General features: G+C 40.8%; 1 protein-coding gene across 1 annotated transcript; it reads left to right on the top strand.

Annotated features, from left to right (window-relative positions):
• The first annotated feature begins 11,552 nt into the window (after positions 1–11,552).
• LOC127437848 (39S ribosomal protein L23, mitochondrial-like) lies at positions 11,553–42,875 on the top strand. Its single transcript, XM_051693066.1, has 6 exons — positions 11,553–11,569; positions 15,085–15,207; positions 22,511–22,593; positions 33,945–34,017; positions 36,211–36,223; positions 42,720–42,875. Exons 1-6 carry the CDS (start codon positions 11,553–11,555, stop codon positions 42,873–42,875), a joined length of 465 nt encoding a protein of 154 aa, XP_051549026.1.
• Positions 42,876–72,089: the final 29,214 nt, after the last annotated feature.

Here is a 72,089-nt window from a genome sequence, read left to right on the forward strand (position 1 = left end):
GCTACAAAAAAAAAAAAAAAAAAATCCTTGAAACCTTTTCAACATTAGTGCCCACAGAAAAACTTATACTGTTCTTTGAATGCCAGTAGCCAGGCTTGTTGTCATACTATATGGACTAAGTTGTCATCGTGCAACCAGTGGCTGTTTTTATTTATTTTTAGGAACATATTTACAGTAAAACAATTGGGGCACAAAATTATTCATGAAACAACAAAAATGAAAAGGGTAATGTACAGAAATATCAACATTGTTTTGGCCAACAAATATTGTCATTGATAAATTCTATGTATTTTTGCCTGGTCTGATAAATATGTGGTGACATGCGATATCAAAGTACAGTACCTCTAAGAGCACATTTAAGTCTGCCTGTATAAAATCGTTGACCCTTCAATGTATGCCATTGTGGTTTGAATTTGTTGGCTTGTTTATTTAAGAACTAAAACAAAAATGTGATATACGTTGGTAAAATGACTTAAACTTCAAAAATATTTTAAGATGGGAGTTTTTCAAGCTAGGTGGTTGAAACCAACATTAAAAACATCTGCTGGAGAAAACACATTTGTGGACTTTTGATTCCAAGTCTTATAGTTACTGAAATATACTGTAGCTTTCTCATATTCAACTAGCCTCGGCCTCTCCTATATATCGTTTTCAGTGCACAGATGTTTAGGCAAAGTTGTGAAAAAATACAATGAGTAAGTAAATGTGTTTTCTGTTTCACATAATCAAATATGCTGATGTAGCCTATGACAATCTGAATTCTGCAAATATAAAGAAAATATTAAAAGACCACTTTAGTAACATATTTAATCTCTTTCTCTAGCACTGTGTATGTTGTTAGTAAACTCTGCTTTGGAAGATAACGTGGTAAAACAGCATGTGTAGTCCCAGGCTGAACGTGGTAAGTAGGATTCAAAAACGTGGCTAGGAGATGTGCTGATGTGATAAAAACGTTAAAGTGACGTTTCTGCAACGTAGGGAGAAGAAAAAAAAAGTTTTTACAATGTAGTTTGGGATGATGTTAGTAAACTCTTTGCTTCAGAAGATAAAAGTAGGGGGGATACATCTGGATAACAGCAGCACGTGAAGTCCCCTGTTGGAGGTGGCAAGTGGGCTCCTTAAACGTCACAAGCCGATTTGCGGATGTGATAAAAACGTCATAACCACATTTCTGCAACATTGTAAAAATATGTATTTATAATGTGATGTTTGAATGTCTGATGTCTGATATTCTGATTTATTTATTTATTTTTGATAAAGATAATTTATAATGCAGATAATTTCAATGCATATGGCATCTAGATCATTTGCACTGTATTATCACTGTCTTGGATTTTAAAGAAGGAAATAGCTATATTGTAATAATCATCAATGTATTCAGCAGAGCATGTTTCTTTTTTAATCTATTAAGCCTCTATGCCTGCACAATGAAAAATGAAACAATGCATGAAAAAGATAAATTGTCTTAAGAGGCAAGAAGTATAAAATGTCTGAGAGAAGTAAAATTTTATGCCACAGTCACAATAAGTTGTTTATTTGGAAAAGTTTTGATATTGCCAGGCGCTTATTGGCGCAAGGTTCACAGCAGGGGTGCATGGAGGACATTGAGCACATGAAAATGAACTGATAACACCGCATGCGACTGTGGACATCCAGAGTACTTTACAAGACATGGCTAAATGTTTATTGTGAGTGTTTTTCTAAATGTGCTGACTAATCGAGCAGTGATCTAAAGATGTGAATCATTGCTGTCCTGTGCAAAGCATGTGTGTCTTTAAGCATCTTCCGAAAAATGCGTGGAAACGTTAAAATGACATTCTTACTTGAGATATTCTTAAATTAATATTGTTTTAGTCTTTCTCTAAAATGTCAGCTGACTCCTGATTATCATGCTTTTGGACACGGCTCCATTGTAATTCAATATTTATTTATTTTTTAGGAATGTACAATCATTGTAACTAATACCAAGAATATATGAATTTGTACCATGGTATTCTAGAAGGTAGCTTGGATATGGGGTCAGAATAGTTTCAAATTAACATACAAATGGAAGGAGACTGAGAAATGTAGAGTTGGTTCACAATTAAATAGAATGAGATTTGCAAATGAAAAGAAGATATAAAAGTAGGTTTTTTAACTTACACAGCATTCATTTGTAAATCCCTTTTTTGATTTGTGTATCACAGTACACACTTGTGGATTCTGAGATTTAAAAAAAAAAAATTTTTTATCCCCTATTCTCCCCAATTTGGAACGACCAATTCCCACTACTCAGTAGGTCCTCGTGGTGGTGCGGTTACTCACCTCAATCTGGGTGATGGAGGACAAGTCTCAGTTGCCTCCACTTCTGAGACCGTTAATCCACACATCTTATCACGTGGCTTGTTGTGCATGACACTGCGGAGACTCCCAGCATGTGAAGGCTTATGCTACTCTCCACGATCCACGCACGCACAACTTACCACGTGCCCCACTGAGAGCAAGAACCACTAATCGTGACCATGAGGAGGTTACCCCATGTGACTCTAACCTCCCTAGCAACCGGACCAATTTGTTTGCTTAGGAGACCTGGCTGGAATCACTCAGCACACCCTGGATTTGAACTCGCGACTCTAGGGGTGGTAGTCAGTGTCAATACTCGCTGAGCTACCCAGGCCCCCATTCTGAGACTTTTCTAATTGTATAGCCCATTTCACACAGAGATCCTGGGAGGAATGAACAAAATCTCAAAGTCCCAGAAAAGTTGCTGGAATGATTTTTCTGTGACTTTGAGATTTTGTTAATTCACACTTCCAGAGCTTTCCCATAATCTGTGCTGTCATTAACACACCTCCCGGAAAAAAATCCTGTAAAGACAAAAGTGACATCACAATGTGATGTCTAATGTACAGCGTCTTGTGTTTAATGATCATCTTGTGAACAAATAATTCACTTGCAGCACCACTAAACAGATGGATAATTTAATCGTCTGCGTGGATGCCGAGTAGCTCATTGGTTCCTGGTGCAAATGTAAAGTCCCATTACTTTTACAGATTATAATTTTTTTTCCCCATATTAATCATTTTTGTGTAATTGGCTGTTGTCTACCTACTGAACTACCCCCCAAGAACAAAAAAGATTGAAAGTGATAACCATCCAAAAAAAAAAAAAAAAAAGCCCTGCAACAGTTAAGATGTGCATTCAGTTCAGTAATTGCTTTTGTAATGTAGTTTGATTTTATATATAAATATATATACATATACACACACTCACACAAACAAATAGGGATCCAGACTGCGACTAAAATGGTCGCAAATGCGACCAAAAATAATTGATTGTGACAATAATTTAAAATCTAGTTACCATTGGTGACAGTCGGGTTGTGTGCATTCTTATGCAGTTTTGTCAGATATCATCTTGTGAGTTATTGAATACATCTTTAGAGCGAGCACTGGTGTGTCTCACGCCACTTTTCACCCGTTCTGTTGTGATGACAAGCTCTCTGTGTTTGCACAGCACATAACAACAAACCCAGCGAGAGTGTCGTGAACAAATGACTCTTTTGAACTGGATCTTTTTCATGAATCACCCAAAAAAAAAACTGAGGGTTTGAACTCAGGAGCTCAGGTTAGCGGTTTGAATCAGATTAAATTTCTCAGCGAATAAGCCTTCAGTGAGTTCACAACCGGGAGTGCAGACATTTCAAAATAAGAGTCTCATGTGTATTTTGGGTTTCTTTATAATTAAAAGTCCCATATTGTGTACCACTTTTTTTCTTCTTCTGGTAATTATTAGGGGTTTAAGAAAATATCGATACACATATCGCGATATTATGTTTGGCGATACTGTATAGATTCTCAAAAATGCTGTATCGATATTTATCGATTTTATGTTTTTTTCATACAAGATTCATGGCAGTGGTTTCATTTTGTGTTTATAACCCGACCGCTAGATACTAGCAGTCTTGTTGTCTCTGAACATAAACTGTGACAGGAAGTGGCGTAAGGGCACACCCCTAATGTTAGCGTTAGCAAACATAGTGCAGTAGTAATGGAAGATGAAAGAATTGTTCCAGCTCCCGCCGCGGTGTACAAAGCTGAAGTGTGGAGTCATTTCGGCTTTCATTATAGAGAAGGTACAAAAGAGATTGACAAAAGTCATGTGTTGTGTCAAATGTGCAATGCCAACGTCAAATATTCGGGGAACACAACAAATCTGAGAGTGCACGTAATGAGGCACCATTCTGATGTACATTTAACAGAGCAACAGCAGCAAACAGCTAACGTTAAAAGAGCGGATCCCCTTCAACTCAATCTGGATCAAGTTCACACATCAAAGTTACCACCAACCTCAACGCATGCAACCAAAATAACTCAATCAATACTTTATTTCATTTACAAAGATATGCGCCCTCTCAGTGTTGTAGAGAATGAAGGCTTCCGTAATATGGTGAAAACACTGGAGCCTCGCTACACAATATCATCCGGTCAACACATCACGGACATCGCTGTGCCCAACTTGTACAAGGAGGTAAAAATGAGCATACTGGAATCTCTTAACTCAGCTAAGAGAGTCGCTTTGACTTGTGATGCTTGGACATCACGGGCCACTGAATCGTTCGTAACGATAACAGCACATCACATAACGAATGAGTGGAATCTGGTCTCGTATGTGCTACAGACAAGAGCGATGCATGACAGCCACACAGGGGATAACATTGCAGAATTACTAAAGGAGGCCCTTACTGAATTGGGTCTGGAAGAGAAAGATCCCATGATTGTAACAGACAATGCATCCAATATGAATGTCGCGGCTGGACTTGCAGCCTGACCCACATACGATGTTTTGCACATAGCCTGAATCTCGCCTCACAGAAAGCACTGAAATTGCCAGCAGTGGAGTGACTACTCGCCAGGATCAGACATATTACAAGCTTTTTCAGACGTAGCACCACAGCCAGCCACCAGCTAAAAACACAAACAAGACCTGCTCAAGTTACCAAAACCCAGGTTAATCACAGACGTTGTCACAAGGTGGAATAGCTATTACGACATGATAGAAAGATTTTTAGATCAACATCCAGCCATCTATGCAGCACTCCTTTCAACAGAGGTCAGAAAGAGTGAAAAGGATGTCTTCACACTGAACGAGGCTGACATCACATGTACCGAGGAAATGCTCAAGGCACTGAAGCCGATGAAGGATGCCACATTGGTAATGTCAGTAGAGAGCATGCCCACTCTTTCTGTCATTGCACCACTTTATTCCAAGCTTGTCATGGGCACAGAAGAAAGCCTGGATGATACAAAGACAGTGAAGGACATCAAGGCTGCTATAGCACAAGATCTGGGAAAGTGATATGCCAGTAAGAGGACTGTGCATGGCATCAGCTCTTGATCCTAGGTTTAAGGATCTACCCTTTCTCTCTGAAACGGAGATCAAAGATACCTACTCCAAAATGACTGATGCTGTGGTGGCTGCCATAAAGAAGCAACAGAATGTAAATAAATACATTAATACTGTCCAGTAGAGGAGAATGACCAGTCAAAGGATGTTGATGATCACCTACCTAACTATGAGGATGGCGTGCCTCCACCTCCCTGCTACCCATGAAGAGACCAAGAAGATCATGTGCATTGGATGACTTGCTTGGAATGGTATTTGCCACTTCTAAAGACTACATGTCACCAAAATCTGCACATGATGCTGCTGCAGCTGAGATTAAGATGTTTAGAGAAGAAAAACCTTTGCCACTCCCAGAAAACCCACTCAGTTGGTGGAAAGAACATGAACTTGAGTACCCTGAACTATCCAGACTAGCAAAGCGTTTCCTGTGCATTCCTGGCACAAGCATCTCTGCGGAGAGAGTTTTCTCCACCGCAGGAGACAACGTTACTGCACACAGAAGTGCCCTGAAATCTGAGCATGTTGACCAGCTTATGTTCCTCCAGAAAAACCTTGACATTAAAAAATAAAGACTGACATAAATACAACCAAACTGAAAAACCTGTGAAATCCAAGTTAAAAAGATCTGAGAATGTTCAACATCTGTATTTATTTTATTGTTTACATTTGTTTGTTTTCTTTAGGAATCCTGCAAGCACTTTATTTTTCATTGATATTAGGCAGATGTAATTCTTTTGATCAGATCACAAAAACAGTTATGACGTTGTATGTTACTACTGTAAACTGTTATATTGTGAACCTTTAAAGCAGGATCTCAAAATTTATACAGTCTGTTTATAACTGTTTAAATTGTTTTATATATATTTATTTAATTTAACTAAGGAATCCTGCAAGCACTTTATTTTTTCCCCCTTTACTCAGATTGCACAAAAAGTAGTTACATGATGTTGAATGTTACAAGGACTGATGCAGATCCCACTGTGTTCTGGTTAAATAAAAGAAAAAATGTTTTTTTGCTCAGGTTTGCATATGGTGGTGTGTTCTTTATTACAGCTTTCCTAAAATTAGATCCTATTCCTAAAATAAGAAATATCGCAATATATCGCCTTGCTTACAGTATCGCAATATATCGCAACATATCGTATCGCAACCCCTGTATCACGATACGTATCGCCAGATTCTTGCCGATACACAGCCCTAGTAATTATTGATTAGGATTGGAGTAGCACAATAAACTGCATCTGGGATATAATTCAGTTTGCACTCTTGTAGTCTCTGTGTCTGGGCCATCCAGTAATAGTAAAGAAAGACTAAGGCAATATTTTAAATCTATTTAAATTATATATAAATATATGAGATCCAGCTTTTGACACTTAGAACAACTGAGGGACTTGTACACAACTATTACACAAAGTGCAAACATTAATTGATGCTCTAGAAGGCAACACACTACTATATGCATATATACTTTATGTAAATATCCGTAATGTAGATTCTGAAGAGCAGTACTAAATAAAAAAATATTTTATTTCTTATATTTGTATAATTTATGAAAGGGGTGTGAACATTTATGAGACAAAAGGGGAATGCAAACTTATCTTCTCATCTATATATACTGTATACTATACTGTATATAACCTCGGATTAATGAGCCATCAGCTGTCTTTTCTTCACCTTTCAATCTTGTTTCTGAACAACAATCTAAACTGAGCAATTCTGTGATTTGACAACTAAAAACATCATGGTTACTTTCGTAACCTCCATTCCCTGATGGAGGGAACGAGACATTGTGTCGATGTAGTGACACTAGGGGTCACTCTTGGGAGCCCCAAACACCTCTGCTTTTTTTAAAAAAGGCCAATGAGAATTGGCGAGTTGAATTTGCATGCCACTCCCCCGGACATACGGGTATAAAAGGAGCTGGTATGCAACCACTCATTCAGGTTTTGTGCTGAGGAGCCGAGACCAAGTCCCGGGTAGTTCAGCATTGTGGCAAGAGGGACACAACGTCTCATTCCCTCCATCAGGGAATGGAGGTTACGAAAGTAACCATGACGTTCCCTATCTTGTCTCTCACTCGAAGTTGTGTTGATGTAGTGACACTAGGGGTCCCTATACAAAATGCCACAACTATCTGAACTGTGTTAGGTGAACTGGTGGTGTGTGACGGGCAGACCGCTGTGTGCCTCGTAGCCAGCGCACCAGGCTGTCACGTAACCTCCCCCAACGCTCTTATGAGCGTCGAACGGTCCTACAGGAACAAGTCGACTGCCCAACAATAGGGACAGGCTAGCCCAGCCAAGGCCTCTCTCCCTCTCTGTTCTCCCCAAAAAGAGTGGAAATTTGTTAACTGACTGGGAGCCATAAGTGTCTGCGTCGGGGGGTGTCCCTCCCAAGGGGAAGATGGGGGGGGGGTATTTTGAGTGGAATATGTCACATGGTCTTACCGAGTCTTGTCGGAAGTATGTCATGTGGAGAGGTTCCATTGTAGGTCCTACCCGAGGGGGGAGGAGTTTCTACAGGACATGGCGACCGTGGGCAGAGGGGTCTCTGCCCAAGGAAGATGCAGTTTACCGACAGGGAAACGAATTTGTGGAAGATATCACATAGGGTCGCCTTGGGGGAACCAGCACATGTGGAGCACCTACCTCAGTATAGGGTCTCATTAGTGCATGTACTGGGCCAGCAGCGAGTTTCTCCACAAACTCAACTGCCAGAGGGCTAAGGAGGAAAGTCATCCAGAGATCACAGTCTGTGAACACGACTGGGAGTCAAGAGCGCACGTCTTCACCTCAAGGGAGGGGAAAGGTGCTATGCGCAAGTGGTACACCTGGCCAGCTGTCCCAGAACTTACCTGCTCGTGCCTGCCAATACACAGGATGAGACCGGCTCAACCCGGAGATTGTAGAACCTCGCAAAGGTGTTGGGTGTTGCCCAGCCCGCTGCTCTGCAGATGTCTGCCAAAGAGGCACCACTGGCCAGGGCCCAGGAGGCCGCCACACTCCTGGTAGAGTGGGCTCGTAACCCCGCAGGGGGTGGCACATCCTGAGCCTGATATGCCATTGTGATGGCATCAATGACCCAGTGGGCGATCCTCTGTTTGGAGAGAGCGCTTCCTTTCCGCTGTCCACCAAAGCAGACAAAGTGCTGCTCGGAGCTTCTAAAGCTCTGCATGCGATCCAAATTGATGCGTAAAGCTCGCACCGGACACAGCAACAGCAAGGCTGGGTCTGCCTCCTCCTGGGGCAGCGCTTGCAGGTGCACCACCTGATCCCTAAAAGGGGTCATGGGAACCTTGGGCACATAGCCTGGTCGGGGTCTCAGCATCATGTGAGAGTAACCTGGACTGAACTCCAGGCACAGTTCGCTGACAGAGAACGCCTGCAGGTCCCCTACCCTTTTGATGGAAGTGAGCGCAGTCAGGAGGGCAGTCTTCAAAGAGAGTGCCTTAAGCTCAGCTGACTCCAAGGGCTGAAAGGGAGCTCCCTGTAGCCCCCGAAGGGCTACAGATAGGTCCCACGAGGGGACGAGGCGTGGTCTGGAGGGATTCAACCTCCTAGCACCTCTCAGGACCTGATGATCAAGTCGTGCTTCCCCAAGTACTTACCATCTACTGCATCGTGATGAGCCAAAATAGCGGCTACATACACCTTAAGGGTGGAGGGGGACAGCCGCCCCTCCAGCCTCTCCTGCAGGAAGGAAAGCACCGATCCGACTGCGCATCTCTGGGGGTCTTCGCGTTGGGAAGAACACCACTTAGTGAACAGCTAAGTAGGCCACTTAGGCCTTCTGCCTCCTGTCCAGGGGCCAGACGTGGAGATTCCAGAGGTCTGGTCCTGGGTGCCAGATGGTGCCGCTGGAGCGCCATACCTGCCAAAATGGGATGGTGGTCATGACGACGGCCGTGCGCACCGGACATGTGACCCAGGAGATGAGGAAACCATTCTTTTGTCAGGCTTTTGGGTGTCGCAGCCTCCTGGGCATACGGCAGCAAAAGATTCTCCTCCCGGCCCTCCACCAGGGGATGGAGTGGTCTGTCAACCAGCTCCAGAAAAACGGGTCTCCTCACCCCTGGGTCGCCCGTCTCGGGGGGGCTTCAAAGCCTTCCTCGGGTTCTTAGCGGCTGGCCGCGAGATGGGTGGTGTCTGCTTCCAGCCGTGGCCTGGCTCAATAGTTGTTGCTGCAGGAGGACACACTTGGCGACAAGCAGACAGGGTGCGGAGTCTTAAACCACGCCGGGGCAGGATATGTTGTAAGGCCTCCATCTGCTTCTTCATCGCCGAGAACTGCTGGGCAAAGTCTTCGACGTCATCGCCAAACAGGCCAACCTGGGAAATGGGGGTGTCAAGGAACTGTGCCTTATCCACCTCTCCCATCTCGACCAAACTTCATTTCAGAATAGCATTCTGAGATGCTATTCTTCTCACCACAATTATACAGAGCGGTTATCTGAGTAAACGTAGACTTTGTCAGTTAAAACCAGTCTGGCCATTCTCTGTTGACCTCTCTCATCAACGAGGCATTTCTGTCCACAGAACTGCCTTCTAGATGTTTTTTGTTTTTGGCACCATTCTGAGTAAATTCTAGAGACTGTTGTGCGTGAAAATCCCAGGAGATCAGCAGTTACAGAAATCCTCAAACCAGCCCATCTGGCACAAACAATCATCTATGAGATTATCTAGTCAGCCAATTGTGTAGCAGCAGTGCAGTGCATAAAATCATCAGATACGGGTCAGGAGCTTCAGTTAATGTTCACATCAACCATCAGAATGGGGACAAAATGTGATCTCAGTGATTTGGACCATGGCATGATTGTTGGTGCCAGATGGGCTGGTTTGAGGATTTCTGTAACTGCTGATCTCCTGGGATTTTCACACACAACAGTCTCTAGAATTTACTCCAAAAACATCCAGTGAGCGGCAGTTCTGTGGACGGAAATGCCTTGTTGATGAGAGAGATAACCACTCTGTACAATTGTGGTGAGAAGAATAGCATCTCAGACTGCTATTCTGAGATGCGGATTGGCGCTGTTTTGGAGGCACAAGGGGGATCTACACAATATTAGGCAGGTAGTTTTAATGTTGTGACTGATCGGTGTATATATACACACTACCAGTCAAAACTTTTGAAACATTTGACTGAAATGTTTCTCATGATCTTAAAAATCTTTTGATCTGAAGGCGTATGCTTAAACGTTTGAAATTCTTTTTGTAGACAAAAATATAATGCAATGTGCCACCATATTAATTTATTATAAATAAATGTATTATTATAAAACTAAAATTTGATAAAAAAAAAAAAAAATAAAAAAAAAAAGTTTTTGAAATTAATGACTTGGACCAAATAATAAAGAAAAGCAGCCAATAAGTGCCCAACATAGACGGGAACTCCTTCAATACTGTTTAAAAATCATCCCAGGGTGATACCTCAAGAAGTTGGTTGAGAAATGTGTGTGTGTGTGTGTGTGTGTGTGTGTGTGTGTATACAGTATATGTATATATACTGTATATATACACTGGTGGCCAAAAGTTTAGAATAATGTACAGATTTTGCACTTATGGAAAGAAACTGGTACTTTTATTCACCAAAGTGTCATTTAACTGATCACAATGTATAGTCAGGACATTAATAACGTGAAAAATTACTATTACAATTTGAAAAAAATGTTAAACTACTAAAAAGAGTTCTCATCAAAAAATCCTCCACATGCAGCAATTACAGCTTTGCAGATCCTTGCCATACTAGCTGTCAATTTGACCAGATACCTTTGAGCTTAAGACATACCAGTCTATTGCATACTGTGGCAACTCAAAAATAAAGACAATGTTAAGCTTCATTTAATGAATCAAATAGCTTTCAGCTGTGTTTGATATAATGGCAAGTGATTTTCTAGTACCAGATTAGCAATTTAGCATGATTACTCAAGGGTAAGGTGTTGGAGGGGCCTGGGCAGCCCAGCGAGTATTTACGCTGACTACCACCCCTGGAGTCACGAGTTCGAATCCAGGGCGTGCAGAGTGACTCCAGCCAGGTCTCCTAAGCAACCAAATTGGCCCGGTTGCTAGGGAGGGTAGAGCCACATGGTGTAACCTCCTCGTGGTCGTGATTAGTGGTTCTTGCTCTCAATGGGGCGCGTGGTAAGTTGTGAGTGGATCGGGGAGAGTAGCATGAGCCGCCACATGCTGTGAGTCTCCGCGGTGTCATGCACAGCGAGCCACGTGATAAGATGCATGGATTGACAGTCTCAGAAGTGGAAGCAACTGAGACTTGTCCTAAGCCACCCGGAATGAGTTGAGTAACCGCGCCACCACGAGTACCTACTAAGTAGTGGGAACTGGGCATTCCAAATTAGGTAGAGAAAAAAGGGGGGGATAAAATGAAAAAAAAAAAAGGATAAGGTGTTGGAGTGATGGCTGCTGGAAATGGGGCCTGTCTAGATTTGATCAAAAATGAATTTTTTCAAATAGTGATGGTGCTGTTTTTTACATCAGTATTGTCTTGACTATACTTTGTGATCAGCTGAATGCCACTTTGGTGAATTAAAGTACCAATTTCCATCCGAAACAGCAAAATCTGTACATTATTCCAAACTTTTGGCCGCCAGTGTATATACTGTATATGTAACAAGGTAAGGATGGGAAAGGAGGAGGCAGGAACCGGCTGAACAGTTGAAATAATATTTAATTAAACAAAAAGATACAAAACACAAACACAGACATGGCAGCTGCATGTGTCTCTCTCTCTCTCTCTCTCGCGTCCCGCTGCACTTATCCCTCTCCTCGGACTATTAGCCCAATTGGGGACCAGGCTTGCCCTCCTCCTTGTCACACTATACTGTATATTTACAGCTCTGGAAAAAAAATGATCAGTTTCTCTGGATTTACATTTTTGTTTTATTCTATAACGTACTGACAACATTTCTCCCAAATTCCAAATAGAAATATTGTCATTTAGAGCATTTATTTGCAGACAACTAGTCAAAATAGCAAAAAAGATTTGTTTGATGGCTTGTGGCCATCCATCTTCCTCTTGATCACATACCTGAGGTTCAGGTCTGGAGATTGGGCTGGCCATGACAGGGTCTTGATCTAGTGGTCTTCCATCCACACCTTGATTGACCTTCACATAGACAAATCTGCCTGATTCCGGCCTTGCTTAAGCACCCCTGATCATCACCGATCCTCCACCAAATTTCACAGTGGGTATGAGACACTGTGGTTTAAGGCCTCTCCAGGTCTCCGTATAACCATTAGATGACCAGGTGGAGGATCTGTGATGATCTGGGGGTGCTTCAGCAAGGTTGGAATTGGGCAGATTCGTCTTTGTGAAGGACGCATGAATCAAGCCACGTACAAGATTATCCTGGAAGAAAACTTGCTTTCTTCTGCTCTGACAGTGTTCCCCAACTCTGAGGATTGGTTTTTCCAGCAGGACAATGCTCCATGCCACACTGCCAGGTCAATCAATGTGTGGATGGAGGACCACTGGATCAAGACCCTGTCATGGCCAGCCCAATCTCCAGACCTGAACCTCTGGAATGTGATCAAGAGGAAGATGGATGGCCACAAGCCATCAAACAAAGCCGAGCTGATTTTTGAATTTTTGAGCCAGGAATGGCATAAAGTCACCCAACAGCAATGTGAAAGACTGGTAGAGAGCATGCCAAGAGGCATGAAAGCTGTGATTGAAAATCAGGGTTATTCCACCGAATATTGATTTCTGAACTCTTCCTAAGTTAAAACATTAGTATTGTGTTGTTTAAAAATGAATAGGAACTTGTTTTCTTTGCATTATTCGAGGTCTGAAAACACTGCATCTTTTTTGTTATTTTGACCATTTGTCATTATCTGCAAATAAATGCTCTAAATGACAATATTTTTATTTGGAATTTAGGAGAAATGTTGTCAGTGCTTTATAAAATAATACAAAAATATTAATTTTACTCAAACATATACCCATAAATAGTAAATCCAGAGAAACAGATCATTTTGCAGTGGTCTCTTAATTTTTTTCCAGACACTGATCAGCCACAACATTAAAACCACTGACAGGTGAAGTGAATAACATTGATTATGTCATTACAATGGCAACTGTCATGGGGTGGGATTTATTAGGCAGCAAGTGAACAGACAGTTCTTGAACTTCATGTGTTGGAAGCAGGAAAAATGGGCAAGCATAAGGATCTGAGCAACTTTGACAAGGGACAAATTGTGATGGCTAGACGACTGGGTCAGAGCATCTCCAAAACAGCAGGTCTTGTGTGGTGTTCCTGATATACAGTGGTTAGGTCACTGGGTGGTTACAAGGTCATGGGCGCCCAAGGCTCATTGATGCATATAGGGAGCGAAGGCTAGCCCGTTTGGTCCGATCCCACAGAAGAGCTGCTGTAGCACAGATTGCTGAAAAACGTAATGCTGGCCATGATAGAAAGGTGTCAGAACACACAGTGCATCGCAGCTTGCTGAGTGACCATGCTGACCCCGTGCACCGGAGAAAGCGCCTACAATGGGCACGTGAGCATCAGAACTGGACCATGGAGCAATGGAAGAAGGTGGCCTGGTCTGATGAATCATGTTTTCTTTTAGATCATGTGGACGGCTGGGTGCGTGTGGGTCATTTACCTGGGAAGAGATGGCAGCAGGATGCACTATGGGTAGAAGGCATGCCGGCGGAGGCAGTATGATGATCTGGGCAATGTTCTGCTGGGAAACCTTGGGTTCTGGCATTCACGTGGATGTTACTTGACACGTACCACTTACCTAAAATCTATGGGATGTGCTGGACCAACAAGTCCGATTCATGGAGGGCACACCTCGTAACTTACAGGATTTAAAGGATCTGCTGCTAACGTCTTGGTGCCAGATACCACAGGAAACCTTGTGGAGTCCATGCATCGACGGGTCAGAGATGTTTTGGTGGCACGAGGGGGACCTACACGATATTAGGCGGGTGATATTAAACTACACTGTTTTAATATCGTGGCTGATCGGTGTGTGTGTGTATATATATATATATATATATATATATATATATATATATATATATATATATATATATATATATATATATATATATATATATATATATATATATATATATATATATATATATATATATATATATATATACACACATCGTGCACAGTACATTAGTATGCACAATATGCTTTTTGGTAGTCAATGGCAGGCACATGCACCGACGATTCGCACAGACGAGGATTGTCCACGTGTCGAGACCATGCAATGGGAGCGCAGACCACCTTGGCGGTTGATGTACACTACCGCCGCCATGTTGTCCGTCCGGACCAACACATGCTTGCCCTGGATCAATGGCCGGAGCCTCTACAGGGCGAGCAGTACTGCCAACAACTCGAGGCAGTTGATGTGCCAACGTAGTCACGGGCCAGTCCAAGAGTGGCTGTGTGCCTGTTGCATATATATATATACACACATCGTGCTGTAGTAAAAACACCTCTGGTTAAATCTCTGCTCTCTTAATGGCACCTCCTCTTAAAAGGGCACCTTTACATTTGTGAAGGGCACCTTTAGATTTGTGAACAAAAGGGGCAGGGGCTTGCACACCTGTATCCCCCGTTCTGTGCACGTCAGTGCATCCATCCATCCAAAATTATAGGGTAAGGTAGGTAATTTAATGTTAGTTTATTTCAATTTATGTCATTTGTTCATTTCATTTTCTTAGATATCCCTTATACCAGTTGGATAACCCTCAGCTGAGAATATTTCGCCCCACCTTCAATCTTACCCTGGTCAGACCGGGCAAAGAACAGCCACCTGATACAGTACAGTTTCGCATTCCCTTGGAGTAAGTAATTTTTTGCCAGGTTCCATCAATAAATCTGTTAACAGCCATTACTACTCACTGTAATAATCTTATGTGTAACAAAATTCCAAAGTTTATTATGTTGTAGTTGCATAGTTTTCCACTAGGTGGCAGACAAATCCCACGAATGGGGTTTGTTTTGACTGAGAATTGCATCGAGGGAATAGCATTGTGCACAGTGATTACAAAGAATAAAAGCATTTAAAGTGGAATTTAAAAGCTATAATTGTAGACTGGACTAAATGAGGCACAATTTATCATAACAAAACCCTGTATAACATTGCCGTGCAAGGTTACTTGGTCGACGATTCCCTATTGTTAATCCCTGACTATTTCAAATGTGTTTACAGCTCTTACAACTACTTTAAACTCCAACATCTTGTGCCTGAATTGGTGACGTTTATAAAACGTCACTAAAAATACAGCCGTAATTATTGCATTGCTGCAGTGTAATACGAAACAGGCAGTCAGACTGTTAATAACAGGTCTAATCATAGTCCACACAAGAAAAGACCACAAAGTCTGCTTTGTTTTCTGGAGAACCTCAGGGCGTACATCTAAGGCAGTGACGGTAGAGCCTTGTTCTTAAGTTATTATTCCGCCAGTATGTGTTCCAAACCGCACACATTTGTAATTGGGCTATATGTTATTACTTACGTAAGTGCTCTGGGGAAGTTTTTTTTCTACCTGTGCTTACTCTTTTGTTTTTACAGACTGTTTTGTGATCTTAAGTGTCTTAATCTGTACCAGGCGTACTCATAACCTGAATCTAAATGCTGTGGTGCCGGTCTAATCAGAAGAAGATTTTTTTTTTTTTAAACCATTGCCACCTCAATGGACCTCAAGAACTGTTTTGTCTCTCCGGAGTTACGTTTGACACAGTCCCACCATAAATAGCATGAAAGTAGACAAAGCAATAGAGGTGTCATTAAAACATTAAAGCCCCTCTTCACTTTCTACTCTTCACAAATACCCTCCAACTTGGCAATGAGTTGTTTTGCTTGAAACCAACCTGGTTTGCATAATGTTTATCAGAGCCATTGAATTTCAGAGCACTTGTTTTTGTGAAAGAGGGCCTCTTCACGAAGTATTTGTACTATCATCTGCAGGATTTGTTTAACCTTGTTTATTTGCCACCCTATCTGTACTTTCTCGATTCCCTTGAAATATTCTATCCATTATCAACATCTTTTTATTGACTTATCTTCAAATGATTTCATATTAATGATCTCTCTTTAGTTCATTAAAGCTTGTTGTCTGGTTTATTGCCGCCTTTATAGTCCAAGTGGTGTGAATGTAACCTAGAGGTTACGGGCTAACAAAGAGTCCCCTTTTTTTGGATTTCCTCTAAATTTGGAGTGTTTTGTCCCTCTGAGTCACCTACTTGGAAAGGCTTTGAAACGGGCGGTTTGAGCGAACATGTTTAGGGATGTGTGTGGACTGTTTATGTGTGAAGGGAGGGGTGCAGCTTGTACTCACGGGAGAGAAGATTGAACAACAAGGAGGGCTGTATCTTTTCAAGACGTCAATGCTTAAAAAGATAAGCTGTGCAAGACAGTGTTTACATCTGCTGAAGGTCACGACTGTGTTGCCCGGTGCTTGATTTGATTGATGGAATAGAGCATAATACAAAGTACTAATAAACTGCATCCATGAAGAAATGTGTTGGTATTACTCTTATAATCTTGTTCAGGCATTGCCTTTTAATTTGATCGATGTAGTGCAGAGTGAGGATATGTTTCAGGCCAGACTCAAAACTGAATCACCCGTGTTAAACACCACAGCTCAACACACCACAGTACCAATATGGAGTTCTTTTAAAGGGGTCATGTCATACATTTTAATTGCATTGATTTCAATCTGGTCTAATAGAATCACATTACTATACCTACATTTTTGCAAAAACAATTTGTACGTGGTTTGTTGTTGTACATATCGTAGCAGTTTCCTGGTGAAATAAACAATACAGGCCCTAAAATAACAATGACTTTTAGTCCTTTGTACATAAATCATGAGTAAAACTGCAAATTATCAGGTTATAAATGCTTACTGTTCACCATGTTCCTTACACAATGCTATCTTATGACTTCTAAACACTTTTACTGTAGTGCATGACTTGTAAAGGCCCAGGTATACTTTGCGCCCGGTCGACCATGTTTCCTTTCAAAGTATACTCTTTTTACCGCGAGCGAATATGAATGTGTTCAATGCATGCACAGTACATTAGTATGCACAGTATGCTTTTTGGTAGTCAATGGCAGGCACATGCACCGACGATTCGCACAGACGAGGATTGTCCACGTGTCGAGACCATGCAATGGGAGCGCAGACCACCTTGGCGGTTGATGTACACTACCGCCGCCATGTTGTCCGTCCGGACCAACACATGCTTGCCCTGGATCAATGGCCGGAGCCTCTACAGGGCGAGCAGTACTGCCAACAACTCGAGGCAGTTGATGTGCCAACGTAGTCACGGGCCAGTCCAAGAGTGGCTGTGTGCCTGTTGCATACAGTGCCCCAGCCCGTCTTGGAAGCGTCCGTCATAACCACGACGTGCCTGGAGACCTACTCTAGGGGAACCCCTGCCTGTAGAAATGCTAGGTCTGTCCAAGGGCTGAAGAAGCGGCGACAGATCGGTGTGACGACCACGCGATGTGTCCTGCGGCGCCATACCCATCTCGGGACTCGAGTCTGAAGCCAGTGCTGAAGCGGTCTCATATGCATCAAACCGAGCGGTGTGGCCACCGCTGAGGATGCAATATGCACCAGGAGCCTCTGAAAAATTTTCAGTGGGTCTGCTGTTTTCCATCTGAACACCTTCAGATAGTTCAGCACTGACTGTGCACGCTCGTTCGTGAGGCGCGCCATCATCGAGACTTAGTCCAACTCCAAACCGAGAAAAGAGATGCTCTGAACCGGAGAGAGCTTGCTCTTTTCCCAGTTGACCCAAAGCCCCAGCCGGCTGAGGTGCGTGAGCACCAGGTCCCTGTGTGCACACAACACATCCCGAGAGTGAGCTAGGATTAGCCAGTTGTCGAGATAGTTGAGGATGCGGATGCCCACTTCCATTAGCGGGGCAAGGGCTGCCTCTGCGACCTTCGTGAAGACGCGAGGGGACAAGGACAGGCCGAAGGGGAGGGCCTTGTACTGGTATGCCTGACCCTCGAAAGCAAACCGGAGGAAGGGTCTGTGGAGAAGTAAAATCGAGACGTGGAAGTACGCATCCTTCAGGTCTACCGCCGCGAACCAATCTTGATGCCGGACGCTCGCTAGAATGCGTTTTTGCATCAGCTTCTTGAATGGAAGCTCAGTTCAGTACTCGCAGGTACAAGATTGACCACAACCCCCCACCTTTCTTCGGTACGATGAAGTAGGGGCTGTAAAACCATTTCTTCATCTCAGCCGGAGGGACAGGCTCTATCACACCCTTCTACAGAAGGGTAGCGATCTCCGCACGCAGAGTAGCGGCATTCCTGCCCTTCGTCGAGGTGAAGCGGACGCCGCTGAACCCAGGCGGGCACCTGGCGAATTGAATCGTGTAGCCGAGTCGGACGGTCCGGGTCAGCCATCGCGACGGGTTGGGGAATCGCCGAGTACCCCCTGGCAGCCCCATAATCGAGGGTAGTGAGATTGGAGGAGCTCAGAGACCGGGTCCGGGCAGTGAAAGGTGCCCGCCACAACCTCGTGAGCTCCTCATGCACCTCCGGGAAGAAAGGGACCGGGGTGGGGTGCGGCTGTGAGTGGCGCTCCAGGCCCAGGAACCAATCGTCAGGCTGCAAGGGTTCAGGGGGGGTGGAGAGTTCCCTGACACACGCAGCTGCCCAGGCAAGCATTGCTGGAGGGGAACCCGAAGGTGGGAGCCCAGTCGAGTCCTCAGCATCAGACAGCCCGCTCTCCGATGCTGCAATCGAGAGCTCATCCACTTCGCGAGCGCCGAAATGAGATCGCGAACTCGCCTTGAGACATGACGGCGGTCTCATCCCAGTGGGGCAAACGAGCGTACTGGGGAATGGGAGGTCCGTGGGGAGCTACCTGGCAGAGTGGCTCCAATTGGGGTCCCCAAATCGCCCTCAGTGCTAACCGACGTGGCCTCAAACCCGTAGGTAGAAGGACCCAGGCGGGGAGCCGCTGGGGTGGTCTTTCCCTCTAATGAAGGAAAAACCACTACGCAACATTGCCATGGTCACGCTCTCGCAGTGAGAACATGACCCGTCCAGGAACGCAACCAGGAAATACACACAAACGGAGAGGCATCTTTAAAAAGACACTCTCCGTTAATGCCACTCTTTTAGAAGGGAAAATATACTCTTTCAGTAGGAAGAATATACTCTTTTATCTGCTGAAGCACCCAGGGGCATTCTCTGCACTTCACCAGTGCAAGAGGGGGAGAAGCCGCTGTAATGCGCCGTAAATCCAACAGCTTTTTGAGGTGAATGGATCGGCAGAGTAATTTAGCTCACTGAACACAACTGCTCGGCTCCGAAGAGAAAATCTGAATGAGTGGTTGCGAGCCAGCTCCTTTCATACCCGTATGTCCGGGGGAGTGGCATGCAAATTCCACTCACCAATTCCCATTGGCCTTTTTTCAAAATCAGAGGTGTTTGGGGCTCCCAAGAGTGACCACTAGTGTCACTACATCGACACAATGTCGAGTGTGTGACAGATAGGGAACTGAAGATTTCATACAAAGGTGTACACTACAGTCTTCAAAGACAACTGGCTCTAACAAGGACAGAAAGTGATGTGGAAGGCCCAGATGTACAACTAAACAAGAGGATAAGTACATTAGAATCACTAGTTTGAGAAATAGTCGCCTCACATGTCCTCAGCTGACAGCTTCATTGAATTCTAACCGCTCAACACCAGTTTCACGTACAACAGTAAAGAGAAGACACAGGGGTGCAGAGCTTATGGGAAGAATTGCAAAGAAAAAACACTTCTGAAACAGAAAAACAAAAAGAAAAGGTTAGAGTGGGCAAAGAAACACAGACATTGGACAACAGATAATTGGAAAAGAGTGTTATGGATCTTAACATTCCCCATTAACCCATTGAGCTTTTTTGGGATCAGCTAGACTGTAAGATGTGTGAGAAGTTCCCGACAAGACAGCCACATCTATGGCAAGTGCTACAGGAAGCGTGGGGGGGAAATGTTATCGGAGTATCTGGACAAACTGACAGCTAGAATGCCAAGGATCTGCAAAGCTGTCATTACTGCACGTGGAGGATTTTTTTATGAGAACTCTTTGAAGTAGTTTAAGTCTCAAATTGTAATTTTTCACATTATTAATGTCCTGACTATACATTGTGATCAGCTGAATGCCACTTTGGTGAATAAAAGTACCAATTTCTTTCCATAAAGCAAAATCTGTACATTATTCCAAACTTTTGGCCGCCAGTGTGTGTGTGTATATATATATATATATATATATATATATATATATATATATATATATATATATACAGGGTTGGGAGGGTTACTTTTTAAATGTATTCCACAACAGATTACAGAATACATGCTGTAAAATGTAATTTGTAACGTATTCCGTTAGATTACTCAAGGTCAGTAACATATTGTAAATACTTTGGATTACTTCTTCAGCACTGGTAGATTTTTTTCACTTGTTTTGACTATAAAAACTCTGCCAGTACAGTAAGACAAAATACACGTTAAAAATACATTCTCTGAAAAACCTAAATATCTTATGCAGTGTTGTTTCTAAAACAAGATAAATCAAACTGATCTTGTTTTAAGGATTTTTAGATATTTTTACAGGAAAACAAAATAAAAATTATTATCAAGAATATGATTTTTGCCCTAATATCAAAGGTCTTACTAGAAAAAAGAAATTATGATCCAACGTGAATTTTCTTGATAAAAAAAAAAAAAAAGATCATGCCTGGTAACATGTGCATGTAAAATGGCTAGAAATAGCATTTTAACTTACGTAAAGCTTACAATATACACAAGGTTTATTTCTATTTCATCTGCTCCAAACTTACTTCAAACTTACTCGTATGAATGTAACACATCATAAGAAAGTGTTTCACCGCTGTTCAAATGCACTTTGGATCACATCATTTATATGTATAAATGTTTTCCATCTGAAAGGACTAAATATTAAATGAAACAAATGACAATAAAATGCAAAGTAATCTCTACAGTAATCAAAATACATTTAGAATGTAACTGTATTCTAATTACCAATGATTTAAATTGTAACTGTAGTGGAATACAGTTACTTATATTTTGTATTTTAAATACGTAATCCCGTTACATGTATTCTGTTACTCCCCAACCCTGTATATATATATATATATATATATATATATATATATATATATATATATATATATATATATATATACACACACACACACAATATCTGTACTGTCTAAGAAAACCCCGGTCTATATTAATAAGAAGCCTAAAAATATAATGAAAAAAGATATGTACATTACATCATCTCACCTTCCTCTTGAACATAAGTATTAGACCTTTATACATCTAGCTTTTTAAAGCTCCAGAAGTGTTTAGGGAAGCAAAGGTGCTTCCTGTTGGCAAAGGTCACCAGGGGGCAAGAATTCAAAAAGATCTCAGCTTCTCTATTCTGTGATCTCAGAAAGCACTTAGGTCTGCTTACAATTCCTCACACTGTGGCTCGAGTGCTCTGCTCTCTAGGAATGGCCTCTCTCACTCACTTTCACCCAGACAAACGCACACTTGTGTGCTTCTCTCTCACATAAATTACGCCGCCAGACCTCCACTCCACTTCATTGAAATCTGGGCATCACACTCTGGTGCTGACTCTGAAAGATGTGCATACAATAATACTCTTTCTGAAAGTGCATCTGTTTGTTGGGTTTCTTGGAAACTCTTTCGTTTGCACAAGAAAGAAATCAGTGCTTATTATATGGACTGACTTGTGGACAAACATTCTAGTTTTTGAAATGAGTTCAGTATGTTCTTTCCATTCAGTTCCAGCATCTCATTTGTGAAAGGTTCTGGTTAGGTTTTCTGTAACTGAGGACATACTGGGTACTGGAACAGAAATTACATTTGTTTGTTTGTAAAGCATGTTACAAAACGCATTACACATCATAGCCAGTTTCAGTCTCAAAAAAACAAAGTGTTTCAAACCTGCAACTACTAAATGCTTTTACATGCATTCTAAGCTCAAAACAGTACGTCAATACTGTTGTGACCTTAGCTCGGCATAGATTGTCATTTCTTGTTCCTTTAGTCCATGGCATCTCTGAATCTGTCCATTTCAATTTTCTCCAAGAATGACCAAATGTGATGTGAGAAACTATCTAGAGAAGATATACAGCGTTCCTGTAGCAGCCGTATGCACAAGGATCCAGTATTGTGATTAGAACTTTCTCCGTCATTAGATTTAAAGAAATAATTCACCCAAAAATGAAAACTCAAAAGTCAAATGAAAAGTCATTATTTACTCATGTCCTTCGTGGCGTTCCAAACGTGTATTTTTATTTTCATTTTTTGTGTTGCTTTTTTTCTTTTTTTTTTCAATAAACAATTATGCCACAAACAGTATTAAGTGAGCTCAACTAGTATAGAACTCGGAACAATTATTTAATATGGAACCAAATGAGACTTTGACAAAGTGGGCATATTACTTTTTTTTCTTAACACAAAGGGAGAAATTGTGAAAAAAAAATTGTGTCCAGTGATGTCATACAATGGCAGTTTATGGAGACCACTTCTTCAAGCATCAAAAGCATGCAAAAGTATAATTCAGAAATCTAATAAATTATTAGATGAAACTCACGATTGTTCTGTAAGCATACGATAAGGTTTGGTGAGAAATAAACCAAAATCGAGTGTATTATTTAATTAAACTTTTGGCCGACTGTTAATCTCCTCTACATGTTCATGAGACTGCATGAGAGCAGCAGTTCAAGCAGCCCCCGCTCTCGAATTTGGGCATTCAAGTGACAGTTCGTTTTGTTTATCTAAAAACAGGTCCACCTTAGTGAGAGAATCAATAGAACACAACACAGCTGCACAAAAACCTTACTAAACTGCACAAAAAGAACTTACTAAATATGTCTGATGAGTTTGTAGTCAGAAAATAGATGCATTTCTATGCCCAGCCGCATTTGTTTGAAACAGAGGACTCAATCAAACAGAGAGGGATAGAGGAGGCAGAAATGTTCGTCACCTCTTCTCCATTCTTAACCGGTAAGCATTTGTGACAGACCTCCAACTGAAGAGAGCGATACCTCAGCGAAAACATTCTTGGCCAAAATCAAGTAGTTTTAACCGGTTAGTGAGATGCTGGCTTCAATATACTGTTATGAGAAAGTTTCTGGACCGGTGCCAGTTCACAGCGGGTGGGGTTACCCGAAGTGATGGCAATGCTGAAAATAGAAACCAAGTGATCAATAAAATATACTGTCACTCATCACGACTGGTTAGGACAAAAACTCTGATTAACATAGAAAATATACCTTTAATCATGTGTCGTTTGCAGTCAGGTTAGGACACAATGTGACTGTAGCTGCCTTCAGCCTCCTCTGTCTATCTCTCTCAGTTTGATTAAGAACTCCGGTTCATAAAACTGCATCTATTCTACAACTACAAATTCATCTGACATACACTATATTGCCTAAAGTATTCGCTCATCTGCCTTTAGACGCATATTAACTTAAATGACATCCCATTCTTAATCCATAAGGTTTAATATGACGTCGGCCCACCCTTTGCAGCTATAACAGCTTCAACTCTTCTGGGAAGGCTTTCCACAAGGTTTAGGAGTGTGTTTATGGGAATTTTTGACCATTCTTCCAGAAGCGCATTTGTGAGGTCAGACACTGATGTTGGACGAGAAGGCCTGGCTTGCAGTCTTCGCTCTAATTTATCCCAAAGGTGCTCTATCGGGTTGAGGTCAGGACTCTGTGCAGGCCAGTCAAGTTCTTCCACACCAAACTCGCTCATCCATGTCTTTATGGACCTTGCTTTGTGCACTGATGCGCAGTCATGTTGGAACAGGAAGGGGCCATCCCCAAACTGTTCCCACAAAGTTGGGAGCATGGAATTGTCCAAAATCTCTTGGTATGCTGAAGCATTCAGAGTTCCTTTCACTGGAACTAAGGGGCCAAGCCCAGCTCCTGAAAAACAACCCCACACCATAATCCCCCCTCCACCAAAATTCACAGTTGGCACAATGCAGTCAGACAAGTACCGTTCTCCTGGCAACCGCCAAACCCAGACTCGTCCATCAGATTGCCAGATGGAGAAGCGTGATTCGTCACTCCAGAGAACGCGTCTCCACTGCTCTAGAGTCCAGTGGCGGCATGCTTTACACCACTGCATCCGATGCTTTGCATTGCACTTGGTGATGTATGGCTTGGATGCAGCAGCTCGGCCATGGAAACCCATTCCATGAAGCTCTCTATGCACTGTTCTTGAGCTAATCTGAAGGCCACATGAACTTTGGAGGTCTGTAGCGATTGACTCTGCATCCGCTGACCCCGCTCTGTCATTTTACGTGGCCTACCACTTCGTGGCTGAGTTGCTGTCATTCCCAATCGCTTCCACTTTGTTATAATACCACTGACAGTTGACTGTGGAATATTTAGTAGCGAGGAAATTTCACGACTGGACTTGTTGCACAGGTGGCATCCTATCACAGTACCTCGCTGGAATTCACTGAGCTCCTGAGAGCGGCCCATTCTTTCACAAATGTTTGTAGAAGCAGTCTGCATGCCTAGGTGCTTCATTTTATACACCTGTGGCCATGGAAGTGATTGGAACACCTGAATTCAATTATTTGGATGGGTGAGCGAATACTTTTGGCAATATAGTGTATTTAGTAAGTTCAGTTCTCTGATTTGTTTGCAGCTGTGTTGTGTTCTGTTGTTAGTATCGCTGTGGTGGACCTGTTTTTCGATAAACAAAATGAATTTTCGCTTGAACTCCCCATCTTGAGACAGAAACTGCTCTTGTGCAGTCTCATGAAAGCACACAGGAGAGCAACGGTCAGCCAAAAGTTTCACTAAATAATACATTAGAATTCTGTTTGTTTCTCACCAAACCTCATGGTATGCTTTCAGAACAATCATGAGTCTCATGGAATAATTTATTAGACTTATGAATTATACTTTATGTGCTTTTGAAGCTTGAAGAGGTGGTCACCATAAACTGCCATTGTATGACATCACTGAGCACAAATTTTTTACAATTTCTCCCTTTGTGTCAAATGGGGTTATAACAACACAGGGGTGAGTAAACAATGACTGAATTTTTATTTTGGGGTGAACTATCCCTTTAAATTTGAAATAGCATATGGCTTCAGATGACTTGAAATATTCACAATTTGTATATTTTAGTTTGTCCTTTTACACGCTTGACAGCTGTGGTCACTATGAACATTAGTTGTTTGGAAAATAGCTGAATGTCTTTTTTTTTTTCCACATCAAAAAATAACAGCATACAGATTTGGAATGACATGACAGTTCCCATTCCATTAAAGCTGATATGCATATTTTTTGCACCACCAAATGGAATTGCACAAATAACTATTTGTTTTCAAACAGCTTTCCTGAATACTCCCCCCTCATGCAACTGGTCGCTCAAACAAATAGTCCCACCGTAAATCATGATGAATAATGACTTTTCCTTTTTCCATTTTTGAGGAAATCAACCTATAAAAGTTACACACTTCAGCTTTAAAGTTCTACAGTTATGCATTTATATAACAACTCGCCAATGTTCTGTGCTAATCACTTGTTTTGTGCTCCTGTTGTGCTAAGTCACCTAAAAAGGGGTGATATGCTTGTTAGTCAATGAGAATTCTGAAAGGATGTTTTGGAGATACACAGCAGCTCAGCAGGAGTTTGAAATACACATATAAATACAAGGCTAATTCAGAGAACTGTGGTGGGAGACACCGAGGGAGGGAAGGAGAGAGGAGTGGTTTGCGTGATTCCCCTCAAGCTGCTTATCTCTCCGTCTGTTGCTGTAGTGTTCTGACCATCAATTTTCCTAGGATGCCCTGCCCTGTTTATTTCTTCACAAAGTGTGCCAAAAGTGTTACACAACCAAGTGTTTTTTCTTTAAAGTCGTGATTAAGGCGAGGCGGTTATGTTAGTAGACGTGAATAGTAATGGCAAAGGGTGATGCTGGGGTTATTAAAGGCTTTACCGTGTGGCATACGAAGAGGGAACCACTTTTACGAGCTGCCAGTTGGGTTGACGCCACTGGGATTTTTTCGTACGGTTTCCATGCCAACAATGGAAAAAGGGCAGTAAGCAAAGTGGCCGTTTTTACAACCACAACGTAAAAGCTGAAAAAATATGGAACACCCATTAGGTGCAAAAGTCAAGTTATTTTTATTTGTAAAGCGCATTTCAAAACACACATCATTATAAAGCAGCTTTAAAGAAAATCATGCTTTAACAGACAATGAAACTGTAATATCTAAGTCTTCGAGTCATCATTGTGTAATTTGATTAAATATAAATGTAAATTGTGTATAAAAATAAATCATTCAATAATAATTGTATTTAGAACCGCAGTGAGCAAGCCGAAGGCGACTGTGGCAAGGAACACAAAGCTCCATAAGATGTTGGTTGATGGAGAAAAATAACCTTTGGAGAAACCAGGCTCAGTTCCCCTCATAATGCTAAACAGCATGAATATATTGCCAATATTAGTTATTTGTGTACAGTGCAAGTCATGGTTTAAAATTTGTAAACTAATTAAGTGTTAAGGTCCAGTGTTTTAACAAAATTTTTGAATGAACTGTAAGATGAATGACTAATATCTTTGACGTCCATCCTGGATTAACTGCAGAAGTTCACATAGATGCATTTTCCTTTGTTAGTTGGCTGATAAAGTCTTTTGTTGGCAATTAATTGATAGTCTGTGTATTCCATTTCAAGAGTGTAGTCCATCAGTGGACAAAGGTGATGCAGGCAGAGATCAATGAGGTGCATCGCAGTTCAACCTGCAGGTCATTTCAAGGTTTGGTGGAGTCCATCCTAAATCCATGTTTCAGGCAGTGACATAGGAAGTATCCCATGTATTACAGTTGGAGTTAGCATCAGTTCATCCTCTGAAGTCCATCGTAAAATACTGAAGTGGTGTCTGGCTAGCACCGGCTCTAGTTTGTCCTCATCAGTCAGCGACACGTAGCAGTGTAGTCCGACACCAAGCAGGAATGGAGCTGAATCTGGCCGGCTTTGGTAACCTCGGGATATGAATCCCGGTTGAGACAGGGAAACCAATAGAATAATATTAGCGTAGATGCCATTCAATTTAGAGTTATAGATTATGAGAAATGTTTCTGAGAAATGTTTCTGAGAAATATTTCTGGTTCTGGCAGACCTAACTAAAGCAGCCTAATTGTGAGTTGATGGAAAAATTAGGTGTATGCCTGGCTAAATAGATGAGTCTTTAGTCTAGACTTAAACTGAGTAAGTGTGTCTGTGTCCTGAACAGTGTTAGGGAGACTATTCCATAGTTTAGGAGCCAAATAGGAAAAGGCTCTACCTCCTTTTGTGGATTTTGATATTCTAGGAACTATTAACAGGCCACAATTTTGTGATTGTAATGAACGTGATGGACTATAGCATGTCAGAATGTCACTTAAGTACTGTGGAGCTAGACCATTCAAAGCTTTGTATGTAGTTAACAGAATTTTAAAATTAATACGAAATTTAACAGGTAGCCAATGTAACGATGATAGAATGGGGCTAATATGATCATATTTCTTGGTTCTAGTCAGCACTCTGGCAGCTGCATTTTGAACAAATTGAAGTTTATTTTTTGAACTTGCTGGACATCCTCCCAGTAATGCATTACAATAATCTAGTCTTGAGTTCATGAATGCATGAATTAGTTTTTCGAAATCAGCAACCGAGAACATGTATCATAACTTAGCAATATTTCTGAGGTGGAAGGCCATTCTACAGACATTGGAAATTTGATTTTCAAAGGACAGATTGATATAAAATATAACACCTAAGTTCTTCGCTGTAGAAGACAACGTAACAGTACATCCATCGAGAGTCAAATTATATTTTAGCTGCTTATTTTGAGAGGTTTTTGGTCCAATAATTAGTACCTCTGTTTTGTCGGAAATGAGTAGTAGGACATTTCTGGCCATCCAATCGTTGATTTCACAGATACACTTTGCAAATTTGGAGGTTTAGAAGAAATATAAAGTTGGGTATCATCGGCAGAACAGTGGAAATTTATTCCACGATTCCTGAAAAGACCACACCAGAGAAGGTGTCCCATTCTGCGTCATGGGTTCCACTCTGCTGATGGTGTAAAAGGTGGGGGGTGAGACATGGGTGGACCCCTCGGGCTCAAGGCTTCTATTCTTTTTCCTACTGAGCACAGGGATATTTTGGAAGGGGTTTCTGTAATTACCCCTCAGGCCTGGGATTCATAACATAATAGTAGCCAGCCAACTCACAACCTCAAAAGAGACACTGATTGAATATTTATTTATACTATATAATGTGTTGGGTGGGAGTACAGGAATGGAAATGGGGTTCACATTCATGAACAAAAGTTCTTCTCACCTGTTTAGCGGGTTGACCATTCAGTTGACCTTAAATGGAGGTAAGGTTTGTGTTTTTAGGGTTTCATCAGACTAGTAAAGGAAGACTGCCAACCTTTCTATGATGTACAATAAGAAAACTCACAAAAGCCCCATTGACTTTTCAGTTAAGCTGATTTCTTAAAAGGTGCAGTTAGCCCAAAAATGTATATTCTGACATCAATTAACATCCCTCATCTTATTTGTAATCTGGATGACTTTCTTTTCTCCATGGAACACAGAAACTGTTATTGATAGTAGAATGTTACTGAATGGTGATTAAGGCTGTAAAGCAAGATTTTGTCTTGTTTTGAGCTTGACAGCCCCTGGTCCCCGTCCACTTTTTAGTTTATGGAAGAGAACAGCATAGACATTCTGCCAAACTTGATCCACAGAAGAAAGTCATGTGTGTTTGGAACAGCATGTGGGTAAATGATGACATAATTGTCATTTTTGGTTGAACTGCTGTATTCCATTAGACTCTCTGAAGCACCTTTTCAGATTCTCATATTAAACAATATGAGAGGAACTCTTGGGTACCACAGCCACTTGGACATGCAGCGAAATTAAATGAAAAGGTAACAAAAGATTCTCCTCCCGGCCCTCCACCGGGGGATGGATTAGTCTGCTTACCAGCTCCAGAGCAGCGGGTTTCCTCATCCCTGGGTCTGCTTCCTGTGGTGGGCTCCACGCCAGGGCCGGGCCACGGGGGTGGGCTGCAGCGGAGCCGGTGCAGTCACTGCAGGAGGACGCCCTTGGCGACGAGCAGACGGGGTGCGGAATCTTGAGCCACGCCGGGGCAGGATGTGTCGGATAGCTTCCGTCTGCTGCTTCACCGCCGAGAACTGCTGGGCAAAGTCCTCAACTGTGTCGCCGAACAGGCCAACCTGGGAAATGGGGGCGCCAAGGAACCGTACCTTGTTGGCCTTTCCCATCTCAACCAGATTGAGCCAAAGGTGGCGCTCCTGGACCACTAAGGTGGACATTGCCTGCCTGAGAGACTGCGCCGTGACTTTCGTCGCCCGGAGGGCGAGGTCGGTTGGCGAGCACAGCTCCTGCATAATTTCCGGGGCGGAACTACCCTTGTGCAGTTCCTTTAGCGCCTTGGCTTGGTGGACTTGCAGGAGAGCCATGGCATGCAGGGCAGAGGCAGCTTGTCCAGCGGCACCGTAGGCCTTGGCCTTGACCTTGGCCGAGGGTAGTGAGGGCGGGGTAGCTAAAAGATCAGGACTGGGCAGTAAAAGGTGCCTCCCACGACCTTGTCAGCTCCTCGTGCACTTCTGGGAAGAAAGGAACTGGGGCGGGGCGTGGCTGTGAGCAACGAGGGTTCAGGGGAGAGTGGAGGGTTCCACTCTAGCCCGACGCTCGCGGCTGCCCGGGAAAGCATGTCCGCCATCTCCACGTCAGCCTGTGACTGGGCGACCGTACCCAAGGGGGGGGGCCCAGCTAAGGCTTCCGCGTCTGACTGGACGAGCCCGCTCTCCGATGCTGCGCTCGAAAGCTCATCACCTTCACGGACTCCGAACAAGAGGTCGAACTCGCTGTGAGATGAGCCGGCGGACTCATCCGGAAGCCCGATCGGGGCAGACGAGCGTGCTAGGGAATGGGAGGTCCATGGGGGGATACCCGGCAGAGGTGGTCCCATTGGGGTCCCCAAATTGCCCCCAGTGCTAGCCGCGCTGGCCTCATACCCGTAGGTAGAAGGACCGGGCAGGGAGCCGCTGGGGTGGCTTGCTTTCTTACGAAGGCAAGCCGTGACCGCATCGTTGCCATGGACATGTTTTCACAATGAGTACATGACCCATCCACGAATGCTGTCTCCGTGTGGGCAGCACCCAGACACGAAAGACAGCGATCGTGACCATCAGAAGGCGAGAGATAACGACCGCAACCAGGAATAACACACAAACGGAAGGGCATCTTTAATAAGACGTTCCATGTGCTGCTCTTTTAGAGAAATATACTCTTTTTTAGAATATTCTCTTTTATCTCTGCTAAAGTCCCCTTGGGCGTTCTCTGCAGTGCACCAGTGCAGAGGGGGAAGAAGCCGCTGAAATGCGCCATCAGATCCAGCAGAGGTGAATGAACAGCCGTGAGAATTCAGCTCAGTGAGCATCGACCGTTCGGCTTCGAAGAGAAAATCTGAATGAGTGGTTGCATACCAGCTCCTTTTATACCCGTATGTTCGGGGGAGTGGTATGCCAATTTTCATTGGCCTTTTTTCAAAGACCAGAGGTGTTTTGGGCTCCCAAGAGTGACTCCTAGTGTCACTACATCAACACAACGTCGAGTGAGTGACAGATAGGGAACTTGTGTCTTTCACAAACCAAAACAGTCCAAAACAATTTCAAAACAATATAAAATAAAATAAAAAATAATTTCCAAATAATAATAAAATAAAAAACAATGTAAACAATGACACGCTTCCTGACTCCTCCTCCACGTGATGCGTGACCTTACCAACGAGCATACTTTATTCCTCTCATGAGCGCATGTCACAGAGATGTACGGAAGTGACCATTTGTATTTAAAAAGTATATACGTTTTGTTTTATTTCTAAAAATAATCAATCGTTTGGGTTCAGAAGACCTTTATTTGTCGACTGGAGTCATGTGGATTATTTTGATGCATCCTAAATATGCATTTTGGACCGTCAAAAAATGGAGGACATTCACTTGCATTGTTTAGTGGAGGAAGCCTGAAATGAAATCCTAAAAATCTTAAATTCTGTTTTGATGAAGAAAGAAACTCAGATACATCTTGGATGGCCTGAGGGTGAGTAAATTATCAGCAAATTTTCATTTTTGGGTTAATTATTCCTTTAAGACTGTGGCACTGTGGCTAAACCCAGACATTTGCAACATTAGCATGAGTTTATAATTATTAATAGTAATTAATAATTAGTGATTATTTTTGCTATTCCGATTGGTGTAACAGAAATTACACACTTCAGCTTTAATGAAAATGACTCATTTTATCCCATCAATTTATGTATTTTTCTCACAGTGAGAAATTTGCTACTATAATGAACTGTGTTGTAAGTGATATTTGCAGCCTGGAAAATCTGTATTCACAAAATTACACTTTCCACTGAATGTTTTTCAGAACAGCTCTGATATCCATCACTCTCTTTTGGGGGAAAAGGGAGGCTGCATTTATCTGTTATGAAACCCCTTTCTTCAGTCCTGTTGACTGTGGAATGCATGTTAACCTTTTCCCAGCTGGCAATGATGTCATCATATGAAGCTTGCTGGGTAATATACCCAAAAACTCAGAGGAAAGAGTCAAGAAAAGCATCTGACAAAACCCAAAACCACTTAGCTCCAGGAAAACAAGAGGGTAAAACACAGACAAAAAGATTAAAATTTTTTTTTTTTTTAAATTCAGTCTATGGAAAAGGGTTTTGTTTTAGTAGAGACATTTAACAGTAGACATTAAATAAGAATACCCATCCAATAAGACATATTGGCAATGGCATATCATGCTCAGGACATGCCGCCCCTGGCAGGGCTACGAGCCCATTCTACCAGGAGTGGGACGGCCTCCTGGGCCTTGACCAGTTGTGCCTCTCTAACAGACATTTGCAATCTCTGGGTGGAACCGGTTTTGTCCCGTGTAATGGCAGGCACAAGCAGGTAAGTCCGGGACAGCTGGCCAGGTGTATCGCTTGCGCATAGCACCTTTCACCTCCCCTGAGCTGAAGACGTGCGCTGTTGACTGCCAGTAGTTTTCACAAACTGTGTTCCCTGGATGACTTCCTCTGAGCCTTGTGGCAGACGAGTTTGCGGAGAAACTCACTGCCAGCTCAGTACATGTGCTAAATAAGCCCTGTACTGGGGTAGGTGCTCCAGATATGTTGGTTCCCCATAGGCAACTCCATGCAACGTATATCTTCCGCTAATTCATTTCCCTGTTGGTAAACTGTGTCTTCCTTGGGCAGAGGCCCCTCTGCCCCAGTCACCATGTTTGTAGAAACTCCTCCCCCGTAGGGTAGGACCTACCATGGGACTTCTCCACATGACATACTTCCGACAAAGCTCGGCAAGACCATGTGACCTATTTCCACTCAAAATACCCTCCCCCCCCCCGGGCGGGGTTTGGTCTCCGCTGTGTCTTCCCCTTGGGAGTGACACCCCCCCGACGTAGACCTGGTGTCCCCAGTCGGTTAACAAATTTCACTCTTTTTTGGTGAGAGAAAAAAAACAGAGAATAAGAGACCATGACTGGGCTAACCTGTCTCTATCTTTTGGGCAGTTGACTTGTCCCCGAAGGGCCGTTCGACACTCATAACAGCATTGGGGGAGGTTACGTGTCGGCCTGGTGCGCTGGCTACGAGGCACACAGTGGTCTGCCCATCACACACCACCAGTTTACGTAACACAGTTCAGCCAGATGTGGCGTTTCGTATAGGGAACCCTAGTGTCACTACATCGACACAACGTCGAGTGAGTGACAGATAGGGAACGTCCTGGTTACTTTCGTAACCTCCGTTCCCTGATTGTGTCCCTCCTGCCATAACGCTGGACCACCCGCTGAAATGGCCGTGACCTTGTCTCGGCTCCTCAGCACAAAACCTGAATGAGTGGATGCATACCAGATCCTTTTATACCCATATGTTCGGGGGAGTGGTATGCAAATACCACTCGCCAATTTTCATTGGCCTTTTTTCAAAGACCAGAGATGTTTCGGGCTCCCAATAGTGACCCCTAGTGTCACTATATCGACATAACGTCTTGTACCCTCCATCAGGGAACGGAGGTTATGAAAGTAACAAGGACGTTTCTCTTGTAAACAATGACGTGAATAAAGAGAATAATATTTTTCTGCCATTAAGATTTTACAATGCTTAATTATTAGCTTAATTATCATGAAAGTAATGTAAAAATTCAAAAAAAAAAAAAAAAAATCATAATGGTTTTAAAAATAGGCTTCATTTTCTTAAGGTGTTGTGAGATTCAGCAAAATAAACCTAAAAAATGGCTTGTAGTGTAGTAGTGCTGTACATTATCACAGAAAGTATCTTAACATAAAAAAATGATATATCATCTTTTAATTGTTAATGGAATCATTATTTTTTTCATGCAGTAATCTTATAAAAACTTTTTACTAAATATAGATTACTTCCATTTTCTCTCCTAACTAGGTACAAACAAGAAAAGAAACCACTTAAACCAGTGGGTGAGGAGGCCAGATTACAAAGTGGCATATGTTAGCTGGTGAGTGTTATCCCGTTGGGGCCCACACTTGAAAGGGCCCGGCATCTATTGTAAAAGTCCTTGTCTGTTTTTGCGGTCTCTGCTGGTCATTTTTATTTTCACAAAGCACCCCCATCATTAGCACAGAACAATTCAAAGTGCAGGGCGTCAACCATAAAATAACCTTTTTTGATTATGCGTGCCATGTTAGAAGAGATGCACTTTTTTGAGTCGAAGTTATTAAACAAAACAAGACCCCCTTGAGAAACGGGATGCTTGGGTGTTTGAGGCTTGCGTTTTTGTTTCTTCTTTGTTTTGAGGGCCCGTCACAGCTTATGTTTCCTCAGAAAACCCTGAGGCACAGGTACTCTTTGATGCAAAACCCTCACCTTATTGTGGTCGGCTCCCTGAGTCCCAGCGCTGCTTGTTTACTTTCTGTCTCTCCCTGACATTCGCCCCTGCCCTCCTGAGAAAGACGGCAGTTTGGGTTTTGGCTCTAGCCAAGAAGACAAGAGGTCGTCTTTGGTTACATGCCAGACTTTGTGTAGGAATTATAGTACAAAGTTCTGGGAGAGCTGCGGTTATTATCATGGGCGGATGGGAGAGTTGTTTCTTGAGGCATCAGAACGTTTAGCTTGTTTGTGGTCCAGTGGCAAACTGTGCTGCTGGGTTCACACCTGCGTTTGGGCTGAGCCCTGGGCTGTTGATATGGACCATGTTTGAAGTATGCCGGCATGAAAATACCTTAATCTGATCTCCTTTTTTATACCTTAATCTGATCTCCTTTGATTCGATGGTTTTTAGTTTAAGAGAGAGAGAAGCATTAGATTGTTTATACTCTTTTTCAGCCATCAGTCAAGGGAGGGATACATAATTAAAACTGTCAAAACAGAGCAGCATTTAATGGGATACATAAACCAAAACACAAATTAATATTTAAAGGTAAACTTCCACTTGCCAGGAGTTGAATGACTTCCTGTGTAGCTTTTCTCCCTCAATTTAACCTTCTTATAAATCCAGTTCAGGGACTCGGGATTCAGAGAATTCTGCATCCTGTTCCTAACATTTGTCTTTGTTCAGATTCAAAAGGAACTACTTCCTTGTTGTTCAAACTTTCAGAAAGTCATGTTTATGTATGAATAACAAAAGAGCTTAAAATCTCAGACGGCGGCGAAAAACACTGATATGAAACCAAATTTCCGGCCTCTTCTCCTCCAGCAGGTCTACAAAGAGGTAAAAAAAACATTGCCCAAGAAAAGCCCTCCTTTCTTTTCAGTGGTGGGTAAAAACAAGATTGTTCCTAATTGACACCACATGTGGGGGAGTGTTCTGTGGTCGGATACCCACAATGGTTCCCCTGCAGTCCCATCCCCCCAAACACACTACATCAGCTATTATTCCAGAGGCAATACGAAGGGGAACACTCTTTCTTGACATCCACACCCCCCAAATGCCCATGACCACCCCCCCCCCCACCCAGCACCAGAACCCCCCAGATTTTACAAACTACAGGCTTGCATCGATTCCTTGACAGCCGCTCTCTCATCAGACCTCCCAGTGGTGGGGAGGAGTGAGAGTTCAGTGGGGTGTGGGAGGGGGTTATGGATAGAGTCAACGCATGAAGCTAGCGAGGTGAGTGAGGGCACCGTGAAGCTCTGCCAGAACAGGGAGGTCCAGACACGGGTCAGGGGAATCTTAAGCAACATAAAATCTTGAGAGAATATCAAGGCTTTGCGTACGAGTGCCTTTGCAAGTAACGCTCTATTTCAACACAATGATACCCTGTGCACCCCTGTGCAAGGCCGTGTAAAGGTTCTGTTTGTTGATGTTGCGTCTGTTGTTTCCCTTGCTGGTTTGGTCAATGCAGACTCAACCTATACTATCCAACTCAGTCTAAACTATCAGAACCACTTGCCCCTGCATTGAAGACCTGACTGATCTATATGGCTGTGTAAGTTGCCATGTCAAACTTTTGACAGTTTGCTTGTCTACATACCTCATTAAAACACTCACTGCCACACAAAGCCAAGATATGGTTTAGGGATTTTGTGGGAACACAGTCAAGTTTGCCCATTTGTCGACAACAACTGTTTGTGTTCGTCCCCCCAATCCCCCCCAACCCAATTTTTCTGCAAGGGTCTTGTTGCAGATATCAGTATTTGGCAAGACAATGCAACTGTTGTTGCTGCTAATGGATGTTTGTTGTTGTTTGAGTGCTCATTGCGGAGTCTCGAAAACAGAGTGTGTTTTTTGGGGCTGTGTTTCGGTCTGGATCAGCTGGTAGCCAGGCTACCTTTCAGATCAAATCACTATGTTCTACCTGAACTTGTGAGCTCACTCTGCTTAATTACCACTGAACAAAACCAAGTGAAACACAACCTTGCTAAGGCATACTATTATTTTTTCTATTCCAATGTGTTTCTTCTTGAAACACACAAGAATCCTCCCTAAAGGAATGCCCTGCACAAATTAACACGCTTGCAATTTCTGTTTAAATTGATGATTCGTGAAAGTTCAACTCTTGATCTTACCACCACTAGATGACATTGTTTGGCTTCGTTGCCGTTGAGTGAATGCTGGACCCTACAACATTGCTGTCATGGATTCCATGCAGTCCAGAGTACTGTAAGTGGTGAGAGGAGAAGTGTATAATGTAATTCATGTGTTGCATGTCTTTGTCAATGTTCTGAAATATAGATTTTGCATTCATTTGAGGTGTAAGTTAGTCATTGTTGCTTTAGTAAAGCATATAAAGGGTGTTTGATTTGATTGTTTATTTCAATGGGGGAAAAGTCAGGGGAGAGGGGATTACGCAGAATTTTTCATATTTATGTAGCTACAAGGACAATTTTTAATTTCAGAAGTAAAATATTTCATCCACCACGAAGACTTTCATAAGGCCATGTTCAAATGTGAGCAGCACAGCATGAATAATGGAAAGGCCAGTGGGGTCTCTGGCATCCTGTTTGAAGCAAGCACACACACACTCAGCTCCCTAGTGGACGTCCAGTATGAGACAGCCTCCGTTGAGTGCCAGCAGCCGCAAGCAAAGGAGATAATATTGAAGCCCTCCCTCCTTCCTTTATAAACTTTGTGCGGCTCATTTCTTGCATTCCTCCGAGCCGCTCTCTTTAAGTATTACTTTAAACACTTACGGTCATAAAATCCTTTGATTGTACCTGACTTTTTCCACCCCATTACCGTTTTTATCAGTCTCTCGACACCCAGGCACCACTCAGTCTTATTTTGGTATCATTTTCAAAATACATTCCTCAGATGCTGGCAATGTATTTCCTGTTTTGGTACCACCTCCTCAATTTTCCTGCTAGTTGACTTTCCTCTTTCTTGCTCTCTCTCTTGCCCTCCCTTTCCTCCTGCTCTTTCCTTTTGTGTCATACATTAGAGATGGAGGGAAAGGTGTCTTGACACTTAGTGGAATTTCAGCACAGTAGGGTTTATCTTCATTTGCTGTTGATGGGGTCCAATATCCTGGGGAACCAAAAAATAGAGACTTGGGCAAGTTTGAACAAGTCGACTGGTCACAACTGTCATCATGGAATGGGTGACTCAGCGGCTTAAAAATGACATAAGGGCTGATGGAGAAGTTGCTGTCCGTTTTGTCAGACCGACCACTCGAGTTGACTATGTGCCAGCCAATTGTCTACAGTTCCCCAGTTGCAGTGGAAACCTGCTTCTGGTTTACAGTAACTGGGACAAAAATGTCTGGTTTATGGGTATCCTCAGTGAGTAAATATAATATGTTTTGTTTAATTTTCCCCCCACACTTTACGCTGGCATTGAGGGTCCTTTAGATTGGTTTTGGGAACAAAGGCGCTGGCAGGGCAGCTGCGTCTTGGCATGGGGAACACATTGCATGAATCATGTTCTCTACTGCTGTGAGCAGTCAGGTTTTGACAGCTGGGCCACTATACTTATGCCCAAAGGAAGTGTGTTTTGCACAAATGCTGGTCCTCTGATGGGACAAGGCACCGGAGTGGAGCAGGAAAATCCCAATTTAAAATCCCTCCTCAAAAATCCCAATTTAACTCTGGCCGTACCCTAGGTTTTGTGAGACGCCACCACTGCACAAAGATATTGTATGACTTCAGAAGACTTGTAATATAGTGCACTACTCATATGAACCATTTTTATGAAACGTTCATGGTGCTTTTGTCATTTTGGAGCTTGATAGCCCCCAGTCCTCTTTGTAAAATAGTAGTCTGTAAGTTCTCTAAAAGTTCACATTTTGTGTTCCATTGAGAAAAACTTCAGATGGGTTTGAAATAACATTGGAGAAAAGACCTTTAATTTTTGGGTGAATGATTATTTAAAATGAACTCAGTAACGTTTTCGTATATGTCATTTTGGACTAGAAGTGACACCTAGCGGTTGGATGTAGCATCATTTAAAATCAATGATTTTCATTTTCAGATGCCTTCACTATTCATAGTCAGCCATGATTAATCCAAGAGTGTAAGTGTCTAATAACAGGGTGCTTAGTGAAATTGTGATTATTCAGCTTGTCATGTGATCTCAACATGGCAGGCACCATGAGGGGACCCTCTCTATGTAGATTTAAACAGCTTTTATAAGGTTACTGATATGACTAGAGTCCTCATCTCATGCGAGTTGTCATGATTTAATACATTGTTTATACATTGCTGTTTTACAAAATTACAATTCATTTCTTTTGGAGTAAAACTATTTTTTATTGAGAAATAAATTACTAAGTGCAGCTCATACACATCAGTTATGACACAATGTACGATGCAAACCAAGATCAACTCAAGTGCTAGAATAGTCCTAGGTTTTTAGGTTGTCCACAGGCTGCATTCCACTTAAAACACATTCATACTTTTACATAACCAATCCCATCCACAGCTTTTTGTTGGTCACCGTGGTTTATAGGTCGCACCAAATTTGTGAGTTTATTGAAATGGAGTTGAGGTCATGGACTCGTTGAGAGCATCTGACTCCTCGCTTGTGGTCAAGTCTGGGAGTTTTTGATTTGTTTGTCCCAATCTGGGTCTTTGCTACTGAGAAGAGCTGTAGAATTTTGTCTAGCCATAGAATCGCCCTTGCCTGCCCTACCTAAGCACTGTGATTGCAAGAGCAGTTAAAGCTACAAAATATCTCTTTATCAGAATCATGTCCCCTCTATCCCACCATCACTCTTTCGTTTGGCTCGATTCAAGCACATTTTTTCAGGATGGTGTGTCAAGACCCAGAGATATGAGGTATGGAATGTAAGGGCAGCCAAATATCTGTGGTTAGTGAGTATTGGTTGTTAGCTAAAGCTGCGGACTCGAGAGGAAGTAGCAGTGTGGCCCACCCAGTGAGACTGGCAGAGGGAGCTGTTTACAAGCATCTCCCCGCATTTCCTGCTCTCCCGTATGGTAATGAATTTGTTAATAGACTTACAACATTACACAAACAAACCCTCTTCATTAACCATCTTGAAACTGCTGACTCATACAAAGAACAATCACAAATTTGTGAATTTTGCTTGCCATTAACTCCTTGGTGCAAAAGAAAACAGTTATCATGGTTTTCTCCATTCCTGCAGCTGGGGTTGGCCAAGGAGAAATACAGATAAACATGAAAAGAAAAATAAGTGTTTCTGCAGAGATATTGGCATACTCCCAGGTCTTGATCCACCTCCTGTAGACATGTCTGCAGGAGAGGGTTTTGCTGTTGAGTTTATATTTCACTACTGCTTCTTAATTTATATCCCCAAACCTATTCATTGAGTTTACTTCTTGTGCTACTGCCATCATTTCTTCTTTAAAAAAGACGTTCTCTTTTGAATTTTGAATGGACAGAAGAAGAACTTCAAACACATTTTGGAAAGCCTGCATGTAAATTGTAGCTTCTGCATCTGCCTAGTAGTTCAGCCATCATCGTTGTAGAGCAAACAGTGGAGATAAGGCAGCGACTAAAGAAGAGTGGGTGGTGCTTTCTGTACGGAAACCCCATCTACTGCTAATCCTTTCAGACTGGCCCAAGTCATGCCAGCTGTTCCTGTTTGACTGATGGTGGAAGTGTTTTGGGACATGAGTCACTGGAGTTCACCAAGAGTGCTAGAGTTAGGGTGGTTACAGATATTGACTGCAGACTCGATGCATTGATCTTCAGTCTGAAAATATTTAAGTGTAAGCTGGAACGGCCCCATTAATCAACCTAAATTTTGCTTGGTTTACCATTTTATATGATGGCACAATTTTCCAAAGACTATATTTTAAATATGTATATATATATATATATATATATATATATATATATATATATATATATATATATATATATATATATATATATATATATATATATATATATATATATATTTTTTTTTTTTTTTTTTTTTTTAAGGAAATAAGTGGTGCTTGCCGATGCAAAACTCACCACCACAATGTTGGCCTGATAACTTTACAACTATTTGCTGATCTGTGCAAAGTAAATATATTCCAAGTAATGTATCTTATCTGTAGGTGTTATAAATAAGGCTCGGTTATCTCCTTCAGTGTAAATCTATGGGATTTCTGTGCCCATATTATAGATTGTTTGGCGAAAATGACAAATGATACTGCACAAGTTACGTGCTATTGTTTAATACTTAGGGTTAGGGACTTTGTAAAATCCCTAAACCCAAGTATGAGCAATAATTACAGTGATGTTTGCCTTCGCAAACACCGCAAATTATTTTAGTCACACCACATTTGGAATTACAAAAGATGTATTTGCTCATTAAAATAAACTGTCCACTGTATGGATTTGAGGAGGAGGGGACTAGTATAATGTCAAATGTTGGGTTGGACACAACAACATTTTTGGTTTATGCTTTAATCTCTTTGGGAAGTTAACTAACCTTCAAGTTAAGTTGGACATGCCAGTGCTTGCAGCATTGGATGTATGCAGCACCTTTAAGTTAAAATATGTAATGCGATTCCAAAATACTCCTTGTCCACATTTCCAAAACATTGAACAATAAATAAGCCGGCATTCACATGAATATGATGTGCTGTATATACATTTGAAATGGTAATATTAATGCTGTTCTCCTCTGAATCTAACTGCGGAAGTGTTCACCGCAGCCCTTAAAAAATTGGTAAATATCATGTACAGACGTGTTTATTCACTGTTGACTGCTGCCAACAATAAGGGAATTGTTTAGCGTGCATTAATGTTTTGATAATCCAAATATGGTGGACAATCATGGGGTGTAGGCCTCTTTTTTTCAGACTTGTTTTTGTTAATCACCCCCTTCTCTGTTAGTGCTCGAACGGTTTGAGTGTTTATGAAAAGTGTCCAAACTTTTGAACTCAATTTTGGATTGTCATGCGAATGGATACCCCTGCCAGTTTTCAGCCTCAGTGTGTTTTTCTCTCAGGAGAGTTTACCACAGGTGAAGGAATAGAAATTTTTTGCCATTTGTTTCAGTACTTTGTTACTATGGTCATGTTTTTAAATAGTTTGGTTCTTGTTCTTTCACTTGGCTGGACTCTGTGTTTATAGTGTGGGGTTTCGCATTCCTAGATGGTAGGGTTGGAGCACCACTGCAGAGCCTTGGAGGCCAAGCTTTTGATTTTAAGTTGTTCACTTTTTTTTCCTCCTCTTCCACTATTCTTTGGTCATTTTGCCCACTTAAAAGTCACTGAATTTGCACAAATAACAGGTCAAAACAACTGTTCATCCTGTAAGAAGTGCTGGATCCATAAAACCATCTGATTAAGAAAAGGTGCTGCTTTTCATTAGCTGTTAACTTGGAGAAAGGCCCCATTGGCCCCTAATGTCACTGATTACCACATTAAAATAAAACTTTTGTTTCAGGCGCGGCAATGTCAAAGCTCTAAAAAGGTCACCGTGTTTTTCCAAGTGAAGTGGAATGTATGAACAATTTGTTTTATTTTATTGTTACATGTTAAGTAATAGTCAAGTTTTTCCTCTCACTTCTTCTTAAATTTGTCTACTCACCATGATTTGGACAATGGAGTTAAAGTAGCCAAATTTTTCATTCACTCACTGAACATAGCAGTCTTTTACCCACTGAAGTATCACAGCAGTTTTTGGTGTTAATTCTCTGTAATAAATTAACAAAAATAGGTTTTGAACTGGTTTATAAAATGTTTATAGTTTATGCTTTTAGGATGGTACACCAGATGAATAATTACAATAGATATTTTGATATATTGGTTAAAATTCTGCTTCACATAGCTGTGTATTAAACATAAAATATATTCTAATTGGCTTTAATTTTGTTACTTCTTGAAGCATATTCACTCTGAGTGAGGACGAACTGATTACTTGAGGTGTTGGATAAAATTGCCTACTAGATGACTACTTTGGGTGTTTCTTCAACTTCTGGCACTTTCATGTCCCAATGGTTGATTTTTATTTAAACAAACACATTTAAACTTTAATTTATTTTTATTTTTTTATCTTATTTTATATATATATATATATATATATATATATATATATATATATATATATATATATATATATATATATATATATGAAGGTCTTATTAAAACTGAATTGGAAACTGTTTTTTTTTTTTTTTTAAGTGTTAATTTGTATTCTTGGCTAAACATGGCTATTAGGGTAAGGGGTTCAAATGAAGAGTTTGGTGGGTGGGTAATATTTCAATGAGCCAATGTTAAGTAGGAAACTTGTGTTAAAGATCTCCCCTAAAACAATTCCTGCTATTCTTACAGGCTCAGCAGCAGACTTTCCAGTTCCCAGATATTTTTCCAGAGAAGGACAAGAAGCACGAGGAGGGCTCTATTGAGGAGATGCAGGAGAAGTTCATGGAGGACGAGCGTCAGAGGCAGAAACCAGATCCTAGAAGAGGTGGAGTCACTGAATGGTTTGGCCTCTAGACAGACAAGTGTTGAATGAAGAATGACTTCAGAGACACAACAGCTGAATGAAGAATGTGGTGTATTTTAGATTATGTATTTGTGCAGGAAGAGCCATTTACAGTGATCTGACTGGCGTCCGTAGAGGGTCGTTTGCAGAGATCTGATCTGTTTCGATGGAAAGAGAGACTGCCTTAGAAAAGGCTTGGAAACCCATTGCTCCCACAGAACCATGCACCTTGTCAAAGAGAGCTTATGTCTACATTACAGATGATCACTCCAGAACCATGTCATTAAAGTCTTTCAGGTTGTGTTCTCTTCCCACAGGTCTCCAAAACTTGCTTGAACAAAGGTCTTCTTTGCAAAGGTCTTGCAGCACGCACGATTCCTTTTGTTTAAAGTCCTTCCAACATATATTCCCTTTCCCCTCATGGATGTTCAAGACAGTTCATGAACTACTTGCAGTAAAAACAGCAATCTAATGAAGTGGCTGCGTTCTCCGTGATAAAATCATACTGTCAACTGTGTTCCTTATACTCTTTTATAAACCTGCATACTATATTTATCAATAAAACTGTAAAATGTGAAAAAAAAAAAATCTGTTTTCCTCAACTTTGTTGGTTTTTGCAACCTCTAGAGTTAGCTATTCTCTACAGATGTGTCGGAAAATCGTTTGCCAGGTCTCATACCGGAGAGGCTTACCTCACCCAGCCAACCTGTGCTCGCCACAGAGAATGTCAATATTGATAACATTTGTCCACCATTTTGTGCTTGGACTCAAATACCCCCTGCAATGCAATAAAGTAATTTGATTTAAGTCAAAAAAAAAAAAAAAAAAAAAAAAGAAAACAGCTGGACGACCAAGAAAGAACACTGGATTCTTGTCTGGTGTCCTCATTGCTTCAGTGAATGAGGAGAACCCACGTTATGTTCGGGAAATCTTGGAGCTGTTGCCAATGTTGGCCCCCTTCGTCCCAGCATCCCTCCTCACAACAACCCAATCAACTCCCCTCTCTTGCCCAAACCTCATAAAAACCTTGAAACACAATGAATTTCACTCAGCTTTACACACTCAGCTGGCACAGATGTCTGACTTTTTTCACATAGTGTTCCTAACACATTGATATTGGCCATAACTTTCTGCATTTGGGAAGCCTTGATCTCAGAGCAGCTGTAATAGGAGGACTATGGTTGCTGTCCAGGATTAATACTTTGTTTTAAAATTATGCTCTCTTCCAATGGTGATAAAAAAAGTGTCATTTTAATTTAGACAGTTTCGAAAAGGAATGTTGAACTGAGGGCTCCTGGCTTCGAGACTCGATGGGCCATTCATTCGACGCACACATGTTCATTCGCTTCTCTCTCTTTCTCACTCCCTCTGTCTCATCTCGTCTCTTTTACCTCCTCCGCTCCTTAACGTCATATGAATTGGACAGTGTGAGCCGTGTTTTCTCTCCGTCCATGGAAAGCTAATGGAAGGGGGTTGAATATTTAACAGAATCTGTCTTTGCCTTTTCATTCAGGCTCTTATAAGAAAAGTGGGCATGATCCTGTTTTTTATGCCAAGTTTGCAACTGACATGACATCACCGGCTTAAGATAGAAGATGAGGTATAAGAAATTTGTACTCTGCATTTTCACTAGCTGCAACATAAGATTGACTTTCATCATTCCACTCATACATATATCACACTGTCTCTGATGTTGAAGAGATATTTGTCTAAAATATGTCTGTGAAACATACTAACCCTTAGTCACACAATATTTCAATCACTTTCATCAGTGCATTATGCCGAATACATTAATGCTTAGTCCAATTTTTTTTTTAACAAACATAACAGTTGCACTTTATTTTACAGTATGTGTACTTGCCCAAGGAAGTACTGAGTAATATTAGGTAACTACATGTACTTGACATGTACATGAACTATGATGGTACATTTTCTGTGTGACAGTTGCATTTTCTCAGAGGCAAGGGAGGCAGTGACCCATCCAAAAAATTGTACGATGGAAATAATCAACTGTACAAAACTTTTTTTAAGAAAAGTGATTTCCAAAAGTATGTATAGCAGTTAAATTTCTAAAGTAACAGTGTGAAACGGCACTACCAGCAGAGCGTTCTTATTGAGCTCCTCAAATGTGGTTTTTATCAGTAAAAAAAACTTACATGAACATAAATGTGTTTCACATATTAGTACTCAAAAGTATGTGAACATCAAACGTTTCATAGAAAAAATAAGCCATATTAAACACCCAAGACAGCATTTCAAAAGTCCACGACATGCTACTGCTGGTCGCCATAGGAATGTATTGACTCTTTTATTTTTTCAAATTTTTGCTATACCATGGTAGATATTTTTAGATGTAATTTACACATGATAGCGATGAAGAAACATGTAATAGGAAAGTAGGGGTGTAAAGCAAAAGTTCAGAGTGGGACATGTCCCTACCATTGAAGTACCATTAATCTGTAATTCATTATTTAACCCTAACCACCCCTAATCCTATAGAATAAAAACAAATTGATCTTGGAATTTCCTTCCGTGTGCTAATATTGAAGTTTTCCCTACTCGTAATTACACAAATGGGGCCATTTTTGGCCAAAATTTTGGTTTCACGTAAAGGCATACCTGCAGAGTGTCTACTAGCAGGGAGCATCTTTGTCAGCATTCTCCAAATATGTGCTGCTCAGATGACTTATTACAAACTCCACCGTATCTTTTTTTTTTCCTTTCATTTATAAGATCTATCCTGTAAGATAAACTAACCTTTTCAACAATATGAACATAACGTGGTTATTGTCTATTTAATAAATGTGTGCTTTTGCAAACATCCTGTGTGGTCTGCTAATTCATACTGTAATGGCGGCTACGTCCCCTGATAATAAAATATGTTGTCATACATGACTCATGGATGTGGCTGTTTTTCAGTGATAACTTAGGCCTTGCAGAGACACATCTGGGTCTTTAAAATAAACATCATCTCTCCACAGCTTCAAACCAAGCAAAATTTCTATCTGACAACACTCTAATTTGAGTGTCAAGAACGAATTGGATGTTTTTTGATTTTGGCAAGCTTCAAGAGCTTCAAGCTCCAACGAATGTATGATGCTCTTTAGTTCCAGGGCATAGTGCCATATTGGGTAATCAGCAATGGAAGAGACAACAAATAATAATTTCCTATAAATAGCTGCAAAGCAAATCTTGAGAAAACCCTACACACACTACGCATTTAAGTGTCTCTGAAAGATGTTCACTAAGACAACCAGAGCAGGCCCATAGTGAGTGGGAGTGTTGGACTGCCATAGACATTCCTAACACCCTAAGATTGCTGTTGGTTCATTTGAGCTCAGCCAATGCACTCTGTCACCCCACGTTTTCTCTCGTGGCATTGTGCACAAACAGAAGTGTTTTTAGCCCAGCAGGAAGTTCTGTTTAAGTGCCCATATGCTCAGCTGTATTTAAAGGCGATGGACGTGGTGGAGTGGTGCTATCAGCCATTGTCAACTGTTCCATACTATCAATATACCATTGTATACAAATAATATAACAAAATGACTTCCCCCTTAGAAGCACTCCATATATAGTGTAAACACCTAGCTTGTCAGACATACAGTATATACTTGCAGTTTTTTGATGCCAAACCATTATAGATGCACACTGAGTGCAACAGTCTGTGCATCAAAAGATTTGTTACAACCTGTATGGGTTCTTTCTTTTTATTACATACCACAAGGACAGGGGCCCCTATTCATGGATCTAATAGCGTTACCGGGAAAAACTGGTACACCAAATATGGCGGGTGAAGAAAAGGAAGTCCCACCTAACAGGTAAAACAGCAAGTCCCCCTTTAGATACGTCACCTGTCAGTTAATTCAAGAATGTGCATGCACATTAATTAGACCAGCCTGTAAAATAACATTTTAGTGTTATCTAAGCTTAAGAAGCACAAATGAAAGATTAAAGATTTCCAGTGCCAGTGAGGTGGGCTGCCGTCACGACTGCTCCAACCACAGTTTGTTTTTTTTGCTTTTTTTCTCTTGCACTTTAAGATATTTTAATCTTTCTTCTCACCATGGTTACTATCAATTACGACAGACATACTCTTATCTCTATTGGTCTACAACTTACTCACACATCGTCGTTTTTAACACCGGACCCATGCTGGCCAAGCGAGATTCTAAGGAAGAACAAAGGATGTGACCTGAAATGGCGGCCCAGAGGGAAACGAGCCGGCGTCAGGAACAGACTGAGGATGCTGAGCTCATTGTGATGGGGGACTTTAACAGCGCCAACCTAAAACACGCAGCACCAAACTTCCACCAACACATTACCTGCCCTACTAGAGGCAAAAGGACTCTAGATCATTGTTACACCCCATTTATAGAAGGCTACAAAGCACAGTCTCTACCACCGTTTGTGAAATCAGACCATGTTTCCATCTTCCTCATACCTAAGTACAAACAAAGGCTGAAACGAGAACCTCCGGTTCAGAGGGAGGTCATGCGCTGGATAGACCAATCAGTGGCCACTCTGCAAGATGCTCTAGATGACGTAGATTGGGACATGTTCCTGTGCAGCTCTGATGACATCAACGTGTTTACGGAAGCTGTCATAGGACTGATTGGGAAACTGGTAGATGATACAGTCTGCAAAACCACCATCAGGATGTTTCCCAACCAGAAGCCGTGGATGGATTAATCCATCTGCGATGCTCCGTCATCCTGCACCACTGCCTATAAAGTGGGGCTCGCCAACGGGAACATGGACAATTACAAAATTGCATCTTACAACACACGCAGAATGGTGAGGAAGGCAAAGCGGTGCTACGGGAAGAGTCACAGTTTCAACAGGGTGGCTCTAGAAGCCTGTGGCGGGGACTGAGAACGATAACGGACTATAAAACACCATCCCCCAAAATCGCGAACGCTGATGCTTCTCTCGCAGACAAGCTGAACACTTTTTATGCTCGCTTCGAGGCTGCAGTTTACTGCGCTAACGGTGCTGACAGCGCCAATAGTGATAACGGCTGCTTGTATGTGGAGAGCATTAATGCTGGAAACATGTTCACCATCACAGAGTGCAACGTGAGAAAGGCTTTCCAGAGAGTGAACATGAGGACAGCAGCAGGACCAGATGGAATCTCAGGTCAGGTCCTCAGAGCCTGCACTGACCAGCTAGCACTGGTGTTCACAGAGATATTCAACCTCTCCCTGGAACAGCCAGTAATTCCAATCTGCTTTTAACAGTCCATCATTGTTCCTGTCCCGAAGAAACCCCAGCCTTCCTGCCTTAATGACTATCGTCCTGTAGCACTGACCTCAATTGTGATGAAGTGCTTTGAAAGACTGGTCAGATACTTCATCACCTCCTCACTACCTGACACTCTGGATCCCTTACAGTTCGCTTACCGTCCAAATCGCTCAACGGACGATGCCATCACACATCTCCTCCACACAGTCCTAGATCATCTGGATGTCTCTACCCCCAATCCCCCACCCCCCCCCACACACACACCCTCAGCACTAGAGCCCCCCAGGATTGTGTTCTTAGCCCCCTGATGTACTCATTGTACACTTATGACTGTGTGGCCACTTCCAACTCCACCACCATTGTCAAGTTTGCTGATGACACTGTTGTGGTGGGCCTGATCTCTGATAATGACGAGAGGGCCTATCTGCAGGAGATCAAAGGCCTGGAGGACTGGTGTCAGGAGAACAACCTCCTTTGAATGTCAGCAAGACAAAGGAGCTGATAGTGGACTTCAGCACAAAGCAGGCGAGGAACTACCACCCCATTATGATCAACAGGGCCACAGTGGAGAGAGTGGACAGTTTCCGATATCTTGGCATACACATCTCACAAGATCTGTCATGGACCTGCCACATTAACACCCTGGTGAAGAAGGCCCGTCAGCGTCTTTACCACCTCAGATGCTAAAAGGACTTTAAACTGCCCTCTATGGTGCCAAAAAACTTTTACACCTGCACCATTGAGAGCATCCTGATAGGAAACATCACAGCCTGGTTTGGAAACTGCACAAAACAAGATAGACTGGCTCTACAAAGAGTGGTGCGATCAACTGAGCGCATCACCCACATCAAACTCCCTGACCTGCAGTCCATCTACAGCAAACGATGCTGGACAAAAGCCAGGAAGATCATGAAAGACCTCAGCCATCCTAATAATGGACTCTTCTCCTTGTAATTGCGGTCAGGGAAACGCTTCCGCTCCCTGATGGCAAAAAAAAAAAAAAAAAAAAAAAAAAAGAGAATGAGAAGGAGCTTCTTTCCCCAGGCCATCCGTGTCCTGAACCAAGGACTACACCAGGACTAGTTTCACTATTCAACACCACACAACTGAAGCAATATTACACTCTGCATCTTCATTATTATACATCTACAACATCACCTCTATAACATCAGCCTGTTGCAGGTCAACATTACTGCACAATTGCACTTTACCTTGCACAATGTACATATTGCCAGTCAAACTGTACATACAGTTTGTGTACATACAATCTGTCATTATGCACTATTTCATATTCATATGCATACTTTGTACATACAGTATATATTTCTTCTTTCTCCAATTTTATTGTGTTATAAATTCTCCAGAGTATATATTCCATAATCTCTTAATATTTTTTTCTTAATCTTAAATTTTTAGATTTCTTTTTCTTTTTTTACTTCAATTTCTACTCCTATCTATCTATCTATCTATCTATCTATCTATCTGTATGTATATATATATATATATATATATATATATATATATATATATATATATATATATATATATATATATATATATCATAAACTGTGGGGAGAAAAGTTGTACCAAGAATTTCACTACATGTCGTACTGTGTATGGTTATGTATGTGACCAATAAAATTTGAAACTTGAAACTTATGACACCCTTGTTGTTAGATTTTACTACTAATTTAAAATAGTTTCTTTGATCATAATCTTGACCAAGTTCAAGTAGATAGGAGCTGTACTTTTATGTTTCTTGTATCCATAGAAAATAGCAGCTCTGGAGCATTCTCAAGATGGCTGCAGAGTGGACTGATTTGGCTTGAAACGGACATTGTTACTGTTTAGCAACCATTATAATTGGTGAATTGGGTTGACATGTGCAGATTGATAGCACTGTGAATTCAGTAAAAGTAGGTAAAAAGTTGTGCTGCTATAAACTGTCTGTGCTTACCGAAATTCGATTTACTGTAGTGGCCGAAGCTGGAAGTGTTGTTAAAATGCATGGGCATGTGCAAGCTTGGTCTCAGGTTAATTGTCCACAGGGTAGCACTAAAAGCAAGTTGTATTTTTTGTTGTAAATTATATAATACAATCAACAGGAATGCATATTTTACAACCCCAAACCTAAACCTAACCAGAGGTAACAAAGACTCTTTCCTTGAAGTGTGTCCAAATCATTCCTACATCCCTGTTCCTGGGTGATAGATTCATGTGTTTTTATGTTTATGCATGCTAAGCACTGATGTGATTGTAATTATCCTGCATAGTGTTGTGCCATGGAGGGGCAAAGGTGTTCCCCCGATACTCCATTACTGCTTATCTGCAATCAACAATGCCTTACACCTACTGGGTGGTCTTTGTCCCAAACAACATTCAAGAAATGCATTTGCATTTTAAACAAGCTAATAATCATCACGGGGGGGGGTTGATGAGTTGAATATGGTATAGAAGGGTTTTAGTGAATTAAGTTGGATTGTCAAAACAGAAATCAGTCTCTACAGTACACGGCCACCCAATCTGCTCCTTTGAAATACATAATCAATGGAACAACACAGATGAGAAGCATTTAGAAGATGTTTATTCTGCTTGCAGAGACTGGCCTACTGTACATGTTTCATTCAGATGGTGCTTAATCAAATTGATGTGTTCATTTGGCCTTTCAATAGGAATTTATTGATGTGCTGAAAAATATCAAAATATTTGGGTTCTCCTGTGGCAACTAACATTGTGCCAAATGTAAGCTTAATTCTCCTGGGTTTCAAACAAGGAACCTCAACATTCCACCTTTACTTGCACAAAGAGCAAGATGACTATTTCGACCCAAGAGTTTAGCCATTTGGGAAACCTGAAAGGTTAATTGAATTACATCACTTGAAATATTATAGTCCATTTAAGTGATATCAGGCAGGAAATACAACAAATATTTGATGATTACTTCTAGAGATTCTTAAACGTCTGAGAATGCTGTGGTTTTTGATTTAATGGATATCTGATGCCCCCTTGGCCTTACTCAAACAGATTGCTGGGAATATTTTAAGCAGCATTGCATTGTTAATCGCTGAAAGATGGAAGAACACCAGGATGCACACACACACACACACACACACACACACACATATCCTCTGATCTCATTCAAGCGGACCAAAAGGTGATTGGAATGCAAAACCCCCTTTAGAAAATTTCATGTGTTGAGGTGTTTTTGAAGAGATGGTGTGTGAATTGTGTATTGTTAGAAACAGCCAAACGTTTGCTCAAAAGAAAACCTTGTGACATGTCCTGGTTTTCATTTGAGTCTGATACACTTCCTTTAACCTCTGAGCCAGTCTGGCTCACTCAGCAGTGAGTATTTGTGCCTTCCCTGGGCCGTTGAAATGACAATCCAAATGTGTGGCCTCAACTCACAGTGATCTTTATGGACTTATTTGTTTCTCTGGGAGGCATACGAGGTGATGGCCAGGCCTTTCCCCAGCCAATAGGATGGGGGGAAGGAGTGCCAAAACAAAGGCCTTTGATTGCTTTGGGTCTGACCTTTCCACCCATCTTTCAAATGTCAAGCAGGCGGGAAGGGGAGGCATGGGAGGTCATGAGGTCTTCTAAGTCGAAAGTGCAAGAGCTTGGCACCAGGCCTCACACAGATCCTGGGTAATTAAACACAATACAGATCATTACTGACTCCAGAACTCCTGGTTTGTGGGCAAGGGAGTGTTGAAAAATAACCTCCTGATTCAAATTGGTGCTTCTAATCAAGAGCTGTCATTCCTCAAACTCTAGTCCACATAAACTTGATCCACAATTACCTTTTGTTTAAAACAATCGTGTGTTTGTTGATAAGCAGTAGACAAAGGAGAGTGGGAATGGGAAAGGAGGTTTGCGTGTGTTGGATGAAGAAACTACAAGAATGAGAGATGAGATGGCAAGAAACAGAGACAGCGATAGTGAGGGAGGGAGGGTAAGAGAAAGCAGTCCTGTCCTCAGAGCACTGGTGGTGTGGTATGGTTTGGGATATTTTGTGGCTGAAGCCTTAAAAGTGGGAGGCGTAGTGGCGAGCCGAGTTGCATATACCCTCGGCACTCAAATGTATCTTCCATTGGGAGGTTTTAGGCTTCAAAATAGTTTCCCGTGACGTCGATTGTGTGTTTGATTTGTGCTTTGCAGGGTTAGAGTTTTTCTCCAGGTGGGGAGAATCTAGCACTTTCATTTCTGCTCAGCCAACAGCAAGCACAAAGTTGGCAGTGAGAAGCCTGGGGATTGTAAAGACAGATTTTGCCTTACTGTTCGAAACACATTTGTTGCATTTCTGTAGCTGTAGCAGTTCCAAGACCTGCGAGCTTGCAGCTTGATGAATTGTTCCTTACTTGCACTGAGTCTTATGATGTACTTCCACTTTGAAATAGTGCGGCCCACTAGTTTCCGGTTAAATTTGTTTACATGCACCATAGTTACCTAGTTGCATAAACGGCACTTAAAATGAGTGTTCGAAAGAGGATTTTAAAGCACGGATCTTTTCAGAGGTAGGATATATTTTGAACATTACCATGTACAGCTTCTTCAAAATTCAGTGGAAGAACAGTTTTCAGAGCTTTTATTCAGCCCGAGCCAGTCTGAGAAAGCAACGGCTGGTATATACTCCATTCCAAGTGTATTTCACCTTTTCTCCTCACACAGAGGTCTGTAGCAGACATTTAATCACAGATCAGCTCAAAACGCAAATGACAAAAGGTGGAAGGAGACAAAGGCTGTTTAGCATCAATGGCGCTCTTTGAATTAAACAACTATGCTTCAGTCACTGCTATGTCCATGAGTGAGTGAGGAGAGAGACGTGATGAACGCATGCATCACCCTGTTTTTATTAAATGTGTTTTAATCCTTATTTTGTGTCACTGTTCCACTGATAAGTACTGTATATCGATAAATGTTTAAATGTAAATGCATAAGTAAGAGCTGCTAAAGATAATGAGTTACAACGTTTGAAATATATTAAATATATGTAGTGTGGTTAAATATATTTTAGCGCAGTTATTTATTTAATTTGATAATACAACTGCTTCATTCTGTTCTGAGTGATTTTTAAAGCATGGTCAAAGTAAATAAATAAATAAATAAATCTGGGACATTTATCCAAAAAAAGTAATTATTGCAATCGTTGTATGGTGGAATTTATCATTAAATCTCAACTGGTATGAAATATCGTCAATGAAATGTTTTAATGAGATGGCCAGACTGCTGCAGGTTATAAGTGTTTGATTTATTATTCATGATTTATTGATTTAATCAATTGACAACCATAAAAAAAAGAAATAATCCACCTTCCCATGAATAAATCTCTGCACATAGGCACGCTGAACGCTTTAACCGGAAACTCCTGAGCTGCACTACTTAGAACGTGGAAGCAGTTGTGCTAATAGCCCATTGGACTGTTTTGTTGGTGGGTGGGGGTTTGGTATGGTTAAAAAAAATAGCAAAGAAGCAAAAAAAATCTAAATTCTTGGCCAGAGCAAAATGGCTTGGTACTAATTGTGCACAGTAGATACTGGATGGGAAATGGTTGCAGGAGAATTGAATCCAGGTTATGTTAGTTCAGCTGGCACTTTGTTGTGTCAGAAGCCATGCAGTACCTGATGTAGGCGTACAGTGCCCGGGAGTTAGCATCAACTCTGTTGTAGTTGGAATGAATAGGCATCTCTTAAGGAGAAACAGCTTGCTTTCCATTAAAACTCACTCATTTATTGTCTTTTACACATACAGAGTGAGATGGTAGACTTGGATGACACACTAAGGACTAATCTTTCTGTATTTACACCATCAGGCAGATCATAGGTGTATATTTAGTTTGGTATGATAAGGACATGCTCCTGTCAACTTTCAGAAAATCGAAAATGTCCCGACCAACACTGGGGTAATTTCACCTTAACGTTATATGTTTTTATTTTAATTTTAACGACTACTGAAAATTCTCAGTATCATTATTCATGTGTATATTATTGTCCGGCGTCTTCTGAGATGGCGTATAAACGTGACACCTGATACTTTTCTCAGTGCTGTTCAGGATGCACCAATCACAGTCATTTGTGATTACTGTGTAAATGCTTTTTTAATCATTCTCTAAGGATTACATGGGCAGATTTCAATTTGTATCTTTGGTCCAATCCTTCAAACAAATTTAAACAAACATACTTTTCATGTACAAATGTTTCCTATCTAAGACTAAGTCAATAAACGTCCTGAGTTTTGTTTGCGGCCCAATGGAAGATTCTGCTTTTACAGGCAGTAAGGGCCCTCTTGAGGAAGACACCTTTAAATTTGAATGACTGTGCCAGGTAAGGGGGTGTACTGGAAGTGCAGGATTTTAATATGCTAGTATAACTACACAGACAACTGATTGTCATCCCAAATTAAGAATTTAGTGGTGGCCAGTGGGGCTGCACGATTTATTATTAATTATTTATTTTTTTTTTCGGTATAAAAATTAACTTGCGGTATGATTTTAATGTATTTATCCATAAAGTTGATAAAAATACAGGGAGCAGAAAATATTAGGTACGCGTCAAGTATGTGTGCTTCTATGATGACATAGGCTTGTGTGAGAAAGTCGAGCAATTAAACAAACGAGTCAGTCTAGAATCCTCAGCGCAAGGATGTTTGCATTTTTAACTTATAGTTCATATTTTCTGCACACCATATGTAGCATATACAGTTTTTTTGCAAATACATGTTTTATTTTGCACATTGTAGAAGAACATCAGGGTAGATAGTAAAAGCATGTTTTGTCTACAAAATACAGGAAATAAATTTAGACCTTCATGATCAAAATAGTGCTAGAAAAGAAACAGGCTGATATTTAATATGGTGGGGCAGAGGAACAGAAAATGAGCTATAAAAGGAAATATTGTTTCTATAGACACTATACTCTCTTGCATTCTTAATATTAACACTTTGAATAATGTCCTCCTTGCAATATGTCCCTACCATCTTTCAAATCAAACCTACGCCCTTGAGGCAGATGGTCGGACAGGCCTATGGGAGCCATAATAAGCTCACAAATGTGAAATAATGTTACTGAAATAAAGACATTTATTTAAAAACATAAAAGGAGGAGATTTTCATAGAGTAAAGGCTCATTTTATTTCACAGAGTAAAGGCCATTTTATTATCAACAACTTTGTAAGTAACCCACAGGACAGGAAAATCTTCACAGTGAGATTAAATGGAGTGCAAATGGAGTCTCCTGCATCTCACATGTTTCTCCTCTAGAGTTTCAGAAGAGATCTCAAACTTTGCCAAAATACCAAAATCTGCAATCAAAAGCCTAAGATTTCAGAGTGAACTCTCTCTCTCATTTCTCATCAAATTCGTCCAAATCCAAATTACTGACATATGCTATCCACAGTAATTTTATAGCTCTATACTCCTACAATATGTCAACATTTGTCTCATGTGTGTCTAATAATATTTCTCCTCAGAAATTTTTGGAGAAAAATTCAAGGCATAGTTGATACTTAAATGAAAGATAAATAAGTCTCCTGAGCAATGAAAGAGCAACATGTCGATTTCCACACAGGACATCAACATGTTGCTATCAAATGTACCAGTACCCTGAAATCAGGGTTATAATTCTGCAGAGTTTTTGACAAGCACCATCTACCATTAGACATTTTTTCATCAATTCAAATGTGTTTACCTTCTCCTGTGGTGCTACTTTTCCTGTAGTGTGTTACGTAAGCAGCCTCAGAGACTTGGGTAAACCCGTAAACCAGGAAGTAATCAGTAATGACAATGATTCAGGAGTTGCATTTTTGCCCAAAAATTTAATTTTTAATCCATTGACGGTTAGGTTTAGGGTTGGGGTTGGGTTAGGGTGTATGGTTAAAACAAAATATGCATTTGTGCTGATTATACTACACCACTGACATCTAAAAATACAGCTATCTTTACAATTTGTTTTGGCACCACTCACCCTGAAAATGGAGCTCACACAAGCCCTTACATTGAACATCACTTACATCTTCGGCCACTGGGGGCAGTGGTTCGAATTTCAGTAAGCAAAGATGGATTTCAGCAGAATAACCCTACTGTCTCCGAATTTACAGTGAGATCAGTCTGAGAAGAGCAACCTGTGAACAAAAATAGTTTCCACTGAGTAAATTAAAGAAAAGTGCATGTCAGTATCTCAGATATATCTTTGGTCTGTTTAAGTTTATTTTGTTGTAATGCAATGTCTGTATTTCATTTCAAAGGTACAACCAGTTTCCCAACAATCAATCAGTAATTTTCTGCTGCTTAAATGTGATAAGCCCATGTCTAAATGTGTAAAACTGGGTTCTGGATTCTAAACAGAGAGAATGTTTATTTTCAATTTCATGATGTTCCATAAAGACTGACTCTTCAGGAAATTAGTATACTACACTGTTATGCATTTCAGTCAAATCAACCTGGAGCTAATAATTTGTATGGCAAAATGTAATCTTTTTAAAGTTCATACATAGGCTAAATTTAAAAGTTTAAACTGGCCATTTTCCCATAGATGTTCTTCAAGCTGTTATTGTCGGACAATAAGACATTTTTTGGTAGAGCCAGTGAGATCAAACATAGCGGGCCATTATTTAATGTTATTGTAAGCGAATCCTCGACTTTTGGGCTCTGTAACAAGAAAAGGAAAAACAACGTTAGCTACGCTAATCTGAGGCCAGAACAAGGCATGTGATTGAACATTTTCTGCCTCTGGGGGTGTCCTGAGTTTGGTGTTCTGTACAAACATTGGCTGGGCCCTGTGTAATTCTGTTTTTTGGAGGGCAGACAAAGGGAATGGACCCATCTAGTCTCAAAGCAAATCTTTGGTGTTTACAAAAAGACCACACAATAGCATCATAGCAGCCAATCTATTTGTAATTTTTCTTTTTTTTTTTTTTTTTTTACCTCATGATGTCTTACTTCAGACAACAGATCCATCTGTTCTGACTGAAAGATGTTTTCCTAACTAGCCATTGAAACGGTTCTACCTTCCTTCACCTTCTGGCAACTTCATTGTAGGTGAAAAAGGTGAAATTAATTTTTATTATTATTCTTTTTTTTTTTCTTTTTTTTTTTTTCTGAGGATGCATTTCCTGACCTTTTTTAAACTTCTGTGCATCTCCTGAGTCACACACACTAAATCTCTGTTCCAAAACCTAGTAAGCTACCTACAGAGGCAGCTTTTTAAGGCATCATAGGCTTGCTCCCGACACAAAGGCTGTTCCTTAAAGTTGTGTTGCATTGCAAAAAGCTCAGGGAAAATATATCCAAGATGTCTGACAAAGTAAGGTACTGTGAATTATAAATATAATTCATTCAATATCGACAAAAAATCAATAATAATAAAAATGAATTTAAATGAACTATTTTACCCAATAACAGGATGTGTGTCCTATGAATTTTATGCTTATTGGAGTATTGCAGGGTTAGCAAAATACTAACATCAAACTCTGTTGAAATTAACTGCGAGTCGAGTTTCTTGTGCACTTGATGTGTGGGGCACCATTTGTATGATGCACAGAGTTGCTGCCTATGTAGAGCTTTCCATTATGACTTCCTTATCCTTATCCCATACTTATGACTGAGGTTCCATTTCAGTAAGAAAGCTTAAAAGAATATTACGGGTTTAATAAGAGTAAGGCTTAATTGACAACATTTGTGGCATAATGTTGACTACAAAAAAAAAAAAAAAACATTTACACTCGGGCCAATTTTTGGAGGGTTTAAAGGCAGAAATGTAAAGCTTATTTTATAAAAACACTTACATTAATTCTTCTGTTAACACTTGTGTATTATTCGATCTGTTAAGTTGTTTAAATTGTCATTTTTATGGTCATTTTAGGGTTTACAATGTAATGTCGACATGACAACGAAGTTGTAAACTTGGATACAATTTTCGAAATAAAATGTTGTGGTAATTTATATTAGGCCACAAATGCTGTCGATTGAGCTTAACTTGTGATGAACCTGAAATATTCATTAAAAGATTTAGTTCAACCAAAATATTTTCCATGCTCTACAAGTTGAGCTAAAGGAGCGTCATAGTTATCTTTTCTGTTCACAAGTCCCACTGGACTCATGCTCTCTCATGTTGGATCAACGTGTCGTATGTGGACTCAGGTTGAGTCAGATGATTCAACTTTCCCTTGTAAGCAGATTGAAGAGTGCTTTTAAACCTCTCTCCCCCTACTTTTACAAGAACATTAAACATTTAAAGGGGGGCAAAAACAATGTAAAATAGAACTTCCTGCACTGCAATGTTTTGCACACCATTAAATGTGAAGTCATATAATTGTGAATTGGCAGATGGGTTTGCCTTTCTCCTCGTGGAGCACAACTTTACTGTGAATATAAAAATCACTCATCAAATTTCTACCACCATCTCTAATCGTGGCTTCCAGATCATGCAGAACAAATAGAAGTGATTCATGTGTGCTGTTTACTGGCAACAGGCCTTTTTTTTTTTTTATCGGCTGAGGAAAAACTGATGTAAAGGAGTTCAGCAGAGAACATTTTAAACTTTTTAAAGGGTTGACAGTCATTAATCAGTATTTTCTAACTCTGAAGGCACTGCATGTTGCATATGTTAAAAATACATAGGGAATTTCACTTAAAGGTGCTATATGTAATATTTTTACTGTACTAAATCATAAAATGACCATAATATGTCATTAGAGAATTGGGAAACATGCTAAGTTGAAATACTGGCTTCTCCGATAACAATGCTACAGCCAGTATATTCTATTTTGAAGTTTCCATTCCGGGTCGGACATTCTGTTTATGTTTTGGCCTGTGTGATCCCACCCACTGCCCACTCAATATTTCGACACCGCCGGGTTGCCAGATTTGAACAAGTTTACAGGCAAACAACACTGCGTGCTGCAGCCATGGAAGCCAGCAAACGAACTGGATCAGAGATAACAGATTCCACCCGACCTAAAAAGCCTCGCCATCCATCTAAAAACCACCATGACCAGAAGCATAGTAAAACAAGTATAAATATTTGAGATGCCTTTGGAAGATGGAGACAGCTTAAAGCCCAGAAATCCTTTAAAACTGTCACGTATTACCTGTTTTTGCCTTGACTTTTATGTTGAAATTCTTGTTTAGTTCCCCGTACCTGTTTCCTGTTAGTTTTGTAGTCCTTTGTAGTTTCTTTTCATGATTGGTTTTCCCCTGATTGTTTCCCCAGGTGTTCCTCATTCCCTTGTTTTCCCTTGTGTATTTAAGCCCTTGTTTCCCCTGGTTTCTTCATCAGTCTTTGCATGTATTGTTTGATGCTCTGTGCTTGGTTCCCTGTGTCCAGGTGAGGCTCACGTCCGTGAGTTTTTTGAGCTAGTGAATTTAATGTACTATCCAGACTGCTCTCTGGTGGTTTTCTGGTGGTTGCCCCTTGAGCCTTCCAGGCCTCCTGACCCAGTCCCTACCCTGAGGTTGTCTCCTTGGTCTCCTGGCCATCCGCCTGATCTGCTCTGGTCTCCTGGCCATCCGCTTGATCTGCTCTGGTCTCCAGCTCCACCTCAGCCCTCTGAACCTCAGGCTCCAGCTTGGTCCTCCGTGCCTGCAGCATCGCCCTCGCTCTCCATCCCTCTGGATCCATCTTGGTCTCAAGCCTCCCTGACTTTGCCTTGTTCCTCTGCTCCCCTTGTGCCCCCTAGAACTGCTTGTTTCCCCCTCCCCCCCACACCCTATGGACAATCCTTTTTTTTTTTTTTTTTTTTTTTTTGTGTGTGGAGCATCTGGACTCTGCTCCTTAAAGGGGGGGCTGTCATGTATTCACTGTTTTTGCCTTGACTTCTGAAATTCTTGTTTAGTTCCCCGTTCCTGTTTCCTGTTAGTTTTGTAGTTTCTTTTCATGATTGATTTTCCCCTGATTGTGTTCCTTGTTCCCTTATATTTAAGCCCTTGTTTCCCCTGGTTCTTTGTCAGTCTTCACATGTATTGTTTGATGCTCTGTGCTTGGTTCCCTGTGTTTTGTTTCCTTATATTCTGAGTTTCTTTTTTTTTTTTTATTATTATTATAGCTGCATTTAGATCCTCATTCCTCACCTGCCTCGTCACAAAAACGGATGCTGAGTTGGCTAATTGTCAACATTCTGGCAACCCGCATGAGCTTCGAGTCTGGGGTGGGGCAGATATCTCTCTTTGAATTTGGACTGCAGTACCCATTTCAAACGCTTGTTGTCAATCTTACATATAGCACATTTAACCAAATACTGTAACTGTGAAATATATCATAAAACCTACAAAATAAGTACTATATATTGACAGAAAAAGTCACAAGATTCCACTTGTTACAGTAATTTTACCATGAATGAAGTATATTTTAGGCACGACACAAAGTGGAGTATCTAAAAACCTTAACTATTTGTAAGGGAAACCATTATGCGAACGTTTTCATGCAAAAATCTTAATTCATCAAGTTTGCACTTAAATTTATTCTAACTTTGCGATTAAAATTCAGAACCAGATACACTTGTAAATCATAAAGAATACATTTACAGAGAGTGATGGATCGCTGTATAGGAGACATGCGGGAAGCCCTTATTTGGAGATCACTTGGGCTTGTTTTATGCAAATTATTAACTTCAGGGATGCGCACATTCATTTAAAATAATGCGGATTCATCCACATTAGAACGAAGGTTAAAAAAAATAAAAATTATGACTCCAGCAGATAGTTTATGGGAGAACTTGTCCACATTTATAAGTGAATGCTTTAACAAAATGCTGGCAACAGCGTAGAGGTAAAAGACACCAATGTTCAATAAATAGTCACATTTGTTAATATTAATAATTAGAATTAAAATATTTTCTGCTAAGTAATATAGTTAATGAGTCTAACTGAAGGCTGTTGATTGCCAAGCAACATAGAAACTTGGCAAAAAATGGTTTTGAATGAAGGCCTTCCAATCAGAATTTAGTGTCGGAAATATCCGTTTTATAAACTGTAGTTGATGTTTGATTCTTCCTTTGTACACAGAGGCTGAGTGAACAGATGATTCTAGAAAAGAAAAGATTTTATGCAACAAAAATGAGCTATTTTACATTAAAATGTCTGTACTAGGCAGCATTCCCATTCATTTGCTTTGAGGTCGGCATGATGTATACTTTGGCCAGAGATCATGGATTACATGTCTTGTTGCATTTTAATGACCAAGAGTCCTGAAACTTTATCCAGGGACAGCACATTTACCACATCCAGAATTCTTAGAAATCTCCATAGGTATTCATAGAAAAAAAAAAAAAAATAAAGCTTCTTCAAAGCTGTCTTTCTTCAAGCAAACCCGAGTTTACAGAGCAAATTTCAGTTAGACATCTTGTTTGTGTTTTGAAGAAAGTAAACAAATGATTGACCCCATAGACACAACTTGCCCCTGGTGTTTAGCTTTATAAGAAAGAAAAAATAAAAAAATAAAAAAATAGAGAAATCAGAAGTTATCAGTACTGCTGACTATGAATATAGTGGAAAGTAACCCCAAAAGCTCTCAGGTTTAGAGACAATCTGCCAAAGTTTAAGATCACACAATGGGGATATCCAACATTACTTTTGCTTTTTGAGTCGTTGCCTGGCTTTGCAGAACTGTAGCAAAACTAGGTCAAACCATGCATGTAAGGTCTTAAAAGTGTTTCATGCTTTCTTTCAAGAGGTTCTGATGACAAAGCTTTTAGACTTGCAAGACAATTTCTCCTCTAAAATATATATTTCTTGATAAATTACTTCTGGAAAACTTCTGTGACTACAGTACAGTGCTTTTAGTACCCTGTATGCAATGATTTGTGCTTAATACATAGCTTCTTTGGGTAAGATAAAACATCATGAAACAACAGTATATCTCATTAGGGTTGCCAACTGTCCTGAATTAGCTGTGACATCCTGTATTTTGGCAGAAACTGACCACAGCTGTATGGGACACCTATTGTCCCATATTTTAGCATTGAAACTCGAAATGCCAGAGGGGAACATTGAAAATGTCCTGGTCAGACAGTGAAATGTCCCGTATTAAAGGCATTTTGTTCCGTATTAATGTGGAAAAATGTCTTGGAAGAACAGTGAAATGCTCAAGGGAGACCAGCCAGCCTCATCATAAAGCTGGGATAAAAGAAAGTATTGTAACATCAAAAAAATAGCATTGCCTTTAAATCACTTTGGGAATAAATTTAATTTAATTTTTAAAGATGGAAAGTTACAATTCAGCCAAAAGTCTGTGATTAGTGAAATTCTTCCTAATTTGGTTCTATGAAGATAATTCAAAACTTGATTCGTCCATTAAACAAATGAACCAAATTCCCTGTTTCCTCCTACTCAAAGATGTTTCCAGTCTTCCACAAGAGCGAAGGACACAATAGTATATACAGGTGCATCTCAATAAATTAGAATGTCGTGGAAAAGTTCATTTATTTCAGTAATTCAACTCAAATTGTGAAACTCGTGTATTAAATAAATTCAATGCACACAGACTGAAGTAGTTTAAGTCTTTGGTTCTTTTAATTGTGATGATTTTGGCTCACTTTTAACAAAAACCCACCAATTCACTATCTCAAAAAATTAGAATACATCATAAGACCAATAAAAAAAACATTTTTAGTGAATTGTTGGCCTTCTGGAAAGTATGTTAATTTACTGTATATGTACTCAATACTTGGTAGGGGCTCCTTTTGCTTTAATTACTGCCTCAATTCGGCGTGGCATGGAGGTGATCAGTTTGTGGCACTGCTGAGGTGGTATGGAAGCCCAGGTTTCTTTGACAGTGGCCTTCAGCTCATCTGCATTTTTTGGTCTCTTGTTTCTCATTTTCCTCTTGACAATACCCCATAGATTCTCTATGGGGTTCAGGTCTGGTGAGTTTGCTGGCCAGTCAAGCACACCAACACCATGGTCATTTAACCAACTTTTGGTGCTTTTGGCAGTGTGGGCAGGTGCCAAATCCTGCTGGAAAATGAAATCAGCATCTTTAAAAAGCTGGTCAGCAGAAGGAAGCATGAAGTGCTCCAAAATTTCTTGGTAAACGAGTGCAGTGACTTTGGTTTTCAAAGAACACTATGGACCAACACCAGCAGATGACATTGCACCCCAAATCATCACAGACTGTGGAAACTTAACACTGGACTTCAAGCAACTTGGGCTATGAGCTTCTCCACCCTTCCTCCAGACTCTAGGACCTTGGTTTCCAAATGAAATACAAAACTTGCTCTCATCTGAAAAGAGGACTTTGGACCACTGGGCAACAGTCCAGTTCTTCTTCTCCTTAGCCCAGGTAAGACGCCTCTGACGTTGTCTGTGGTTCAGGAGTGGAATACGACAACTGTAGCCAAATTCCTTGACACGTCTGTGTGTGGTGGCTCTTGATGCCTTGACCCCAGCCTCAGTCCATTCCTTGTGAAGTTCACCCAAATTCTTGAATCGATTTTGCTGGACAATCATAAGGCTGCGGTTCTCTCGGTTGGTTGTGCATCTTTTTCTTCCACACTTTTTCCTTCCACTCAACTTTCTGTTAACATGATTGGATACAGCATTCTGTGAACAGCCAGCTTCTTTGGCAATGAATATTTGTGGCTTACCCTCCTTGTGAAGGGTGTCAATGATTGTCTTCTGGACAACTGTCAGATCAGCAGTCTTCCCCATGATTGTGTAGCCTAGTGAACCAAACTGAGAGACCATTTTGAAGGCTCAGGAAACCTTTGCAGGTGTTTTGAGTTGATTAGCTGATTGGCATGTCACCATATTCTAATTTTTTGAGATAGTGAATTGGTGGGTTTTTGTTAAATGTGAGCCAAAATCATCACAATTAAAAGAACCAAAGACTTAAACTACTTCAGTCTGTGTGCATTGAATTTATTTAATACACGAGTTTCACAATTTGAGTTGAATTACTGAAATAAATGAACTTTTCCACGACATTCTAATTTATTGAGATGCACCTGTAAATAGCCTACACACAGATGGAGTCTATTTATACTGAGATATGAATAAAATACAGAGGAATTGTTATGAGGATTCAGTTTATACACACTGATCCTCATTGTGTCTCATGATGGAGGTCTTTCGAGGAAAAGTGCTCCATGTTTGTACATTTGCCATCGGGACACAAAGCAGAGCAACCAGACCAGTGACATTACATGGACCTGTCTTTACAAATACATTTGTCATAAGTTTACAGCCAGCAGCTGGTCAGATCTGGGAGTCTTCCATACCGTGAGATGGGGTTCTTGTCCTCATCTTAACTAGAGGGAAGATGGGAACATTTCGCTATGTTTGGAGGCAATATTCTCTGTATGCTGTAAAGATGTGAAGGCCTGTAATGGTTCTGTTCTTCTTATACTTTGATGAATTGGAGGTGATAACGTTATTAAATGCTGATTGTAAAATGGAATCGTTTATGATGAGTGCATTTACAAAAACAAATCTGACAACGCAAGAAAGACACATATACATGAGATTTGAAATCATCTGTTTTTTCTCTGGTTTTGATGGCAAAACACAAACAGGCATGCTAACAACATGTGTGGATAAGTCGTCAGAATGGCGGTAAGGGTGGTTTACATGTAAAGCGAAACTGGGGTAATGGGCAAAATTCTAAGTGTGCCAATCAGGTTTTGTTTGACCTTGGGGGGCTGGGTAGCTCAGCGAGTAAAGACACTGACTATCACCCCTGGAGTTCATGAGTTCGAATCCCAGGGCATGCTGAGTGACTCCAGCCAGGTCTCCTAAGCAACCAAATTGGCCTGGTTGCTAGGGAGGGTAGAGTCACATGGGGTAACCTCCTTGTGGTCACTATAATGTGATTTGCTCTTGCTGAGGTATGTGGTGAGTTGTGTGTGGCATCCACACACAACTCACCACATGCCTCAGTGGATGGCGTGAAGCCTCCACATGCACTATGTCTCCATGGTAACGCTCAACAAGCCACATGATAAGATGCATGGGTTGACGGTCTCAGACACAGAGGCAGCTGGGATTCATCTTCCACCACCCAGATTGAGGTGAGTCACTACGCCACCACAAGGACTTAGAGTGCATTGGGAATTGGGCATTCCAAACTGGGGACAAAAAGGGAGAAAAAAAAGAGAAAAGGAACAGTTTATGACCTTACTCCAATAAAAGAACACAGTACAAGATATTTACATGACCTTACACATGTTGGGTTATTAGTAGACTTGCCACAATATCATAATTTTAACAGCGGTGCGGTGTTCACGTTCAAACCGACTAACACCGGTATTACCTCTGGTTGGATGCTAAGTGGTACTATGGGGTAATTTTCGTTAAGCAATAGCCTATACCAGGGTTCCTCAATTAGTTTTCACCAAGGGACAAATACAAAGCCAAGGGCCACCGACCACAATGTTATGACCACAATGTTTGCTCTGCTAATATTATTATTATTGTTGTTGTTGTTGTTGTTGCTGTTGTTTTTGTTGTTGTTTTGTTAAAAGTCACAATATACATATTCTGATTTTTTTTTTTGATTTTTTTTACATTTCTTAGTAGTCTTTTATTCAAACAATTATGAATATTTTTGTATTCAGATACAGAAAACTAAAGAACTTTGCCTGTTGAATATTAAAAACAAACAAACAAACAAAAAATCTGGATCTCCATGTCTGCCATGCGAGTCAACTGCTCCTGCTCATCTCCAGACTGGATCTCTTCTCTTCACTTTCCCTAATTGAAGATTAAATTATTAGACCTTTCAGCATTAATATTTTTATTGCTCTTACTTAGATTTTATGGGGATCAAACTGTAACAGTATTAACTGACATGTACTCACCATTCAATGAGAGAAGTGACAGCGACAGGCTGAAGCAATACCTCTGATGTTGGGGCTATATTCTGTTGTAGCAATCCTGAGACACTGATCAAGATGCACACTGGACAGTCTGTTTCTATCCTGGTTCTTGATGATGTCCATTATAGAAAACGATGACTCTCAGATGTAAGTGGAGGGGAACATTGAAAGTAGGAACATTGCAATGATTCTGCTGTTCTTGAATTTAGCTTGAGAAACCACTGTTGTCCAAAAGTCGCTCACACTAGCCTCCTTGTGTTGCTCTCTGAGCAAATCAGACTTTGACATTTCCAAAAGCTCCAGCTGCAAAGATGCTTCATCTAAGGATGAAACCAGCCGTTTGGCCTCAGCAGTCCATTGCCCATCTGCTGGGACTGAAAATGGCTGTCTTAGGAAGCGAAGTAGTTCACTTGACAGGTTAAAGCTCTCAAATCGCTCCTTGAAATTCTCTGCCAATCTTGTCACGAAGTCACGCATTAGCGGGTCCTCTCACATCTGGTGTTTCTCGCAATGCTGTTGCAAATGCGGAAAGTGTAGCTTTCTCCCTTGAAGATCCCATTCAAAAAGTGTCAGCTTTAAACGAAATGCTTCAACAGCTTCGTACATGTCTGCAATGGTGTGGTTCTTGCCTTGCAATTGCAAATTAAGCTGATTTAGGTGAGACATGATATCGCACAAAAAATGCACGTATGCCATCTCTGCGCTGTCGTTCAAAAACCTCAGAAATTTCTCTGCCTTTTGGCTTTGAAGGCTGCTAAAAAATGAACAAAGTTCATTTCGAAGTTCACGCACTCTCTCCAGCACACGGCCCTTGCTCAGCCATCGGACATCATTGTGCAGCAAAAGATCATGACGTTCTGCTGACATTTCCTCCAGCAAGACTCGGAAAAGGCGATGTTGCAGACCAGAACTCGTGCGAATAAAGTTTATCATCCTCATCACAGTATCCATTGTCTCTTTCATTTTTCCAGACAGTTTAGCGCACAACACCGATTTATGAATTATGCAGTGAAATGCTATGAGTGTTGGGTTAACAGCAGCTAGCCTGCTTATAAGGTCGCTGTGATGTCCAACCATTGACGGAGCCCCGTCAGTGACAACTGACACAACTTTGCTTAAATCCAATCCATTCTTTTCAAAGAACTGCATCAGTTTATTAAAAATTATTTCTCCGGATGCACGCCCCTGTATTGGCAGCAAACAAAGCAGCTCTTCACAGAAAACCTTCCCATCAAAAAATCTGATGAACACTGACAGCTGTTCAATGTCGGTTCGGTCGCAAGACGAGTCTATTGCAAGTGACATGACTTCTGCTTTCTTTATGTCGGATAAAAGATTGGACAGACACTCACCCGCCAATGCCTCTACTCTTCTTGTTGCCCTGCAATTAGATAATGGCACCTTCTGTAATAGCTCCACGACCATTTTCTTCATTTTGTCCTCATGATTTAAAACTTCCTCCATCATGTCAATTGCACAGGTTTTAATTAATTCGGCATCCGTGAACGGCTTTTTGGCCAGGTTCCAAGCCACACGTAAGGATGCTGCGGTGGCATTCTCCTGTATGGTTGTGGTTTTGTGAATAACAGCAACTGATTGGTTGTAAGCTGCCACCAATTGTGTTACCTTCTGTTTGCGGCTCTCAGAATGTTCTGGATAATTGCAGTTAAAATTGCTGTGCAATGCATTGAAATGGCGTTTGTCAGCCTTACAGACCGCCATGGTCTGCGTGCATAACAAACATGTTGGCTTTGCGTTGTGGTGGTCAGGCAAAATAAAACAAAATTGTTCAGTCCATTCACATTTGAATCGTCTATTTTCCGTGTCCACTTTTCTTTTCTTCACACTCGCCATGTTTTCGCTGTTAGACTAATGCTGTCAATGATGCTGCATTTGAATTTTCGCAACAGCGACGTGCTTACGCTGACGTTACCTTGACAACACTATTTGAAAGCGCGGGCCAAACATTTTTCTCTCGCAGGCTGGATGTGGCCCACGGGCCACCTGTTGAGGAACCCTGGCCTACACAATAATGCGAGGCAGCTTGATTTCAAACTTTGAACTTTATTTTTTATTTATTTTAACTAAAAATTCAAATGAAACTGAAAAAAATGAAGTGCAATTAAAATGTGTGTTGTTCAACTTTTTGAAAGATGGCTTTTCAACAGTTGTGAAGGGCAACATCTTTTGGCAACGAATCTACTTCATCCGTGCATTCTCTCCATCATGGGCTACCGGTAGGGTATTTCGTTGTCCGGGAAAATACATCACTTATTGTGGGTTGTTGCGGGTTTAATGTTGGTGTTTTATTACCTTTCATACCAGAACCCAGTTTAGCTGCTTTGGAAGGGTAATGACTTTGAATGTGTGTGAACAAATTTGTTTTGTTCCCTCCTAGGGCTGGACGATATGCTAGAAATATGTTAACAATATTGTTATATATAATAAATATATATTCAATTACATCGTCAACCCCCCGGCTAAGGGTGAATCTGTAAATATTCTTGCTTTTGTGATTTTGCATTGAAAATTAAATTATTTAAAAAGCGAAAAACTTTAACCAAAGACATTTCTAAATTCAAATCCTGCAGAGTTGTGCTCACAATGAACTGCTCTGTGGAAATAAAGCAAACTGAACTCAGAGCACGTCCTGAGCTGAAATGGTCTGAGGTCATTTGCAGCATTCTCATAGACAATACTATTCTTGCAAAAAAAAAAAAAAAAAAATCAGAAGACTGACACAAAGAAAGAGTGAGAACCCTTTAGATACACATGTTCCATGAGACTGCACACCTCCAAACAAACAGTGCATCAGACATGTGCATAGACGGCTTTTCTGTCATCTGTTCTTAAAAATATAATAATGTGTGTTTCTTCAAGCACATGTCTGTGTGTCTAACAGCATTTCTTGTGTTATTCTGAATCCGAGACGTCTCACAGTTACCCACCATGCACATTATATTCGCTACCTGCAATTAAACATCTTCTGTCAGTGCGTGTACTTTGCTGCCTGTGTAATTTGATACGTTGGTAAAGAACATCTGGCTTTCACTGCGTTATTTAGGTTCATTTATCATGTGTCGCAAACTCTTCATTAGGAAACTTTTCTTTATTTAAGGCTATTCTATTCGTTAGGCTATTGTATTGATATTAGAAGTTCCATTCATAATGTTTTACCCAGTATAACATTTCACAGCGGTGTTGTACTGAGTAAAACCAGTAACACCGTACACCGTGGCAACCCTAGTTATTAGGCATAATCGATGTAAGATACTGCATGTAAACACACTTTTTGACTTATTTGTCAGTTTCATACATTTTCATACAGTATTTGATCAGCATCATTAATAATTATTGTTATTAGAATCCTGGGGATTAATGAATGTATTAATTGATTGTCCACATAAAATTGTCAGACATTTAGCACTCTGTCTTGAGCTTTTGAACTATTGGTTTTGATGTTTTTCTTGATTTTCCAAATTTATAATGGCATCATTAGAGGGGCATCAGGAATCAAGCAATGTGCTGATCACACAATTCTTTTTCTTATATTCTTATATATTCTTTCAGTGTTTTTTGAAGTAGTTTATCAAAACTTGTTTTGTTTAATGTACCTTGTTCATAGTCTCATTCTTCTACAGAGGCTTGAATTAAAGGTTTTCCAAAGATTTCCAAGCCCAGTTTGGCTGAAGCAAGGTTTTATCATAATTATATTCTTGAGGTATACTTTTCTTCTTTTTGAATACAAACAAAACTACCTTGTTGAGTCTCATGTGGAACATGGCAACAATTAATTACCATTACCATTCCATCAATGTAAGAATGTATTGAAAATAAGAATGCATATGATATTATCCTGAAATATTTCCTCAGATGTGTTTAACCCAAGCACACAATGAACTCACTGCAGAGACAGACAGTATACCGCATTCCTCAGAGCAATCTTGGGTTAAGTGTCTTGCATAATGGTGACAGTATAGGAGTGTGTTCTAAAAATCTGTCCAGTTCCTGGGTCACCATGATCTGGCATTGAACTCCTAACCACTGTGTTAAGCAGGCTAGATCTTGAACCATTAGACTGTTATTCAAAGTGTTCTTCAATAAATTATGTGAGTAATACTTCTTTTGTAATACGTGATTATGTACAACAGATGGCCAAACGTATTGTGGACACCCAAAAACCACACCCATATTTGCTTGATGAGAATTTATATCCCATTGGCATCAATAGGGAGCTGTTCCTCACCTCAGCATCTGTGAGGCCAGGCAAGGATGTTGGGCAATGGGACCTGGCTTGCAATTGGCATTTCAATTAATTATATAGGTGTTTAGTGTGGTTCAGGTCTGGGCTATGTGTAGGCCAGTCAAGATCTTTTGGACCAGACTCAGTAAATCATCTCTATGGACCTTGCTTTGTGCACATGGACAATGTCATGCTGGAACAGAAAAGGGCCCTTCCCAAATTTTTGCCACAAAGTTGATACCGCATAATTCTCTTGAATGTCACTGTATGCCGGTGCATTAAGATTTGCCTTCACTGAAATTAAGGGGCCTATCCAAACCTGTTAATTATAAGAGGATGTCCACATGTTTTGGCTCTGTAGTGTGTAGGTGACTCTCTTTGAAAGTGATGTTTAGGCACAGATAATAAGCAAGCAGTCATTCAACACATGCTTTTACCCAAAATAGGTATCCACCTATTCAGTTGGTAACTGTGATTTCGCCAAGTCCGGATCAAGTTTTGTTTGTTTTGGATCAAAATGTTCTATCAACCAATCAGATATTAGGGTTAAGTCTAGGGTTGGGACTTCAACAACATTCTTATTCATATCTTGGGCCACGTTAAGTCTAATCCGTTTTCATTGTTTCCATAGGCGAAAATATTTTTAACTATAATTTATAAACCTTTAAAGGCAGACCTACCTTGAGCTCTGAGGTAGTTCATCAAGGGTATATGCTTCTGTTGCCATAAGTTTGCATTATTTCAACTTCATTGTTTAAAAATTGTGTTTAATAGTGAAATTCCTGGTTAACATATACACTACCCATGGTTTAGACGAGAAAGATCCACCATGTAGAGAACCGCAGCCACTTCCATGACGCACTGTGAATGATGCAATCGGGTCACTCTCTCTTTACCCTTTAACTTCTTATATATTTTAATATATCGGAATATTTAGCAATAAACTTAAAATATATTGTTTCTGTATTTAAAATAAACAACCTAAAATCAATAATGTTATTCTTTATTTCCATTATATCAGAAATAATTTGATGCATATTGTAAATTTTTTACACAGAGAAAACAGTATGTATTTGACCAAGATTATCATTGGCAAGAATAAGAGTTCCCCAAAAATTATTAAAGAATGAATATGGGGTCCTTAATCTCTACGATAACAAAGCACTTAAACATAACATACTCATAATATATGACCTCAGTGTGACCTCAGAAGTGGGAAGTATGATAATTCTGATAGCACCTGAATGCCAGTTAATGGTTAGGGTTGGAATTGGAATGATGTATAGGGTTAGGACAATGTTTTGACAGGAATTCTGTTTCAGGATCAGCAAAAGATGTTGTTCCAGGAACATGTTTTACCTGGCAAAATCAGTCACCAGCTCAGACCTGCAAAGCCTGAAACAGCATCTTCTCCGTTACTAGCCTCGATGTTAATCTACTACGCCACACAGATACGTTAATGCCCTTTTAAAAATGCAAAAGCCATGACATATATCTTTAGATATGTGGATTTTCATTGAGCAGTTACCCTTTTCTTACCAGATCATCCAGTTGGCTGGCACAGAGGCACACAAAACTGAATTTAACACAAGCATTTAGAGGGTTGAACACAGACAGACTTCTATCCTGTCCACTGATATATATCAGATCTACCAAGTAGGGCACCTTGAGGAAAGAAAAACATTTCTTGTGCTACTTACAAGAGCAGGAAAAATAATGGAGGAAAAAAAAGAGAATGATAGTTTCTAGTTTGAGTATGTTCCTGGTAGACAATTAGTAGATACTGGAGACTGTCCCAAACCGAATTTAGAATGGTAGACTTTTCGGCTTCAGCACAGCATTGGCAACCCATTTTACTTCTGTGATGTGACGCATTTCAAGGTGAAACAGGATACTCAACGAGCAAAAATGTGGAAGCATATGGACTTAATTTATTC

Source organism: Myxocyprinus asiaticus, chromosome 48, assembly GCF_019703515.2.
Source record: "Myxocyprinus asiaticus isolate MX2 ecotype Aquarium Trade chromosome 48, UBuf_Myxa_2, whole genome shotgun sequence".
Classification (NCBI taxonomy): domain Eukaryota; kingdom Metazoa; phylum Chordata; class Actinopteri; order Cypriniformes; family Catostomidae; genus Myxocyprinus; species Myxocyprinus asiaticus.

Coding starts and splice junctions, on each gene's coding strand:
- LOC127437848 (XM_051693066.1), top strand. Junction 15,208..22,510: donor CAGTTTCGCATTCCCTTGGA/GTAAGTAATTTT, acceptor ATTTTCTCCAAG/AATGACCAAATGTGATGTGA. Junction 22,594..33,944: donor ATGCACAAGGATCCAGTATT/GTGATTAGAACT, acceptor TCTCCTAACTAG/GTACAAACAAGAAAAGAAAC.